This window comes from Ascaphus truei, chromosome 1 (assembly GCF_040206685.1).
Source record: "Ascaphus truei isolate aAscTru1 chromosome 1, aAscTru1.hap1, whole genome shotgun sequence".
Lineage (NCBI taxonomy): Eukaryota > Metazoa > Chordata > Amphibia > Anura > Ascaphidae > Ascaphus > Ascaphus truei.
The window spans coordinates 303,299,404-303,371,492 of NC_134483.1; the positions used below are offsets into that span (position 1 = coordinate 303,299,404).

Below are 72,089 nucleotides of genomic sequence, written 5' to 3' on the forward strand. Positions count from 1 at the left end.
TTCTCAGCTTTATCCGTAAGTAGTAAATTTAGTTTCCCTCTGAGGTCCCGCAATTCAGTCTCCCTGGCTATACTATGGTTTACTTTATGTGCCTCCTCTAGGGTCTTTATCTTTTCTTGCAGGCTTGTTGTTTGTTTCTGTCTCTCCCTCTTTCTATGCGAAGCGACGCTGATAAATTTTCCTCTCACCACCGCCTTATGGGCCTCCCAAAGGATATAGGGTGAGTTCACGCTACCTTCGTTTATTTGGAAGTAGATGGAGGCCTCGTTACTGATCTCAACTATGACTTCTGGCATCTTTAATAGAGACTCGTTTAGTCTCCATGTCCCTTTACTTGTTTTTTTGTGTATGTCGACAATGTGCACTTCAACAGGACCATGATCTGACCAAGTAATAGGGTGTATTGTAGCCTTTGTAATTTTTGGGATCAGTAAGGAATCTACAAATATGTAGTCTATCCTTGTGTATACTTTGTGGGGGGCTGAATAGAAAGAGAAGTCCCTTTTCTGCGGATTCATCTCCTTCCATGCATCCCTTAAATCAAACTCTTTAAGTCCCTCTCTTAGGGTTTTTCTCTCCCCCTTTCGGGCAGCCATTGTCTTAGCTAGGGCAGGTTTAGATCTGTCTTGTTTTTCATTTAAGGCTATATTAAAGTCTCCCGCCATGACCAGGCGGCCCCGGGAGGTTGTGCCCAGCAATCGAAACAATTTTGTGAAAAATATTCTCTTATTTTCATTTGGTGCGTACACATTAACTAGGGTTATTTGTGTATCTTCTATGCTCCCCGTGATTATTAGGTATCGTCCTTCTGGGTCCCTTCTTACCCTGTCTACCTTGAATGGAGAGTTCCTTGCTAGGAGTATGGCCACCCCTCTTTTCTTTTCGTCCTTTGCCGAAGCTGTGTATATCTGGGGGTATAACTTGTCCCAATACGTGGGGGTGGAGCCAGCAGTGAAGTGCGTTTCTTGTAGGAATATTATGTCCCCTGATAGTCTCTTATATTCTGTCATGGCTAGCTTCCTTTTTACCACATTGTTCAATCCCTTGGTGTTATGTGATATTAGTGTTAGTGTCATTTGTATTTAACTGGGTGTGAGGTCTTCTTCTCTAGTGGATTAGTTTTCTGGTTTCCCTTGAAGGTCGGCCTGGAGGGTATCTTTGCACCTCGTACAGTAATGACAACATTCAAACATGTAAACATCAAAAATAAAACAACATATATAGGATAATCCAGGTGACTAACATAGCCTGGATTTGTGTGTTCACTGGACGTGAACGAACTTTCTCTGCGATTGCGCAGTAGCGCTAATCCAACACCCATAACCTTGGGTGTGTACGGACCGTACTGCGGTCCCAGGCGGCACTATTGTGGCTTCTCTTTATTTGCATATACCTGTGCACTGAGGGACATCCTGGCAATTACTGTCTAAAGGGCTCCAGTCAGAGAGAGAAGGATCTCTGACATGTGAAATTATCTACGACTTTTGTGAGTTCTATTCTACTGAATTAATCCATAACTGCAGTGTTTTACAATCTGCACTATATATGATATCTTTTTCTTTCATATATCATCACACTTTCCTGCGCTCCTCCTCATCTGCAAGCAATACAAGTTTACCATCCGGGGATCTGGAACTGTCCCATCAGAGGAAGTTGAGCTGCCTATTTTTACACTTTTATTGTTATTTTATCACTATTGGTGTGAGATAGATTTGTGTATTTCAGTTGTATTTTATCAACATTATTGGTTTACCATTCGGGAGCGCCCAGTCCACCACCCACCTCCTTTCCCTTCCCATTTCCCACACCCCATTTTTGCATTCACTTTATATACAGCAAGCATGACTCAACAGTCGGGATCATACATTTACCCTATCTTGTCTACAACTCCCCCCTCCTACATTTTTTCTGTTTCATTTATTTATTTTTGCCTAGCTACATGTATTCTGCGTACTGTCACCAGTACTTCTACTTCTACCTTACGGATTACCCGCTCAACCATGGGGGAGGGAATGATGCTGGCCCCTTCTTATTTCTTATCTGGATTTATATAACACATCTCAGTCTATCATTTGGGCATAGTTCCTTATGTCGGGATTTACGGGTCTTCTCCACTTTAACAGGTTTTGCATAGACCTAAGCTTTAAAATTTCTGGGGTTCCTTTGGATTTCTTCTGTGTGGAGTGGCTCCTCTGCCCACTTCTTTCCATATGGGTCTGACGGGAGGCGGTCTGTGTTCTTCGCTGGACATGGAGTCTGGTGGTTGCAATCCCAGTCTTTCTAGGAAGTCCACTCCCTCCTCTGGATCCCTCATGTAGGCTTGCGTTCCATTCCTTGTGGCGATGAGGCGGAATGGGAACCCCCACTTGTATCGGATTTCATTGTCTCTCAGGACTTTTGTGATATGTCTCAGGGCCATCCTCTTCAACAGCGTTGATGGGGCTAGGTCGTTGTACACGTCTATCTTCACATCTCCCCATTTCAGCCCTCCTTTTTCCCGTGCCAGGTTAGAAATCGCTTCTTTAGTTTTAAAGTAGTGCATCCTCACCACTACATCTCGATCTCTATCTCCGGCTTGTGGTCGCGGTCTGAGCGCTCTATGCACCCTGTCCAGGATCAGTAATGCTGGGGGCGTTTCCGGGAAAAGGGTCTGTAGCCATTCAGTTGTTGCTCTCTCCAGATCTGTGACCGTCTCTGTAATGTTTTTGAACCTGAGGTTGTTCCTTCTTGTCCTGTTTTCTTGATCCTCCTGTTTTTCCTCCACGGCGGCCATTCTGGCTCTTGGAGTTGGAGTTGGAGCCGGGACTCAGAGAGGGGAAGGTGTGTAGGTGCAGCGGTCTGTGACCCTCTGCACTAGACCAGAGACACCCCTTAGGCCCCAGCTATACCCAACTCACCCTAGATTGTGGCTGCTCTAGGGAAGGCCCCATTAGTTAGGGACCCTGCCTTTACTGGTTAGCCAGATTAGGGCCACAGCTGCTTTTGGAGCTACTATCACCGCAAGTGTCACTTCAGTGGGAGGTGTTCAGCCAGCGGAGGATATCGCAGGATCGGCAGATCCCTTTACCTCTTCTTGTCAGTGCACCAGGGTGCGGATACAACCGGCAGGTACCTGTTCACCAAACGTGCACCAACACTACTGTACAGTAAGGCGCTGATCACACCTAGAAGGGAGGGTATCTTTTGGGGGACACAGAGGGTGAGGCGACCCCGGGACTCTCCTGGTATTGTGGACACTGTGTGGGGTATACTGTGGTGGGACAAAGCCCTGCGTGGCTAGTGATAACTGTAACCAGTAGTAATTATATCCTCTGTGTTGATTAGTTTATATGACAGTAAAAGGTTATTGCATAATCTGTGAGCTGTTATTATTGGTTCCTCTTCGGGGTTATCTCATATAATTGGGTTCCTGTACAGGTGAAGGCGCTGCCACTTTATATATTTGTTAACCCAGGCTCCTAGTGGCAAAGGCTCAGCTCTCTGTGAGCCCACAGGTAACGCCAGCACCAGTAGTCCCTTCATGCTAGAGGGAAAAAGGGCTGCGGAGTATGCGTATGGAGATCCGTGGTTTTCTCCCACAGCTCGACTCTGGGCTTTAACCTGAGTGGCTTGCTCCATTGCTGGGTGATGGGATGCTCCCATAGACGCCTGTTGTGCAGGGTGGTACTGGCCTGCTGGCGTTGGGGGGCGCCCCTGATCAGTCTCTTCCTCGTGTCTTTGTTGCAGAGGGAGCACTTAACTGATCTTCATGGTCACACAATTGACGCGGTGACGTCACGCACTGTAGGTGTACATATAGCGAGTCGATGGCTTATTTTACAAAGGGCCAAGTGAAGGGTCGATAGTGACACATGGTGCCAGTCCTCATTTGGATTTGGGTCTTCTAGGCTGCTTCCTGCTTTTCTCCTATTCTGTTCTATGGGGAGGGGGGAAGTGAATTTCTGCGGATATTTGTTTTCTCTTCCCCATACACCACCCTTGTGAGATTCTTATTTTAGTGTTTTTTGTTTAATAAATTGTTTGTTTGTTTTTGCAAATGTATGTTTTATGTATAAACAAGTGAGGAGAAAGAGATATGCTTTTGATCGGTGCATTCCTAGAAAATCCCAAATGTGAGCCGGTGTGGAAATAGGCACTTTGCAAGTGTTCGTACCGGCTACGGTATCTTTTAGCACAATTAAACCTTATTCCTGTGTCTAGGGATAGCCTGACAGGTGGGTCATAGGTTGAAAGTGTAAGCACATATACCTGAATGTATAGGGTATTTATTGTATATGTTTTATGTATATCCATTTGAGCGTTGGACCTTTTTTCTATTGGAGTTTTGTAGTGATCCTTACGCAAGAAATATGGGGACGCGCAAATGAAAGTAGCTTATGCGAGTCGCGGATCGAATGCAATGATGAGCATTATGGTTTTAATCGACTGATCTACTAAACGGGATATATACCAAACTGTAATTTCTTGCTCTTAATAGCAATATTACTTCTACATATAAAAGGGGTCTAAGCCACAAAAAAAGAAATTACAAAACTGTAAGCTGAACAGCACTATTGAGGAACTCTTCAGAAAGCCTTGTGGAGCGAGTATATGCAACAGGCAGAACAAAACTATAGCCAACGTGGCTACATCTCTCCATCTTTAATTGTTAAGTGCCTTTGAAATGGTACTAAATAAAATTAGCACTGTTTAAAAGGCAAACCCTTCTCTTTCGCAAATAAATGACAGAAGTGGACAACTCGAGTTTATTCGGCTACGTATCAACACAAAGGCTAAATACTAGCCACATGTTTGTCACACTGTTCATGTGGATGAAGATGGATTTCACTTGACTATTTTGAATAATCCTACATTGCTTGATTTTGTAAATGCAGCAGAAGTTTGTGTAATAACCATCACAAAAAACCTGCAAAAAAAGACACATTACTGTTACAAACTTTCTAAAATACTTGTTTAACATAAAATCTATGACCAACAAAACTCACTATTTTTTTATTGTAGACCACGTTTCTGCATCAAGTTCCCGTGTGCCATATATTCCAGACCATTCATTGGATTTATAGTACACTATATATGAACAAAAGGTTTTTTTAGATTAGGTGTTTCATGCCACTCTTTACTTCGGGTGAAAAACAACTTTTCTAGTGTGATTTATATATGAATATTTAAACACATTACTAATATGTTAATGCAGCAATACAGGTATCATTGTTTAAATTTATTATAGGCGAAGAGCTGAACTGTGTTAATTTCAGCTCTGGGGACACCTTACTTCCAGAATTAACTTTGTAGGGTGTGACGGTTATCTCTTTTCAGTTTAAACATCCCAGTCACGCGGGCCAATAGAATGCCGCACTGGATGACGTTATCTCTAGAAGCAGGGGGTCCAATGAGCTGAAATGAATACAGTGCAGCTCCGAAAACCCCTGCTTCAATCCTGTAATAAAAAAATAAAGTAAAACCCGTATTGCTGCTTTAATTTAACTTATATGATACAGGGATCGCAACCACGTGATCACTTCAATAGCAATCAGTTACAACCAGCATTCCGATGACTGAAATAGGAGTGTTTTTCCTTTCCAATCATGAATGCAATCTCCCATTCGAGAACGAGCAAAAAAAGGTATGACATTCAGGGTCCCTGGAGTGCCGGCCCTTGTGGCTTTCAGGGACCTTCATAAATGTCACTCTAAAAGGTTAAAAATTAAGACAATGCCTGTAGGCCATGCTTAGAAAATCAGCCACCCTCCCCTTTTTCTGTCCAGTAACTCCACATTCAGTAGTGCTATCGTAGTGCATTCAAAAACCTTCAATGCAAACAGAAAATGTGGTACTTCAATACAATCAACTTATTATGGTGAAGCCATCATTTTAAAACAGAAAACATATTTTTTAAATAATAACTCAAGTGATTCTACAGTGACAAGTTGTGTTAAAAAAAAAAGTTCTGTTTATTTCAATGTTGACCTACGAGTGATTGGCCTTATATTTTCCACAGTTCATTTCAGGGACTCCCCTTACCACTCTTCTGCTTTTCTATTGCCTACATTTTATCTGACTTTTAGGAAGAAGTGAATTTCGAATCGTTACAGAATTTGAGACTTAACTCACAAACCTACCAATTATAACAGCACAGACTGCAAGGCAGTGCCACCGTGAACTATATAAAAGCAGAAGAAAAAAATGTACCTTCTAAAACAGAGGGAAATCTTCTGTTCATTGTATACCTGAAATCTAGTGAAAGGCAGAAAGATTAGCGATTTATCAGTGGAACACATTACAATCAAATGTACAAAACCCACCTATATTCATATTATATTTATTGTAACAATCACACAATATAGAATACTTGTATAAAAGGTGAGTATTTCTAAATGTAACCACCCCTTACTTTAGGTCCACATAATGCCTCAATAGTCTAAATGGTACAAGATCTAAACAACTGGGGCTAAAACGGTACCAAAAATGGACAAACAAATACAAGAAGATGATAGGACAACAGCTATTGTATGATGTTTGACCTATTTTTAGAGTTGATGGTACTTTACAGTCTTTCACTTATTTGCCACCTATGACATATGGTGTTACAGAGCTTTGTTGTTAGAAGTTAAGGCCGGAGTCATCAAAGCACGATGCGGGATAGTCAAACACGATGATGCAGGGTATCGAGCAAATTACTTTATCGGGAGATACTGTCAGACTGAGAGTGACATTCGTCATTGCATTTTTATGACTCCCGGTCTGTCTCACACATGCACCAGAAGACTTAGACAGATGGATGCTGGGTGAAATTTAAATACATTTACTGTTTAGCCAGGGTACAACCTAGACTTGAAAAACAGATTAGGAGCAAAGTTAATCCCATTGAGTCACAAATAAGAAAACAAACTGAGCATAAAGGGTCTGATTCCTTAAACTCCGGATCAGCTGATGGCAGAAACGCTGATTCAAGTCAATTGGAGTTTTCACCCAAAGTGCGACTGGCCTTGGAGTTTTTACAATCAGTCCCAGAGAGTACTGTAACCATGCTGTAAAATGGCTGCAGTCATCTCTCCTGCTGACAATAAGGCCTCGTAAATTATGGGCATGCCAGCAGTAATTATGGAGGTTTGCCCTCACACCCTGGTGAGGTGCCCTATGTATGGATGGGAGTGGTCACATGCTCTGAATCCATAATTAGTGATGTCAGAGTTGTGTCAGCCCCCAGAGGATACATAAGGCACAGCACTGATCAAAAGTTAGGAGTTCAGAAGTAGTTGCTAAGCTGTTGAAGGATTAGGTAATAGTTCTTCCCAGTTCTGGAAGGAGTTAAGAGTGATTCTGTTCTAAGCTGCTGCTTATGAGACTGTGACCAGGGACCTGGCACAGGGTAGATATCCCTGCGGGGATAGGGAATCCCTACATTAGGAGGACTATACCTTTCAAAGGGAAGTACGGTGAACAATGGAGGGCTAAATACACCCATTGTGGAGGGCAGCTGGCCCACCGTATTCAATAAAGATGCTCCTGATTAAAGACACTCTCGTGTGTAAGTGTGGAATCATTGCACAGAGAGGAGCACCACAGAGGAGTTCCTCACCAGGACCATCCACAAGCTCACGCTGGAATCCTGATGAGGTGGAGGCGCTGCACTGGATCTAGGTAGGACTCAAGCACACTACCTCAGCTGCCTGTCTGGGTTGGCAATCCCCACACAACATCATGCGGGAGACTCAGGAGTCCTGTTGCCAACAGGTGCACCACCGGACATCACACTGTAATGGGGACTGGTTAGACCACAGGGGCCAATATGGGATTGGGTGGGTCAGGCCAGGTCAGAAAATCCGTTACAGTACTTAGACAGAAGTAGAAAAATAGAAACGGAGAGAGTCCAGAGATCGAAAGGAAAATATTTTCTAGAGCAGGGGGTGTGCAAAATTTTTAAGTAGCATCCTCTGCCTGCTCTTAACTTCCACACCCCCCACCCTCTTTGGCATCTCTCTCTGACGTTGAGACGTTATCGTCATGGCATTGCGATGTTGCGTTGTCATGTGATGCGTTGGCATTTTGTTGCATTGTCATAGCGACGAGTGTCAAGAGAAGCTGGAGAGAACGGAAGAAGCAATTTAGAGGCCCGGCGCTCTTCCCCAGGCAATCAATTTAAATGTTGTGGAAAAGAGCACGGGGCCTTTGCAAGCGCAGCGCCCCCCCTTTCAACATTTTGTGTGTGTCCCCCCCCCCCCGTTTGCACACCTGTTCTACAGATTGGTGAAGCTTAGCAAATGTTGGCCATTTGCAGTTTCCAAAAAAGTTATTAAAGTTATCAAACTTCACTAAAAAATCCTCAAAAGCAAATACCTTACGTAGAAAGCCACTTGTTAGAAATGTTCCTGAAAATAATCGAATTTGTCAACTTTTCCAATATTTTTATACAAAAATTGAGAAGTGTTGAGTGCAAATCAACAAGTTTCCCTCAAACATTTTGCTGATTTACAAAGTTCTTAAAACAAATTACAATAACTTTTATGAAACTACTATATTAAATAAATATATTAATGTAAATACTTTATTACTGAGAACTACTATTAATGGTTAAAATCTACTAGGTCCTTCAAAACCAAGTGATAACCCCTGTAAGAGTTTATGGTGTAGAAGTGTCCTTAAATTTAAAACCTCAATAGCGCTGGCATGTGGCATAAAGCCATGTATGGTTGTCACACAGTTGGTGTGACCTTTGAAGAGTCAGTATACTGAATCCTATATATTGGTGTCTCTATTGGTAGGGTCAGATAGAAATTAATGTTACTGTCTGTATGATCAGTAAGAGCAGTAATAGGATGTTAAAGCATTCCTAGTAATAATATTTGATCCCAAGAGAGCCACTGTATAATATATTGATATTCTAAAGTTGATATATGGCGAGACTGGTAATAGCCAATTTTGTGATACTGTTAGTGATAATTATGTGAACGGTATATATACAAAATAAGTCATGGGCCGTTTTAGAGCCCAGAAATGAAAGAAAAAAAACCGTGAAAAAAAACTGTCTCATGGATTGTGTCAGGAAGTAACTGGGACATCTGTGATTGTCCTGGAACAGGATTACACATTTTCTGTGTCTCTTAGCAGCTCACAGATTTCTGTCTCCTTAATTCAGCTGCTTGTTAGTTCCCCTGTTCCAGCAGCTAGCTGCATGTGTAAAGATACATTATTGACACTTTCTATCTTTACGGCAACCTCCCATTCTCATTACCATGCGTTTGGTTTAGCCTTGTTGTTCCCCTACCCATTTCTGTTTATGGAATGGTCCTTTGACTCTTCCTGCTTGTCACAGGAACATGTGCTTTAGATCTAACTAGCTGGCTTAGTGAGTACATTCTTCCTCCATTACACCCCTGCAAAGGCCATCCTTTTTTACCCCCCCCCCTTTATACCAAGGCACCATCAGCTATTGAAGCACACGCACTACATTACACCATCTTTAAGTACCTTTTATATTTCTGTTGACTCCCCCAATAAAGTTAAAGAATATAGAAGGACTTTGTGTGCTTTCAAAAGGGGTTGCGTTAAATCACTGGAGTCATTCACATCCTACTGTACATGTGATCCTGGTTCCAGAAGAGTGATCGTGTTCAATGTATATACAGATAAAATAGGTGTGTGGATAATTGTCACAACCATCAAATATTTATCATTCTAATTGAATGCTTATCCAAATAGTAAAGATGAGGGTAGGCTGTTACTATTGATAGACGCTGTAGCGTACTGTGTCTCACATGCCTGCCTCTATTTACCGGACAGATTATATTTTGTGTATCGGCTTGAGTAATGGTATACTGAAATCGAGTTAGTGCTCCATAGACAGTATTGGTTTAATATACTGACTGCTAGTGTTTACCTTGTGGGTCCACATCTTTTTATCTAGCTATAGATTGTTAGCCAGAGCTTAGCGTAATAGAACACACTGCCTGTCTAATGCCTTGACTGAGACCTGCGTCTCAGTCACACTTAGTGACGTGAAAAGCAGCACATCACCCGACGCGCTTTTCGTTCCGGGAGGAACTTCTTCATGGGTGGGCTGTCATACCAACTGTCTCATACATGGCTTTATGCCACATGCCAGCGCTATTGAGGTTTTAAATGTAAGGACACTTCTACACCATAAACCCTAACAGGGGTTATCACTTGGTTTTGAAGGACCTAGTAGGTTTTAACCATTAATAAAGTATTATTAACATTAATATATTATTTAATCTGGAAGAGGTTGGGTGAGTCATTTATGGATTCTTCTTTCCTTGTATATGCCTCATGTTTATTCCCTGACAGCACCCCTCTAGAACATATTAACACTGTATTAGCTGAGCTGGGGCTCATCCTCTTTATCTCTCACCTTATTACATATTGAGTCAATCATCCCTTGTTTTGGATCTATCAAACCATGTGGAAACCAGAGTAAAACAATATTTTTTTAAGATAATTGTACAAGCTGTCTAAACAAAACTAACTAACACCATGTCACTTCAACGTACAGAGTTTAAAGGAACAGTCCCTGCAGAGTCAAAAAAAGAACGAAGGACAGTGGCATGTTAGTAGGTTAAATGGAGATGAACAATCTAAAAAAAAATATTTCACATCTTTTTTTAACCGTATTTTCCATGGTAGGCCTTAACCAAATCTGTTGGTCTTTACATTGTTTATCTTATTCTTCTCAAAATTAGAGGTAAATTTGTGTATTTGTTTTGTCCATTGTTTGTGAAATAGGTATAACCAGACAAAAAATAGTTATGGTGGGTAAACAAAATTGACAAAAACCCTCCACCGTACATACAGTAAATAAAAATGCCATGTGGTGAAATTGCATAGCTCAGAGGTCTGCAACCCTGTCTTTCACCATTATCGCTTAACAGTGCTTCCACTGTAGCCAGGTACTCTGGGTAATGACATGCAAATGAGCAGTGTCCTTCTTTACTTCTTATCCATTGTAACATGGACCTAAAAGCTTATGCCTGCTGTATTACACAGCTTTCCAGCACAGCCTGGGCAAAGAAGTGCATAGCCAGTAAACCTACTCACAGGCAACATCTATTTCGACCTTTTGGGTATAAGAATAGGTATAAAACTGTAAGGGTGTGTTAGGTACTTTATGTGTGCGCGCGGAGGGAGTGCGGCAGGTTCCGCGACGGCACGATAGTACAGGGTGCCGCCATGTTATTGCGCAATGTTGCAGAGGGCACTAACAAAGATGGAAGCGCGCGAACGCCAGGCCAATAAGGGAAAGGCTCTATTAATGGACTACAACTTCCAGGAGCTCTGGATCAGTCACCTGACGCTAGGAGCCAATGAGAAAGGTGGGATTAGAAGGAAGTGGAGAGGGAGACCACGCTAGGGAGGAGAGGAGGACAGAGCCGGAGGAGGTAGTGTGAGTGCAGGGGGTCAGTGACCCGCCTGCATAGGTCAGCTATTCCCCTCAGGCCCATAGGAGAATTCCGAGTCACCGTAGGCTGCGGTACTGCAGGGACGCTCGATAGCGGAAGGAATTGTCACTTTAGTTAGGGACAACGCACCGAGTTGTGGCCGGTCGCCGTCATCTGGGATCAGACGGCGGGACACCGCGACATCAGGAGGACAAGGAGCGGAGGCACGGATCCTTTGTGAAGAAGGAACGGTCACCGCCGTGACCGGAAGGTACATTGTAATGGAAAGTGCACCAACACCGCTCATCAGGCGCTGATCCCGCCTTAGGAATACCTCTGTAGTGACACTAGCAAGTGGCTAGCGGACTGAGCATACTACCCAATACTTTACAAGGACAACCTCTATAAGAGCGTGGCGGAGCCACTGTTATACCGGACAAATTCCCTAGAGGTGTGGCTGAGCCACTATAGTATAAGGACTCTAACGTTATAATATATATGCAAGTTATGTGTGATGTTATATAGAGAATAAGGTAAGACTGCCTATGCATAGTAAAACTTGGTTGCACGCACTGTATGGTATGTTTCTTGCCCAGGGCAATCTTACATAACGGGGATCCTGGGCAAGTGGAGGCTCTGCGCTAGAACCGTTACCCCAGGCTCCCAGCTAGCGGAGGCTCAGATCTCCTGGAGCCGCAGGTTGTGTACAGTACCAGTAGTCCCTTAGGAAGGCGTCAGAAAAAGGGCTACAAAACCATCATTGATTAAACAGATAAGTTGCTACCTGTATGCATGAATTCAATGGGCCTGGAGAAAAGTAAAACGTGCTTTTTTTTAACAGGATACTTACTTTAAGATTAGTTTAATTTTTCTAAGTTAGTGGAATATACTCATGTTTTTTTACCTGCCACGTGGGACTGCCCCTTTAAATCAAGATAAATACCCAAAGATGAAAATTCACATTTTGATATTATTTCGCATTAAAAAAAAAAATAGATATGTATGTTGCAGGTGCTATTCTGTGTACGAGACTGCATACAGTTGTCTTTACTTGCAGGTGCTTTGTGTTGTGTAACTTTGAGTGCACCTCAGTACTACCTTGGCTCACGTTCAATTTATGAAACAGAGCGTATGCCCCAACCACACCGGCCACTTCCAGCAATATAATGCCTTTCAAGATCTTCTTGGCGACGGGTTCCATGCTGACGACCAACCTGGAATCTGATAACAGGGGGGGGGGGGGGGGGTGTTGTGCTTAAACTGTAGTTTGATTTACTTAAAAATGTATATTATGAATAAAGTACAACCTTTTAAGAAAAAACATACTGTACACTAAATTATCGATGTATGCATAAAATTATCGATGTATGCATAAAATACAATTACGATACACCTTTGGCACATTCTGTGTAAGCGATTTTAAAACGTAACTTAATAGTGGTCTTAAGGTTTATTTTAAAGCGGTAGTCCATCTACATTTTCACGACACCACTCATCATTATTCAAATAACTTACATCTGCTGCAGTCTAATAACCCCCTGTACGTTTATACTAAATAGAAATAAAAACTGGACAGACGGGAAGGGGCACAGGTTGATTTATCTTGAAATGTAGGTTTCTAACCACTAATCTACATTGTAATACCCTAAAAACAGGGACTTAATATGTTATATTAGTATATTCTACCAAAATATATTGCTTTCTAAGAAGTTATCTTGACATCACTGATTTGCTTCTTATATACTCCTGTGCTGCATTTGCACCATGTGAGTAAATGATTAATATGCACACTAATTATTCTGCAGTTATGTAATACTGTACAACAGCAGAAGATGGACACAATATAATTAGAATAAGTGCTGAAACTTTGAACTTTCCTTAGAACCGGATAACACCCTAATTCCTTATATAGCAAATGCATTCTAGTTTTTTTTCCCGTTTCCAAGTTTGTTGTACAGTAGATTGTTGTCATGCTATCATCTGACCATGGGAATGTTTATCAAGATTAATCCATTTTCTTCAGCCATTACAACTCCCCAAACCACTCACTAAAGGTGCCAGCAAAGTGAAAACAGAGTAAAAATGATAGACATTTTTGCAGGACTTAATTTGAGTCATGCTTCATTTTGCAAGTCTTCATACATACTGCATCACCCATTGTGTTCTAGTACCCATTACTAAAATGAATAAAACAAGGAATTTGGAAAACTACATTTAATAGCACAGCACTATTTTGATGCAAACATCAGACACTTGATTTTAACATATTTTTGCGTTGTGTACATGAATTGGCTGTTCACAAATCCCAATTGCAGACCAATGGGCTAGATTAAATCTTTGTTCTCAATGTAGTCGTATACCTGGATATTTTTGGTAAAAAGCCTTTTTTTAAAGTAGAAAGACATTCAACCCTTTTATGTATACTTGGCCAAGCCTCGTATGGTGCAAAATGTATTATAACTGATATATGTAGATTTATAACACAAACTATGCAATATTCTGTAAAAGTCAAAATACAGTAGACACTTTAAATCTCTGCAGACTTCACAATCTAATTTTGATTCCTTGAAGCAAAGGGGGGGTGGGGGAGGGGAGACCTCAGCCTGAGGAATATTTCTCTAGCCGCTGATGCGAGGTACCGTACCCAAGTCTATACATATGGAGGTAACACACTGGAATTACCCAAAACAAAAAGTGAGATGTAAGGGTCACTCAGATAACTCACACATTGAAAATTTGAGAGGATGTGTATATAAACCAATCACTTCATGCAACAAAAATCTCAATTACATTCATATTTTGTGAATGTTTGGTGTCTAAAAGAAAGAAATCCCAAATAATTTTTTTAAAATCAAAAATAGATAAAAGGAGGGAGAAAGAGAGCAACATTATTTTTAAACTATTGTCAATTGGAGGAGCGGCTAAGTGAGTAAAGACACTGACTGGCACGGAGTTTGAAGCAGGGGAACCTGTTCCCTGTCCCCCTGATGAAGTGTGACACGAAACGCATAGGATAGTCATTGCATGCTGGGTAATTACGTGACAACGCTATACGCCTAGCACTGCCTACATGAGTGCAGGGATCACTACACGTGGACGCCAGTTTAGAACTTCCCCTAAGCACACGCCAACTGCGATCCAGAGGGGGATATTGCCTGGACTACAGACCTTCCGTTTGAGTGATATACCCATTCTGTGTACTTGGATCCATATGATTCCACTTTTATCGTAAGTTGTGTACTTGTTATTTTAATATGAATTTATAAATGTGTAGCCAGGTCCCCCCTCACGTACTCACCCCCCTCCTTCTAGCACGCGAGCCGCGGGTGGTTGTAATTGCGGCCGGTTGCTAGGGAAGCGGTCGGGCCGGTTGCCGGGGACGCGATCGGGCCGGTTGCCGAGGCCGCGATCGCGTCGTTAGGGTCCCGGCGGCTAGCGGAGCCAGGCGCCGCCATTGAAAGATAGCTCGCGCATGCGCAGTTAGAGCAGGTGCGGGAGAACTCCAGTCAGCTCGCGCATGCGCAGAAGTAAGCCCGCGAAGCCCTAGCCTACCAGGGAAGGTATTGGCCAGGGACTACAGATACCAGGAGCATTAGGGAACCCCATGTGACGCCAGGGAGCCAATAGGGCTGGAGGAGCTCCCTGCTTGCAGGGAATAGATACTTTTCGCGGGGTTTTTGCACACGTCAGTTGGTGACCGGAGCAGCTAGGGGAAGGAGGTAGGGTGCGGGAGTCAGTGACTCTCTGCACTAGGCCAGCAATTCCCCTAGGCCCCAGATAGCCCTGAGTCATCTTAGTGAAGTATTGTAGGGACAGGCCCTAAGTTAGGGATCTGCCCCATTAGCTACTGGACAGTAATAATAAAGGATACTGCGTGCCTCGCGGAACGAGCTGGACTGTTATCAGGGTGGGATCGCCCCTGAAGAATCAGCCTGTGTTGGATCCGGAACTCGTGTAGGAGTTAGCCTAGACCCTTTGAGAAGCCGTTGCAGGTCCGAGTACAGGAGTGCTCGGCAGGTAACCCACACCCTCACGTGCACCAACAAGGCCTATCAACAGACATAGTGGCTGCGCAGTCACACACATACACTGGTTTATGATTTGGGAGTACGAGACATTGGGTTGGGGTTACTGGACTTGGGGAGGGATCTCTTTGTACAAGCGTTAGCGTCCGACGTGGCGCATAAGGTATTGGCGTCCGCCGTGACGCATAAAGTGTGGGCTTCCGCTGTGGAGCATAGGTAGAGTGGTGTGATAGGCTGTGATTAGTGCCTCCTCTAGAGAGGGACAAGTGTTATATGAAGTGTGTTATTGTGTTCCCAACTAAAAGCTCTTTGGTTATCTCACACATGTGTATTTGGTTATTGTGATTGTCCTGCGAGGAACCACTCCCCCTCTGGTGGGAGCCATCGCAGGTGGAGGCGCTGCATCGTATGTGAATACCCCTAATATAATTGCCCCTAGGTTCCCCGTGGCGGAAGCTCAGCCCTCCTGTGAGCCAACAGGTAATGCACCACAACTGAGTAACCTTGTATGTTCCTGCACCCACACAGTGTAATCTGCGATTGGGGGGGGGAAAACCCGTTACATTTGGAGGCGCTGCTGAGAGCTTAGACCTGGGGTGCCCTGTTCCATTTTTTTTCTCTTTTTCTCAAAATGTCATCCCCGTTACCGTCACCGTCTCGCTCTGAAGTACGCGACTGGGCCATGGAGCTACAAGTGCCGCCGCTTCACACGCTCGCGGTGAGCCGGGTCCCTGTTGATAAGCCGTCCTCATCCATACAACTGGCCCTGAGGCAACACCCACATATCCGGGATGCTGTCAAAATAAGAGTGTTAGAGCGACGCAAGGATACAGACCGGGAGTATTGCTCCGTGCTAGTGAGTGTAGGGAAGGATATAACCGAAGATCAGGGGCCGTCCAGCTTGTGGCTGGCAACGTCAACCGGTTCTTGCTGTATTGTTGTCTATCCTGAACTGTACGTAAAATCAGAACCCGACAGCTCCCGCACAAATTTACAAGAGGTTGCTATGCATACATCACCTTCTCCTTCTGAAAGTTGTTGCGGGGCCGACAGGCCCGCTCTCACCGACCATAGTCCACCCTTAAGTATGGCCCGCTCGTCCTATAAACCTGGGGATGACATCCGAATGCTAGCTCAGGCACTCCTAGAATTAGGGCCGTCCTGATCCGAAGCTCAGACCTCACAACAGTATCGCAAGCTAAAAATCTTTTCAGGAACCAAGCCGACCCCGACGGGCGAAGAGGCGTTTGACGCCTGGAGAGAATACACGTCTCAGGTTCTAGAAGAGTGGACGTGCTCTGAGCCGGTGAAGCGACAACGCATAATGGAATGCTTACGCCCTCCCGCATCTACCACCATACAGATGGCTAAAGATCAGCACGCGGACGTCACCGCTCATCAAATGCTAGAGACTCTTGTGCGGGCCTATGGGCGAACCGAGGACATAGGGCAATTGATGAAGCGGTATTTCAATCTGTGCCAGAAAGACGGGGAGGAGCTATCTGATTTCCTACAGCGGATCCAAGCAGTCTTGTGGGAGATGCGAAAAAGGAAGAGTATTACGGCCGCCGAGGTGGACGAATACTGCCGTAACCAATTTCTGAGAGGAGCTCTACCCGAACATCATATTGTAATTATGATGAAGCGCTCCTTGATGCGAGGTGACCCCCCTTCCTGGGAGGAATTAATGGATGAGATCAAAGAACACGAGGCCTACGCCCGGTTGCATACTCCCACCAAGGTTAAGGAGCCTTCCACCCGTGACCCTGCTAAGGCCGCTGGGGCCAAGGCCAAGACAACCCCGACCCAGGACGTGGAGGTCGCAACTAAGGACTCAGCCTCTAAAGCTAGAGCCGCCCGTAAGCCATCTTCCCCGCCTAGGGGCCGCTCTGGGCCCAGAGACCTCCTCTGCTATACCTGCGGTAATACGGGCCACTTCTTCCGTGATTGCCCAGAAAGGGAGGACCTCCCCGGAGACAACACTCCCGACCGTAGGAACACAGCCCGGTCGATGGTATGCAGAGTACAAACCGCCGGGTCTGACGTGGAGACCCCTCAGGGAACCACCGAGGCCCCTGCGGATGCCGACGCAGGGGATGACGCCTCCAACCGGGAAGATTACAGCCAAGTGGGCCCTGCAGCTATCATACCGGTGTTATTAGAAGGGATCTATGCGTCGGCTCTTCTGGACACGGGGTCCCAAGTGACCATCATATACCGCCCGTTCTATGAACAACACCTCCGACACTGCACCCTGAGAGCGGCTGATCACGTGACCGTACGGGGGCTAAGTAATGAAGACTACCCCATCGATGGGATTGTACGGGTTCAAATGGAAATACTCCAGCTGAATACCGGCAAGAGGCACCCCATGCATGTGGCGGCCCTGGTATGTCCGGAGCCCCAAGACCAGTGCAAGTACCCGATCATCTTGGGCACCAACGCTGACATAGTACAAGCGGTGATCCGAGCGTATCTGAAAGAGACTAACGAGCTGCCGCTAGCCACTGCTCTCCTAGATCCAGTCCTGCGAGAAGAGTGCAACCGGGTATATGCCCTGGAGCGCCATGGGGATCTCTACAACCGTCAACGGGGACTGACGACCATATTACCAGGGGGAGTGCAAAAGATGGACGTCTGGTGTTGTTATCCCGAACGAGATAAGAGCGACCAGCTATTCTCTCTGGAGAATGCGCCTGAAGAAGAAGAGGTCCAGAGAGGGTATAGGGTACTACCCGAAGTGAGGGAGTGGACAACCAAGATCCCACTCCGAACCCACGTGTATGTCCAGAACCTCTCCCCCTTCCCGATGGAATTTGATGCCGACCAGAAGTTAGGTTGCATATATCCAGTCAGCCCTGTAGAAACCACGCCTCAGGTGAAGGCGGTGGCCGTGGATGAACGGTTAGTCAAGCTGGACTTCAACTTCGGTGAGTCGACACTGTCCAACCAGTGGAAGGAGCGGCTGACAACCCAGTTGAATCGACGACGACAGGTGTTCTCCACGAGTGAGATGGATGTGGGGTGCAGTCGCAGCGCCAAACATGCCATTCGTCTGAGTGATGTCACCCCGTTCCGAGAACGCTCTCGTCGCATCGCCCCACGGGATGTGGACGATGTAAGGAACGCCATTCACGATATGGAAGATGCCGGGATTTTGACGGAGTCTCGGGGGCCCTACGCATCACCCATAGTGGTAGTGCGTAAAAAGAACGGATCCGTACGACTGTGTGTCGACTATCGAACTCTGAACAATCGTACAATACCGGATCAGTACAACCTTGCGCGCATTGAAGAGATACTGAATGCGCTGAATGGAAGTCAGTGGTTTAGCGTGCTCGACCTCCGATCCGGGTACTATCAGGTACCTATGAATACGGAAAATCAGGAGAAAACAGCTTTCGTCTGCCCATTGGGATTCTACCAATTTACACGTATGCCCCAAGGTATATGTGGGGCGCCCGCTACTTTCCAACGGCTGATGGAAAAGACTATCGGGGACATGAGCCCGCGGGAGTGTCTTGTATACCTGGATGACATCATCGTCTTCGGAAGCACTCTGGAAGAGCACGAAGAGCGATTACTCAAAGTGATCGACCGTCTGGGAAACGAAGGATTGAAATTGTCCCTAGACAAGTGCCGGTTTTGCCATACCTCAGTAACCTACGTGGGACACATCGTGTCCGCCCAAGGGATCGCCACCGACCCCGCCAAGGTAGAAGCAGTAGTGAACTGGCCTCGTCCCGAGAATGTCACGGAGCTGCAATCCTTCTTGGGGTTCTGTGGGTATTACCGTCGCTTCGTGGAAGGGTACTCTAGTAGAGCTAAACCCCTGAACAGTCTGTTGAAGATATATCCCTCAGAGACCGGGAGGAAAGCTGCATCGGCACGCCAACCGTTTGGTGATAAATGGACGCCTGAGTGCGAGCAGGCCTTCCTGAAATTGAAGAAGTGTCTAACTGAGGCACCGGTGCTTGCGTATGCTGACCCCGAACAGCCTTACGTTCTACATGTGGATGCCAGTCTCAATGGACTGGGTGCCGTCCTGCATCAGAAGCACCCTGAGGGCCTTCGGCCTGTAGCCTACATCAGCCGCAGCCTGACACCCAGTGAACAGAGATACCCCGTCCACAAGCTGGAATTTCTGGCTCTCAAGTGGGCTATCACCGAGAAGCTCCACGACTACCTGTATGGTGTTACCTTCGAAGGACGGATAACAATGCCCTCACTTATGTCAACACCTCGGCTAAGTTAGACACCGCTGGCTGGCCGCTCTAAGCAGCTACCGGTTCACCATGAAGTATAAGCCGGGACCCTTGAATATAGGGGCTGACGCCCTATCCAGATGACCAGGGTGAAGTGCTAATCCAGATGACGAGGAATGGGAGGAAATCCCAGGACCCGGAGTGCGAGCTATGTGTAGCATGGCCGCTATCGTCAACGACCAAGTGGCCTTTTCAGAATTAAGAGTGGCCGACTCAGTGGGATGCCGGTCGCAGGCTGTCCCAGCCGCCTACTGCGACCCAAAAGGGATGAACATCACGCATGACAAGGTGTTACGGTGGAAGGATCTAGTAGACTACCAAATACGAGACCCGGTCGTTAGTATCATCAGGCGAGCCGTTGAAAAGCAGAACCCAGCCCTTCTGAAACGCGCACCCAATGACTTGGTGGCCTTGCTCATGCGGGAATGGGACAAATTTGAGATAGACAATTGCTTACTCTATCGGGTGGTGCAATACCACAACCACCCGGATAGGCGACAACTAGTCCTCCCTAAGAACTTACAATATCTGGTGTTGAAGTCTCTACACGATGATCATGGACACCTGGGTATAGACAAGACTTTTGGGCTGGTCAGAGATCGTTTTTTTTGGCCCAAGATGCGAGAGGCCGTCGAACGCCACTGTCGCCGCTGCACTAGGTGTATACAGCGCAAGACTCTGCCTACACGAGCAGCCCCCATGGGCCATCTAAAAAGTTCGGGCCCCATGGACCTTGTGTGTATGGACTTTCTGTGCATTGAGCCTGACAGCCGGGGAATATGCAACGTGCTAGTCGTCACGGACCATTACACCCGGTATGCTCAGGCCTTCCCCACTAAAGATCAGAAAGCCATCACCGTGGCAAAAATACTATGGGAGAAGTACTTCGTGCACTACGGTCTCCCCAACCGCCTGCACTCCGATCAAGGACGGGACTTTGAGTACTTTGATCAGAGAGTTACTCAAAATGCTGGATATCACCAAGTCTCGAACAACCCCGTATCACCCCGAAGGAGATGCACTGCCCGAGCGCTTTAATCGAACCTTACTGGATATGCTCGGAACACTACAGTGCTCAGAAAACTGAATGGAGCCGACACGTAGAGGCCCTGGTGCATGCGTACAATTGCACTAGACACGAATCAACGGGATTCTCCCCCTACTTCCTCATGTTCGGGCGAGAGGCAAGACTGCCAGTGGACATACGTCTTAGAGTGTCGACAGATGGGATACACAATGCTACCCATTTTAAATACGTACAAAGACTCAAAGACAGTTTACAGCAGGCCTATCAACAAGCTGAGAAGGCTACAGCTAAGTTGAACGCTGACAACAAAAGGCGATACGACCATAAGGTCAGATATCGGGAACTTCGTCCTGGGGATGCGGTATTGCTTCGAAACTTGGGAGTCCCGGGAAAGCACAAATTGGCCGACCGATGGAGAGACGGAGTGTATGAAATAGAATCCCAGATGCCGGGCCTCCCGGTCTATCGCATCAAAGACACTGATGGCCGGGTAAAGGTATGGCACCGCAATCATCTTCTCCCCATTCCACAAGTAGAAGATGAAGAGACAGAGATACTGGCCACACCGCTCAACGGTGAGTCTGAGTCGTCAGAGATGGGTCAAGAGACTGTCAATAATGAGACCCACTCTGAAACTTCTGAGGATCCTATGGAGGGACCCTCTCAAAGGTACTTCCCCACAGAAGGGGCATCTCCTGGAGGAGCTACGGGTAAAGGGCCCCGTAGGCCAATGCCTACTAAGGTGGCCCCAACGGGCCAGCCTTTGGATGCACAGAGCCCGTGCTTTGTGCCTAACAGAGACTGTTCAGAGACAATTATCCCCTCAAGGGAAGAGGCTGAGCCTCAGGACTGTGTTTACTACTCCCCCGAAGGAGTCGCAAAAGAACAACTCCGTAGGAGCCAAAGAGTCAGGTACCCTCCAAACCGGGTAACCTATGATCAAGTTGGGGCACCCCATTATGAGGCTCAGCAATGGGCTTGCAGCAAAGTACAGTCAGTTATTGTGATGTTCAATGAAATGTGCAATCTGATTTAGAGCTGATAATAGTGAAATCACGGTTGGTTGTTGAAATTTTCATTATATAAGTATGTTACGCCATTTTCATTATATAACTTTTGTATATAGTTGCATTGCATGGTGTCCCAAGCGAGGACATTGGGGATTTTACCAGGGGGAGGATGTAGCCAGGTCCCCCCTCACGTACTCACCCCCCTCCTTCTAGCACGCGAGCCGCAAATGGTTGTAATTGCGGCCGGTTGCTAGGGAAGCGGTCGGGCCGGTTGCCGGGGACGCGATCGGGCCGGTTGCCGGGGCCGCGATCGCGTCGTTAGGGTCCCGGCGGCTAGCGGAGCCAGGCGCCGCCATTGAAAGATAGCTCGCGCATGCGCAGTTAGAGCAGGTGCGGGAGAACTCCAGTCAGCTCGCGCATGCGCAGAAGTAAGCCCGCGAAGCCCTAGCCTACCAGGGAAGGTATTGGCCAGGGACTACAGATACCAGGAGCATTAGGGAACCCCATGTGACGCCAGGGAGCCAATAGGGCTGGAGGAGCTCCCTGCTTGCAGGGAATAGATACTTTTCGCGGGGTTTTTGCACACGTCAGTTGGTGACCGGAGCAGCTAGGGGAAGGAGGTAGGGTGCGGGAGTCAGTGACTCTCTGCACTAGGCCAGCAATTCCCCTAGGCCCCAGATAGCCCTGAGTCATCTTAGTGAAGTATTGTAGGGACAGGCCCTAAGTTAGGGATCTGCCCCATTAGCTACTGGACAGTAATAATAAAGGTTATCAGGGTGGGATCGCCCCTGAAGAATCAGCCTGTGTTGGATCCGGAACTCGTGTAGGAGTTAGCCTAGACCCTTTGAGAAGCCGTTGCAGGTCCGAGTACAGGAGTGCTCGGCAGGTAACCCACACCCTCACGTGCACCAACAAGGCCTATCAACAGACATAGTGGCTGCGCAGTCACACACATACACTGGTTTATGACTTGGGAGTACGAGACATTGGGTTGGGGTTACTGGACTTGGGGAGGGATCTCTTTGTACAAGCGTTAGCGTCCGCCGTGGCGAATAAAGTGTGGGCTTCCGCTGTGGAGCATAGGTAGAGTGGTGTGATAGGCTGTGATTAGTGCCTCCTCTAGAGAGGGACAAGTGTTATATGAAGTGTGTTATTGTGTTCCCAACTAAAAGCTCTTTGGTTATCTCACACATGTGTATTTGGTTATTGTGATTGTCCTGCGAAGAACCACTCCCCCTCTGGTGGGAGCCATCGCAGGTGGAGGCGCTGCATCGTATGTGAATACCCCTAATATAATTGCCCCTAGGTTCCCCGTGGCGGAAGCTCAGCCCTCCTGTGAGCCAACAGGTAATGCACCACAACTGAGTAACCTTGTATGTTCCTGCACCCACACAGTGTAATCTGCGATTGGGGGGGGGAAAACCCGTTACAAATGTACTTATGCACTTTCAGTGATTCTTTTCCTTCTTCTCTGCGCCCCCATTCTTTTTGTTATATGTGTGTGAGTCCTCTCAAGCCTCGCTGATCACGGGAGACGGGGAGCAGCATTGAAGAGGGATCTCCAGGGAGACATTTGACAGCCAGCGCGCACTAAAACTCTTTACTCGTGTCGGCTCCTTGTGACCTTGGGCAAGTCACCTTATCTCCCCTGTGCCTCAAGCACCAAAAACATAAGATAGTAAACTCCATGGGACAGGGACCTGTGCCTGCAAAATGTCTCTGTAAAGCGCTACGTAAAACTAGCAGCGCTATACAAGAACATATTATTAATTGGACTTATTCCCAAACTGCACTTAAAAAGTTATTTCTTAATACTAAGGCCCAGTCAACAACAAATTTGCTTTGAACAGAAAAAAAAAACCCTTTATAGTAGTAACGATTTCCCCACTCTGTGCTCATAAAACTGATTGTCACTGATCAGTTCATTATTGGCATACCATATTAGGCCAAGTACTTAATCCCTCAACCGTCACTGTAGAGTTGGGCGTTATACTGATATGATAGTAATATTGCAATAATAAAAAAAATGACGATGTCGATATGTACATTTTTTATTACTGCTGTATCAGTCAGCCATAGTAATTGTTGACATTTTAAGGTAAGCTAGTAATATGCAGTTTCAGACGAGGCATCTTCAAAGAAGGCAGAGCCGCCAAGTAAACCAGGATCTTTGGACCCCTATATTTCACCCAACCCTCAAATGCAGTGATACACCCCTGGAGGATCGCTTTGCCCAGTGTTTGCACTCTGCCTCTTAATCACTTCCCCACCCATCTCTAATGTTCAAGGACAGGGGGAAGTGTGACTTATTTTAAAATGAAATTGATAAAAAAAAAAAAAAAACATTTAATCTGTAATAAATGTTAAGAGCCAATGCCTTCTACATTTCCCCTTTTATACATTATAGATTCCCCCCCCCCCCCCCAATAATTAAGAGTTGATATATTTTTCTATTGTACATATATGGATCACATTTGTTTTATACTAATTATTGTAGTTTTTTATATTTCCAAACCCTAGGTCACTGGATGTGCCTTATTTATTTTAGATAATAAAACATCATAAAAGGTAGTTATGGCGCGGTACTTATATTTTGTCTGGGAGAATCTTTAATACAGAAATGCCTCCCTTAGACTTGTCTCTATGTGGTAGCCTAATGAAGAGCTCCTAGACAACTACTTAGTTTGATGATAGTCATGTACATAATCCACCAGTACTGTTTATACTCCATATACCTCTGCCATCTGTTAAAAATATCCCTTAATTCAAAGCATGGGTTGATCCTTCTCTTAAGAAAAGCCTCTCTGTTTCTGTCAAGGTCAGTGGTGTTTTTGTAGGGAAATAAGTTGCCAGAAACCTGAGGGGGGGAAATGAACAGATCTAAGCCTACAGTAAATAAATTAGCTTTAATATAGAAATATCTGAGAGGCTCATTTGTATTTCTTTCATCCCCCTTCCAAATAATTGTACAAATCACTTTAGTTTCTGGTTAGCTGCTTACATAAGGCGATGGCGCTCACTTCCCTTGAAAACCCAGCCCTGTTATCAAGGTCAACTTAAAATACAGAATGCCACCATGCTGCATGTTACAGAAACACTTTCAGCCGGTGCATGGGCCTTGCTGGGTTACTAGAGATAGCACAGTATCTGCTGCGCACGTGCCGAGGATTGCTATACACTGCGGTTATGTTTCCCTCGTGGGAGGGCTACTTTTTATGGACTGCATTAATAAAGCAAACCCGTTGCCATCAGGTCAATGTCACCCCCTCCACTTATCTCCTACAGATAACACGTGTCCTTATAATGATGCGTAAACCCTGCCAGCATGTGCCGTATAACACACTACTGCTCTCCCCAACACAACAACTGCAGCAGCGTCACACTGCGCGGGGCTTTATATAACCTCACCCCGCCCCCTCCTTCCACGTGACCCCGTGTTCTTACCACGCGGAGACGACGGCAGCAGTTATAGTCAAGTATGTCAGCGAGGTGACGTCTGCAACGTATGATATCTGACGCGTGACCGCACCGAACGTGCCCTCGCTGCTACTGGCAAAACAATTCTCCCGCCATCACTGTTACTGGCAAAACAACTCTCCCGTCATCACTGTTTCTGGCAAAATAAGACGTTGCCCGCCGCGCCTCAAGAAGTGAGTTGACATGAAAGATTCATATGCTGAGATAACCGTGTATTCGTGTCTATAGTACAGATTGTGTTTAAAACGATACACTGTAAATACATATTTATTGGTGTTAAAAATCTCAGTGTCAGTGGTGCAAACTACTGTATTGTCACATCTAGTGTGTGGTTTTATATTATTGATTTGTTGCCGGGGAGCGAGGCTGTCAGGAGCACAGTTGACCGTATCCAAGATGGCTACCGCAAACGTGATTGTGTCAACGCGCGGCCGAGGACCAGCAGCCGGTTTTGCTTGTCGCGCTCATGACGCGTTTTTGCTTGTCGCGCTCAAGACGTGTGGTGAAGGGAGAGAAGAAGCTTCCTGGAAGAGGAATCCGCAGAGGCATCTGACAGCAGCTGTATAACCAGAGAGGGCTAATGTGAGATGGATGTATCCACCCATCCTGGGGAAGGGGAATAAGGGATGTGTGTATATATCATGGGGAGTGATAAAAAAAAGTGGATGCATATATCCTTGGGAGGGGAAATAAGAGGGGTATATATCCTGAGGTTTGGGAGATAAGGGGCTGTATATCCTGGGGAGGGATAATAATGGGGGAGAGTGTAACCTGGAAGGGTAATAAAGGAGGGTGCATAATCTGGGGAGGATTTAGAGAGATGCAAATACCCAGGGGAGTGGTAGCAGGGGCTCTTATATCCATTACAAATCATTAGCGGGTGTCTGACCAGGAGAGAGCAGTAAGACATTGTGTGTAAATAGGTGCTAACTTGTTTGTCTTCCTCGGGCATCAGGGATCTGAGGTGGACAAAGCATCAGAGCAGGAATGGAGCTGGCTCACAGCTTGCTGCTGAAGGAAGATGCCTTGGTGCAGATCACAGAGGCTAAGAAGTCTGTCTTCATCTTTGAATGGTTGCGGTTCCTGGACAAAGTACTTACCGCTGCAAACAGGGTAGGTTTCTTGATTACCATTTTATAAACTGTCACCCATTCTGTCAATGCATTTAATTAATACACCAAGAAGTCTGTGTTCAGCATTCATTACATGTTTTATGTGGAAATCGGTTGTATTTCCTTTGAATAATTACATAACTAGTATTCTATCTAAAAAGTGCTTAAAGGGCAATCCTAGATAAGGACAAAGAGAGATAACCGGTTAAATGTAACACAAGTACAGTATGTGTATATTTGTTGCTGGACATACTGTATTTCCATGGTAACCAAATGCTCTGGTGTGTTTTAGGGATAAGACCCATTGTGAGCTCTACCTACAAGCAAATTGCTGACCCACTCTTTATTTTATTTTTTTTGCATGTAAACTGTAACGAAGGCAAAAAAAGTAAGAAACTTCCAAAAACATTTGAATGGCAGTTACAGCCAGAAAGAGAGTGATACTCTGTATCGCGCTTTGATAAATCATATAAATAATCGAAACCAAAAATAATATGCACAGTCAAATGAAACACATTACAGAAAAGTCCTATAGCAAAAAGCCATGAGGTAGAATGTCCGTGTCGGCTACTTTTTCGTTATGGAAGTTTTCTTGGTTATATTGCTATCCTAGTGACTTCATTACAGCTATTGTATTGAGGATTAGGTTCTGCAAGAAAAATAGCACCACTATTGTATTGTATGTCTTTATTTATATAGCGCCATTAATGTACATAGCGCTATTGGGAATATATATGTCGCTGTGCAACGCAGCTGTTCTATTTAAGAACTAATTATGCTATCGTTATTAGCCAAACAGATAAAGGTGGGTGACAGTAGCACCAGTGTTGATCAAAAGAATGATCAGAAAGAATCCCCTTATATATAGCACTCAATTGTCATATATATTATTTAGAGTGGACACAAATGGTCCTGCTGTAAATTACAACAATAGACTTGTTGTAATTTACAGCAGGACCATTTGTGTCCACTCTAAATAATATATATGACAATTGAGTGCTATATATAAGGGGATTCTTTCTGATCATTCTTTTGATCAACACTGGTACTACTGTATAAATACTCTTGTAGCACCTGTCATTCACTCCTGTGCATATATTAATAATGGTGACTGCGGTCTCATTCACGTATCAAAGGTGGGTGACAATAATAACTTTATTTCATATAGCCCGTTTCTTCTAAACACAAAGCACTTCACAATTACAGTATAGTGCACAGTATGCAGCATTGTATATAGCCCTGAAGAGCTTTTCAATTTGTTTTTAGTTTGAGGCACAGCAAGATAAAGTGATTTGTGCAAGGTCACGAAGAGCTGACACCGGGATTTGAACCCCTGCTCAGTTTCCATTTTCAAACTCTGTGTCGTTATCAAAGTCAGTGTCTTTACTCACTGAGCCACTGTATCAAGCCATTACGTAGGACCTAGTGATAATAGAAAGATGCACATTATTCATAGGAACCTCAGTCATGTTTTTCATTGAGTCATCATGATTAATAATTTGTTTCACTTTTTTGCTGCCCTGTAGGACGGCTCCTTGAATGCCTCAGCCCTGGTCTCTGCAGCTTTGGACTTGCCCTAGCAACTCCTGAGCCAAGTAGTGTTCCTCAAATATTTTTTGTAAGCACTTTTTACATGGTAGATTTGTGGCTGCAAGGCTCAACAATGATCCTATCCTTGTGTTTTATTTACTTCTGGAAAATTATATTTAATTGAAAAGTAAGAGTATTTAAAAAAATGAGGCGGTAATTATTTAGGTCAACAGGTCAGTTTTTTTTTTTATTTATAAAAATGTTTTACCAGGTAGTAACCTCGTTTTCAGGTTTGTCCTTGGCATAGAGTTATTACAATATATGGTTACATTACAAGAACAGAAGTTATACATTTCATGGACCGAGTTGGAAAATTGGGTAGAGGGGATAAAAGGGCTGTTGAGTTTCAGATTGAAATAAGAACCTTTAACATCAGCAAACAGCTCACACCCTTTGACTGTCCAACGGCTGCGCCAAAGTCTGTCAGCCTTTGGGGCGACACAGATGTACAGTGAAATGGTTCAGATTGAATGCAGCTGTGAATTCAAAGGCCTTTGCCCTCTTGGCTCATTAACATTCCATTGGGTAGAGTTGATGTTCCACATAGTACAAGCAAATGTTAATCCTTGGCACGCTGGTTCTGTGCAGATGGGAGCAGGTCTGGGAGAACCCCATCAGGCGCCCGCTTTTGGGGCGGCACTGATGTACACAGAAAAAGTTGCAAAGAAGTAATATGTATTGCCTGCACAGAAACACTGGTCTGTGAAGTTTTGAGCACCATAGTGTAACGGTGAAGGGGTTAACCAAGCTCACTAATAAAGGTTCAGCCCACTTGCTTACCCCTGATCCGTGAGTTGAGGTCCTAGAGTGTCAGCTCTTGGACCCAGATGTCCTAAATGCATTACTGTGACTGGGTGCAAATTATGCGACAATAAAGAATCATGTGTGTTTTGCCTTTCCTGGGATGCTGGGATCGGGAGGTTTCTAGGCTGTAAGTTTCAGAGCTGGTTTGTCGGAGAAATTCTTCACAGAATGTGGCTATGTATCGGGGTTCCAGAGTTATGGGATACCCCAGGAATTGGATCCGGGAATCGAGTGAGATTCTCGGATACAGCCAAGCACATTGCTCCGGGCAAACCCTGACTCTGAAAACGCTATTGTGACTCACCGCCAGGATTCCTGCTGCAGCATCTTCCAGACAAGGTAAACGGGCATGAAGGGGCTAATGTATACCTACGGTCACCCATGGGGTCCCTAGTATAAAGAGTGGTACCCAGATACATGCCCAGGTACCCTGCACCTAGTATTGCGGTTCAGGGGGCACTCCAGGTAAGTGATAAAGTTGAGAGTGGTTCGTGTGTGTAAAAGTTTTACAAGTTATTTTTCTAAAGTGTGCCAAGTATGAGGCTAGTGAGGGTAGGTGCTATATACACTCACTCCATCCCTGACACCAGAACAGAGACTTATATATTTTACCACACATAAGACACAGTATATTTTATTAAAGGATTATATTTAATAGGTATATGTACTGGTAACCTGTAAATGAACTGTGGGATTTCCAAGTCATGGCTTCCGAGCAGACCAGATGGCTACCACGCTTGGTGCCTATGGGTCTGTGAGAAGTCAGGACTTGAAAGTCTCAGGGATGCCAAGGTGTTAGAACAGGAGGGGTACTGCAGTTCTGCTTGAGTACCCGCCTCCTGGGCTAACACGGGGCTATCCGACCACCGTTTGCCAGAACCCATACTCTGTGGAGCCTGGACAGCGGGTGGGCTCAGTATGCAAAAAGGCAGAGGTGCCAGGTTGGCGCATGCCCCTTGACAGACTGAGAAAGGTGCCCACCCAGCTTTACAATACTGGCAAATCGGTGATTGGCTGGCAGGAGAATTCCCACGCTTTGATAGGCTGCAGATGTTAGTGAGGGAGACACTGAAACCCATAAAGGGACTTGCAGCCAATCAGGAGCGCAGATTCCAAGTGCCAAACCAACAGCGGCAAATTCAAAGATGCTCTCTACTGAATAGACTCGAGCCGGCTTTAAAGATTTTCAACTCAGAAAAGTTTCTAAGTCCCGCTTTTTGAGAACGTAGCGGTCGCAGTTGACATTGCGCCGAGATCAGTTCCAGGACTTTCGTGAGTACCTACCGGTCAAGGAAAAGGGTTCCTACAGAGGTCATTTTTGGGAATTTCATTCTTAGGATAGATGTATTCGTTAGCCCTGTTCCCAGTAAGTGTGTTAACGTTGTAAATTGTGTTACATTGTGTGTATGTCTTTTCCTGAAATAAATTACAATTTCTTTTACCTCCTTGCTTTGTTCAATCAATGATCCCGGCATAAAAAGGTGTTAATAAACCTGGTCTCCCGTGACACATAGTAGTGCTGCCCATAGATTCTTAATTCTCATTATACAATAATGCATTTAGTTGACTGAAGTCACATCATATCTTATTATATATTTGTGAAAGCACTGTATGCCTGTCTGCATCTCCTGTGTCCCTAGGGGAAATCTCATTGGTCCCTTGGGCCGCCCGCCCCCGCACACCTCTCATTGGCCTGAGGCGGAGTGACGACACACACACACACATCTCCCGCTCTCTTACCCGCCGGTCCCGGAGGCTCCGCCTCTTCCTCCCCGAACATCAGCCTACAACTCATCGTGACCCGCGCGCACCTCCTCCTCTCCCCGTGTCTCCCCGTTTCCCGCGCTTTTACCCCCCCCCCCCCCCCACCAGTCAGCGGGGGAGCGGAGCGAGCGCCCGGGACACCCCCCACAGCTGTCAAGCACGCGCCGCGCGCCCCACGCTCTCCTCCCCGGGATGCCATGCGCACACCTCTCCCCGTGTCTCCCTGTTTCCTGCGCTTTCACCACCACCCCCCCCACCCCCGGGGCCGCTACAGTCAGCGGGGGAGCGGATCGAGCGCCCGGGACACCCCCCATGGCTTTCAATTGTGTGCACGCGCTGCGCGCCCCCACGCTCTCCTCCCAGGGATGCCGCTGTGTCCTCTCCCCGCACTCTCCGCACTGTGACCCGCCTCCTTTACTGGCTGCACGGGTTCCCACACCTGCAGCTCTCCCTGCGGCCCAGGGGCAGCGACTTCAACCCCACGGACAGCGGCTACCGGCAGGTCAGTGCCACCCGCGGCCTGTGTGCAGGGGGTGTGTAAGTGCCACGGCCTTTGTACAGAACGTGACTGGGTCTGTCCTTAGCCTGGTAGTGGGTGCAGCTCTGTGTGGGACAAGGTGCAGCCTGTGGCTGTGAAGTTCCCTGTGTCTGGGTGCAGCCTGTGGCTGTGATGCCCCCGTGTCAGTGGGTGCCTGTGATGCCCCCGTGTCAGTGGGTGCCTGTGATGCCCCCCTGCCCTTTGCCGCCCCTCCCTGCCCTTTGCCCCCCTGACCTTTGCCCCCCTGACCTTTGCCCTCCACGCCCCTTGGCCCCTCCCCCGCCCTTCCACGCCCCTCCCCCCGCCCTTCCACGCCCCTCACCCTCCCCTACCCTTCCACACCCCCTCCCCCCCCCCCGCCCTTCCACTCCATGCCCCCTGCCCTTCCACGCCTGGGCAACGCCGGGTATATCAGCTAGTATCTTCTATATTTCCTTCTGTTTCTAACATTCTAATACATTATTTGTGTGTTATCTCTTTGGAAACAGTTAAATCCCATGTAACCAACCACAATCGTTTTTGAAAACACTTTTTAACCATTTTAAATTTGCCTCCTTAAATACATGTAACAATGCTAAAAGCTAAGATCTGGCTACTTTTGTTGCATTTGAAGTTAGTTACAAATTGTATGTCTTAAGGCGTTCTGAATGAGTGTGAGTTTTCCAATGAAGTATTTAATTTACCCATAGCCCTCACTGTCCTTATCAGAGAGCCAACAAAGATAAGGAGAGGGGCAAGAGGAGAGTTTTGCGTGGACAAATGCATGTTGGAAACAGTGATAAACACAGAAGGTAGTAACTAGAGGCAATATAACACCTGAGTCGCAGCTCATGTTTCCAAACAAACTGTAAAAAAAATGTCTTTATAAATACTTATAGATGTCAGATTGTGGTTTCAAGTAATCGATCACCCAGATGTAACCCCTTAACCATGTCACTGCCATCAATACACTTGGTTCCTACTGAGGACTTGACACTTTAAATGTCATCCAGCTTGGAGTGCTGAATACCACCCATATTTTATTTCTTGATGGCACAATGACTAGCACAAATACATTAACTGCTTTTTTTTACTGCAAACAAGGCAGCACAATTGATTGCATTTCACTTAATGGACAAAGCTAAATATTGTCCCCGAAACCTTTCACATGACATTTGTTTCTCAATTTATGTATACCAATTTAGTGAAAGGGATTTATTGCTTGGCAATGCTTTATTCAATGTGTATATTTAGAACATGGAATCTCTCACTTACCAATATTTTGCTTATTCTCTGGCAATGAAGGGTTAAGGCACTGTTCAGTAAACTGGTGAGCTGTGGGTCTGCTCCTTGTGACCGTGGGCAAGGCTGTTCGACCCTTTTGTGTTTCAGGAACTAAAGTGTAGATTGCAAACTTCTTGTATTGTGCTGCATACACGAGATGTAAACTAAATAAAAGTACATTCCTATCACAGACGGACATCAAAGACAACCAGAAGAAGCTCGTGGAACAGGTCACCGGTCTCATAAGCAGCTCCCCAGGACCGCCCACTCGCAAACTATTAGCCAAGAACCTTGCCACACTCTACAGCAAGCATGTCAAACTCAAATGCTAACAAGGGCCAAATAAACAAGGTTTAAGTCTAGGTGGGCCGCAAAAAAAAAAAAACTTACATTTTCATAGAAACGTAGGTTTATTTCGAAAAGGTGTGTGTGTGTGTGTGTGTGTGTGTGTGTGTGTGTGTGTGTGTGTGTGTGTGTGTGTGTGTGTGTGTGTGTGTGTGTGTGTGTGTGTGTGTGTGTGTGTGTGTGTGTGTGTGTGTGTGTGTGTGTGTGTGTGTGTGTGTGTGTGTGTGTGTGTGTGTGTGTGTGTGTGTGTGTGTGTGTGTGTCTCACAAAACGAAAATAAAAACTAAAAAAGCCAGATGTGAATGACTTCTGAACCCATTAACCAGTGTCAGGATGCCCCTCTTGATTTCCAAAGCAGCAATCCCGCCTGGAATCTTACCTGATCCCATCCGCAGTCCCTCAAGGTACTATACTGCAGGGGAGGTGTTTCCTACCTGTCTTCCGATGTCCCCCGCGTGAAACTTGAGTCAGATCCGGAAGAAAGCAGAATAGGTTATTTCGGTGTAGGTATAGGGCAGTTAAGATAAAAACGAGAGGCAGAGAGAGAGAGAGAGAGAGAGGCAGAGAGAGAGAGAGAGGCGGAGAGAGAGAGAGAGAGGCAGAGAGAGAGAGGCACAGGGGCAGAGGCACAGGGGCAGAGGGACAGGGGCAGGGACACAGGGGCAGAGGCACACAGGGGCAGAGGCACAGGGACACGGGCACAGGGACAGAGACGGGACAGGGACATAGGCACAGGGGCAGAGGCACAGTGGCACAGGGACAGAGGCAAAGGGGCACAGGGGCAGGGACACAGGGGACAGGGACAGAGGGAGACGGACAGAGGGACACAGGCACGGGGACAGAGGGACAGCAGCACAGGGGCAGGGACAGAGGGACAGGGGCACATGGATACAGGCACTCTCTCCCTCTCCCTGACACTCTCTCTCTCTCTCTCTCTCAGACGCACACACACACACACACACACAGACACACACACACACACACACACTCAGACACACACACACACTCAGACACACACACACACAAACAAACAAACACACACACACACAGATCTCCTTCTGCACGTGCAGCTCACACAGAGATTTGACAGGGGGGAGGGGGGCTGCTGTGAAGACATACCCCTGTCCGTGGGATCTCCACTGAACTGCTGAACTTTCTGCACCTCATGGAGGGGGGCGGCCATGATCTCTCTGGTTTACCAGGCTTCAAGGAGAATGCAGTCTCTCCGCCGGGGTTTTGACTCCGCCCCCATGCCCTCCCACACACGGCACGAGTGCAGATTGACTGCACCCGGCCACCGTACGCCTCCAGCCCCTGCAGGACAGATTTTACTTCCGCCCGTGCTACTCGCTTCCCCAACACCCGCGCTCGCTTCTCCCGCGGCCAAAACTTTTTACCGCCGCCGCGCTGGTTGTGAGCGGGCCGCAAAAATATCCATTGGGGGCCGCATGCGGCCCGCGGGCCGCATGTTTGACATGCCTGCTCTACAGCATTGGAGACACTTTCACTGTCTTCCAAATCCTGGACAAGTGCAATGAAATGATCAAGAGTAAAGACGACACTGCTGCCTATCTACCAACTAAACTGTAAGTTTGAAGGCTGCAGTAGGGTGACCATCTGTTTTGTACATACTGAAAATAAATGGGATGGGGGGAAGAGGGGATGTAACCTCAAGCTACTGTCTAAGAGACGGTGCCAGGGGTAAAGAAATCAGGTAACAAAAACTACGCTTGCCTAGGCAAGAAAGGACCCCTTTTAAACAAGCACTCGTGTGGTAATGAACTTAAATGAATAAAATGACCTTTATTAATACAGTATATAAGGGTAAAATGAATGAAGGAATAGACACACAAAACTATTAAAAAGAATATTAAACTAAATACCTCCCAGTCCAGTGTACCAGACTGGTTGCAATATGGATATGAGGGACCTTGTAATAACTGGCACATGCAAAGATAGATGGATAGCTTGTGCCTCAGTGTGGTATATATGTTGGAACCAGTCTCATGTCTGTCAATGATGTACCGGACAGACAGCTGTATATATAACCACAACTGATTGAATGGTTACTCTAAGAGAGTACACGGTGGAGTTAGTAGTGAGTGATCAGTGCACAGTATCTCAAACTCACATACTAAATATTTCCAGAGGTTGGTATACCTAGAAATAGTACTCAAATCTTAAGGGTAAACAAAATAAATGAAATAAAAAGGTCCTTAAAGGCGACGCAGGGTATTAAAAATGAACACTAAAGCTACTGTGTAGCTAGGGAAAAGAGGCTTCAAAGTGGGAGCCTTAGACACCCTAATGGGTTAAGTATACACAAGGTCTCCCACAAGGCGCACTAACAGTATCTAGTTAGTGCCATAGATAGCCTAAGCCTATGTGGAAGCAGTGAAACAAATGTATAATACAAGCTAAACTGTAAGCTGCTTCTCAGGATCCTCCGTGGAAACAGCACAAATAGTACAGTAGGGATAAGCAGGTACCTGGGTATATTGCTAATATGTCAGTAGGTGTTTAAAAAGATACCCGAAAACCAGTTTGTAATAGTGAACTATGTATAGGGTATGTATATATAATTAGTGTCACCCAGGTTGCTCAGGGAAGTGGACACAGTTCAAAGGGTATCAGGCAATCAGACTTATCAGTTGACCTGAATATATACACTATTCCACATTTAATGTAATGGAGATCTATACAGGTCGCTGGGTATATACTGTGCATATGTGCATTGTGGGTGCAGCGGATATGGTCTCCAATACACTCAAACATGTAAAAGTACCAAGATAGATAGTACCTGAGTGGATGAGTATGTGTTCAAACACGATAACCCTAAAAAAACATTCAGGCCCACCCAATGATTCCAGCACTGATTGGGACACTTCCAACGATGAGGGCGAATTAGAACTTAGACATACAGGAGTTGAAGGTGGGCAAAACTCTTTTTTAGGCAAGGATACAGACAGTGTAATTCCTTTTCCAAATCCAAGACACGAAGGGGTAAGAGGAGTAGATCTTCAAGACAGAGACCAATGGGGTTTCAGGGGTCAAGGAGGGAGGAGGCGGTCGAGAAGGAGGCGCAGGTATTGACAACATCACAGGAGGAGAATAGTCAAGTGATTAACTTGTCTCAATTAGCCCTTGACGAATTCCACTTGAAAGCTCTCTCAAAAGGCTTGTCATTTTCCCCTTCATCCGACCGTAACATCTTTGAATGGGTGAAGGACGTTAACCTTTTTGGGCGTAATTTATTGTTACATAAGTTCTTTAAACGGAGAGAGGACTTTATTAATAAGAACCTAAGCCTACCTGACTTAGACCAACTTGACCGTGAGAACCTTCTCAACCTGGCCTCACTTGAAGAAGAGTCCAATAGACCTATTGGTGAGGGGCCATTCACAGATCTCAAACCCAGAGCCACGTTTATTCCTCCATTAGGAATTTGTCCCAATGTGGAGGTATTTACCAAGTTGGTGGTTACCGACTTGGAAAATATTAGATATGCTACCAACACTGGTAACCTTAGTGCTCAGGAAAGAAAGGCCTTGGATGATCTACGTTCAAACTAGTCAATAGTCATCAAATCCTCTGATAAGGGGGGAACATTGTGATTATGGGAAGAGAGGAGAATACTGTATCAAAGAAAACCTGAGACTCCTATCCGACCGAACCTGCTATGAGGTCCTGAGTAAGGACCCCACTATTCAGTACAATCAGGAATTACTCACCATCCTCAATACAGGCTTAGCAGATAAAGTGATCAACAAGCATGAATTGAATGGCATGTACAATAAGGTCTCTAAAATAGCCACATTCTATAGCCTCCCAAAAATCCACAAGCTTACGAGGCCACCACCGGGACGACCAATTGTCTCCGGGATTAACAACTTGAGTGAACAGGCAAGTGTCTATTTGGATAAAGTACTGAGACCGTTCGTGGTAGCACTTCCGTCCTATTTGAGAGATACCACGGATATTCTCACACGAATTGATGATATTGTGGTTGATAATGAAACACTCATTAGCATGGACGTTGAGGCCTTATATACGAGCATCATACACGAACATGGCATAAATGCCACACTGTACTTTCTGAAAACCAGGGGCCTATTGTACAATAACCATAACAAATTCATTGAACAACTGCTTTGGTTTGTACTGACGAAGAACTACTTTCTGTTTAACAACAAACTCTACCACCAGGTACAGGGGGCTGCAATGGGGACGACTTGTGCCCCCTCATATGCGAACCTGTACCTGGGGTGGTGGGAGGCAGAAATAGTGTTCTCTGAAGAAAATGATATCTACACTACCCATATTATTTTATGGGCAAGATACATTGATGATATCATTATTCTCTGGAAGGGACCTCGTACACTGTTTGTTGACTTCATCAACAAACTTAACTGTAATTCCCTTAACCTTCGACTCACTTACGATATAGGGCCTGACAGCATAGTCTTCCTAGATCTTAAAATAACTTGTGCAACCAATGGTAGAATTGAGACTACAATTCATCGTAAAACCACCGCAACTAATAGTTTACTCCACGCTGATAGTCATCACCCTCAGAATCTCATAAATGGCATTCCAACTGGCCAATATTTGAGAGTTAAGAGAAATTGCTCGAATGATGAAGAATTTGAATCACAAGCACAATCTATGTGCCAATGCTTGCTCGCGAGAGGTTATAGTAAGAACAGCGTTAGGAAGGCTTATAATAGAGCCAAGCATACACACCGGGCATCTCTGCTGAATCCCAAACCCAAACCACGTGAGCAAAAAACAATTCGCCTCATTGGCACTTATAATAGACAATGGAAAACCATCTTTAACATTGTCAACAAACATTGGCATGTTCTCTTAGAGGACACGGATCTACGGGGAGTCTTGAAACCCAGACCAACTATGGTCAGCAGAAGATCTACTAACATCAGGGATCTTCTAGTCCATAGCCATCTTGAACCCATCACTTCAGGCACTTGGCTAGACAAAAGATCTCCGGGTAACTATAAGTGCAAGGGGTGCCGTGCATGTCAGTACGCTCAGGTCACCAAAACCTTTGGTAATTGGGATGATAGTAAAACCTTTAAAATACGGAATTTTGTGAACTGCAGAACTACTGGGGTGATCTACCAAGCAGTGTGCACATGCGGCAAGAAATATGTGGGGAAAACAAGTCGGCAGCTAAGACGTAGGGTCCTAGAACACATAGGGACCATACGCAATAAAACTGACACCCCACTTGCCAAACACGTTAACACTGCACATGGAGGTGACATTTCCAACTTACGTTTTAAGGGCATATACCAACTCCCAGAAACAATCAGAAGGGGGTGACTGGGACAGAGAACTCCTCAAAAACGAGGCAAAGTGGATTTATACCCTAGGAACTCTATCCGCAGGGTTTAAATGAGGGATTTATGTTTGCCCCATTTATTGGTTAGAATATTTTTTATACCTTATGCCACTTTTGACATCACGATAAGACCATATGTACTCATACTGCCAGGATCTGATAACCATGGGGTGTAAGTGTGATATTCACTTTGGCTCCAGCATTTGGGCTGTAACACCCCTTATACACCATAGCCTATACTGTATCCACTCCATATCCCAGCATTATGTACTGGCACATTTACAGCTAGGTACTATCTCTCTGTTCCCTATCATCATGAGCCTCTTGGATGGCACATGTTTATAGATGTATTGATATATTTGTAAACATATTTACCCCTGATGGTATATGCCTCCATTCTACCATTTAGTGTCTATTGCATACAATCACTCGCTTATCCGTCTCGGCAACCCTTCATTTGCTGCCTTACTGTTCTGAATTTACTCAGGTTCTATCAGGAAGCCAGCCAGAACTTTCACACAAATAAATAGCAACACAAACACATGTTTTATTACTAACACATATACTTAACTTAGCGCCACTGTTGCCAAGGCAACGCTCGCCTATTTAAACGTTCGGCTACCATAGAGGCGTGGCCACCTTGAGAAAGCGTCAGTGCGACGCGAAACGGCCGTCGGTGGTGGCCACTCCTCTGTGACGTCAGCACATGTGTCAGTGCGGTGGCGTCTAGCGTAGCCCCGTGGCAGCCTTCACAGGGCTGAGCTATATCTAGGCTTGCTGCTATATGAGATATACTTCTCTCCACCCGGCTAGCTAACGTTCTGTGGTGTTCATGAATACACCACGCCGGGTGGAATCTCTGTAGATATAATCCGATTGATGCAGTGTTCATAACGCATTCTGGTCTCATCCACTCAGGTACTATCTATCTTGGTACTTTTACATGTTTGAGTATATTGGAGACCATATCCGCTGCACCCACACTGCACATATGCACAGTATATACCCAGCGACCTGTATAGATCTCCATTACATTAAATGTGGAATAGTGTATATATTCAGGTCAACTGATAAGTCTGATTGCCTGATACCCTTTGAACTGTGTCCACTTCCCTGAGCAACCTGGGTGACACTACTTATATATACATACCCTATACATAGGTCACTATTACCAACTGGTTTTCGGGTATCTTTTTAAACACCTACTGACATATTAGCAATATACCCAGATACCTGCTTATCCCTACTGTACTATTTGTGCTGTTTCCACGGAGGACCCTGAGAAGCAGCTTACAGTTTAGCTTGTATTATACATTTGTTTCACTGCTTCCACATAGGCTTAGGCTATCTATGGCACTAACTAGATACTGTTAGTGCGCCTTGTGGGAGACCTTGTGTATACTTAACCCATTAGGGTGTCTAAGGCTCCCACTTTGAAGCCTCTTTTCCCTAGCTAAACAGTAGCTTTAGTGTTCATTTTTAATACCCTGCGTCGCCTTTAAGGACCTTTTTATTTCATTTATTTTGTTTACCCTTAAGATTTGAGTACTATTTCTAGGTATACCAACCTCTGGAAATATTTAGTATGTGAGTTTGAGATACTGTGCACTGATCACTCACTACTAACTCCACCGTGTACTCTCTTAGAGTAACCATTCAATCAGTTGTGGTTATATATACAGCTGTCTGTCCGGTACATCATTGACAGACATGAGACTGGTTCCAACATATATACCACACTGAGGCACAAGCTATCCATCTATCTTTGCATGTGCCAGTTATTACAAGGTCCCTCATATCCATATTGCAACCAGTCTGGTACACTGGACTGGGAGGTATTTAGTTTAATATTCTTTTTAATAGTCTTGTACATACTGAAGCAGACTATTTAATCAGCCGCGGTCCTTCTCTGGCAACAATTTGTAACAAATGCATAACTGAATGCTAATTACAGACAAAACTGTTCTGCTGAGGTACTATCAGGGTCACCAGCATCTGTGTATATTTTATCTGTATCTATATATCCGGGTCACACACGGGACCATACATTAGCACTTATTCTAAACGCTTGTTTTGATGTATGTACTTGAAATGGGTACTGATAGCTTCTGCCTCTTTCAGGGCCGCTGTTGCTTGTGTCGGAGCATTTTATGAGAAGATGGGTAGGATGCTGGGAAGCTCCTTTCCTGAAACCGTGAATAACCTCTTAAAGTCACTGAAAAGTGCTGAGGTAAGATGCACAATTAGATGGCCTTCTAAAAACTTCTCGAGTTTATGATCCCAGTTTCTACGAATATCTAGAGCACGGGTGGCCAACTCCATTCATCAATGGCCATCAACAGGCCAGGTTTTCAGGATATCCCTGCTTCAGCACAGGTGGCTGCCATTCTAACGGAGCAACTGATTGATCACTGATGTGATGAAGCTGGGATAGCCAGAAAACCTTACCTTTTGGTGAACATTGAGTATTGAAGTTGGCCACTCCTGCTCTAGAGCCTTGGTAAGAAGAAGTTAATGAAAATTGAACACAAAATCATATAAGCAGGGTGACGGGTCTCGATGCATGAATAATACAATTTATTTATGAAGCTTTCAACATTTCGGTCCTCCCTTAGGACATTTCTCAAGAGCAGTCATATCGTAACAGCTGTTTTTGGCTTTTTACAAGTACCTCTGATGTAGCTGGAGTACGCGGAACAGTGTGTTTGCAAGTCATGTGCTCATAGTCATCTTTCCAAAGATGCCATCACACTCCGTTATTGGTTAAGCAGTGATCTGAAACATATCTAACCTCTGGAAATCATCAGTCTAGTGAAGGTGTCTCCAGGATGGTGCGACTAAACTATGATCAACTCGACTGCATGCGGTTTTCAATGTAAAATATGTATGTATGTATGTATGTATGTATATGTGATAAAAAATCACTGGCACTCCAATAGAAATTCAATAATGAATAGGTGCATGTCCCATATAAATAATAAAAGTATACATTACCGCATAGCAGCAAAAAGGAGACAGCACTCAGGTGAATGAAAAATGAATGTATTAAATACAGCACATAACTCCAAGTTATACTCCAAGTTATGTGCTGTATTTAATACATTCATTTTCATTCACCTGAGTGCTGTCTCCTTTTTGCTGCTATGCGGTAATGTGTATATATATATATATATATATATATATACTGGACACCTAACAAGCTCCTATTGAACCCCCAAAATAACCACAACATATATATAAGCATATGAGTGTCACAGAGGAGTGCTACAGAGCATGGCAATATATATTTAAAACCAGAGACAGAACATAAAACACAGACAAAGCTCAGTTTTAGCACATCTAGTGAAACACATACACGGTACATACATACATACATACATACATACACTGAAAATAACATCAAAATAGAGTTCCACATAAATTTGCTATATTCAGTTTGGTATAAAGTAGCTATTTTCTTTTATTTAAAACCTAGTGTTAAGTAACTTTTTTAATTTTTTTATTTATGATTTATAGTCGCTGCAATTATCTATCTTTACTTCCTTTTAGACAGAAGGGCGAATGCAACTGTATAAAGCTTAAGTTGTCCTACGTTATCTGGTATTGTGACTGTTCTCTTGTGCCGTTTAAGTCGCAGGGTCGCAGTGAAATCCTAATGAGTTTGCAGAAGATCCTTGGCGGTCTCGGAGGGGCTGCATCTTCCAGCCACAGAGACATCTACAAGAACGCTCGTTCCCTTCTGACTGACAGGTCCATGGCTGTACGATGTGCTGTAGCCAAGGTGAGTAACCACTGTGTAATGTGAATAAGAACTGCATGAAGCTACAAAACAAATAATATACTGTGTAGACCAGTGGTTTTAAACCTTTTTTTGGTTGGGGAACCCCAGAATTCGATTTTGAAATTCTGAAGAACCCCAACCCTCGCCCCCATTCTCTCGTCGCTCCCGTCTCTCTCCCCCACCCCCTTACCCCTGTCTCTTTCCTCCGCCACACACTCTCCCCTCCCCCCTCACTCTACCCCTCTTGCACACACATACACTCCCCCACTCGCTTACACACACTCCCCCACTCACTTACACATACACTCCCCCTCTCGCTTACACACAAACTCCTCCTCTCGCTTACACACACACAAACTCCCCCTCTCGCTTACACACACACAAACTCCCCCTCTCGCTTACACACACACAAACTCCCCCTCTCGCTTGCACACACACAAACTCCCCCTCTCGCTTACACACACACACAAACTCCCCCTCTCGCTTACACACACACACAAACTCCCCCTCTCGCTTAAACACACACACAAACTCCCCCTCTCGCTTACACACACACAAACTCCCCCTCTCGCTTACACACACACACAAACTCCCCCACTCTCTTACTCTTACACACACAGTCCACCACTCTCTTACTCTTACACACTCAGTCCACCACTCTCTTACACACACACACTCCCCCACTCTTACACACACTCCCCCACGCTTACACACACATTCCCCTACTTGCTTACACACACATTCCCCCACTTGCTTACACACACATTCCCCCACTTGCTTACACACACATTCCCCCACTTGCTTACACACACACACACATTCCCCCACTTGCTTACACACACACACACACACATTCCCCCACTTGCTTACACACACACACACATTCCCCCACTTGCTTACACACACACACACACACATTCCCCCACTTGCTTACACACACACACACATTCCCCCACTTGCTTACACACACACACATTCCCCCACTTGCTTACACACACACACACACACACACACATTCCCTCACTTGCTTACACACACACATTCCCCCACTTGCTTACACACACACACTCCCCCATTCGCTTACATATACACACACTCCCCCATTTGCTTACATATACACACACACACACACACCCCCACTCGCTTACACACACACTCCCCCACTCGCATACACACACTCCCCCACTCGCTTACACACACATACACACACAAACTCCCCCTCTCGTCCTCTGTTGCTCGACTGCTAAAACTCTGACTCAGGCCCTCATTCTCTCCCGTCTTGATTACTGTAACCTCCTGCTGTCCGGCCTTCCTGCCTCTCACCTGTCTCCCCTACAATCTATCCTAAATGCTGCTGCCAGAATCACTCTACTCTTTCCTAGATCTGTCTCAGCATCTCCCCTCCTGAAATCCCTCTCCTGGCTTCCAATCAAATCCCGCATCTCACACTCCATTCTTCTCCTCACGTTTAAAGCTTTACACTCTTCTGCCCCTCCTTACATCTCAGCCCTAATTTCTCGCTATGCACCACCCCGACTCTTGCGTTCTGCTCAAGGATGTCTTCTTTCTACCCCCTTTTTATCTAAAGCCCTCTCCCGACTTAAACCTTTTTCACTGACTGCCCCACACCTCTGGAATGCCCTTCCCCTCAGTACCCGACTAGCACCCTCTCTATCCACCTTTAAAACCCACCTTAAGACACACTTGCTTAAAGAAGCATACGAATAGCACTGTGAACATTCTGAACACATGATACATAAAGCTTGGCCCCCTGCAGACGCACTTACCAGAACTCCCTCCTACTGTCTCTGTACGTTCTCCCTACCTACCAATTAGATTGTAAGCTCCTCGGGGCAGGGACTCCTCTTCCTTAATGTTATGTTTGTCTAAAGCACTTATTCCCATGATCTGTTATTTATATTATCTGTTATTTATTCGATTACCACATGTATTACTACTGTGAAGCGCTATGTACATTAATGGCGCTATATAAATAAAGACATACAATACAATACACACACTCCCCCACTCGCATACACCCACACTCCCCCACTCGCATACACACACACACACTCCCCCACTCGCTTACACACACACTTCCCCACTCGCATACACGCACACTCCCCCACTCGCTTACACATACACTCCCCCACTCGCTTACACATACACTCCCCCACTCGCTTACACATACACTCCCCCACTCGCTTACACATACACTCCCCCACTCGCTTACACACACACTCCCCCACTCGCTTACACACACACTCCCCCTCTTGCTTACACACACACTCCCCCTCTCACTTACACACAAACTCCCCCTCTCGCTTACACACAAACGCCCCCTCTCGCTTACACACAAACTCCCCCTCTCGCTTACACATACACTCCCCCACTCGCTTACACATACACTCCCCCACTCGCTTACACACACACTCCCCCACTCGCTTACACACACACTCCCCCTCTTGCTTACACACACACTCCCCCTCTCACTTACACACAAACTCCCCCTCTCGCTTACACACAAACGCCCCCTCTCGCTTACACACAAACTCCCCCTCTCGCTTACACACAAACCCCCCTCTCGCTTACACACAAACTCCCCCTTTCGCTTACACACAAACTCCCCCACTCGCTTACACACAAACTCCCCCACTCGCTTACACACAAACTCCCCCACTCGCTTACACACAAACTCGCTTACACACACACTACGACTTCCGACGCAGGGAGAGGAAGGATAGCAGTGACCGTGTGGCTGCTGCTGAGCTCCGTAGCCGCCGGTCCTTGCTATGTGGGGGTTCCGCCGCGGGGCCCTGGGACAGCATAGGAGAGTTCTCCCAGCTCCCCCCCCCCCCATGGCGGCTGTGGAACTTGCTTACACACACACTCCCCAACTCGCTTACACACACTCACTCCCCAACTCGCTTACACACACACACTCCCCCATTCGCTTACACACACTCCTCCACTCGCTTACACACACTCCCCCACTCGCTTATACACACACACACACACACTCCCCCACTCGCTTATACACCCACATACTCCCCCACTTGCTTATACACCCACATACTCCCCCACTCGCTTATACACCCACATACTCCCCCACTCGCTTATACACCCACATACTCCCCCACTCGCTTATACACCCACATACTCCCCCACTCGCTTATACACCCACATACTTCCCCACTCGCTTATACACCCACATACTCCCCCACTCGCTTATACACCCACATACTCCCCCACTCGCTTATACACTCACATACTCCCCCACTCGCTTACACACCCACATACTCCCCCACTCGCTTATACACCCACATACTCCCCCACTCGCTTATACACCCACACACTCCCCCACTCGCTTACACACCCACACACTCCCCCACTCGCTTACACACCCACACACTCCCCCACTCGCTTACACCCACACACTCCCCCACTCGTTTACACACCCACATACTCCCCCACTCGCTTATACACCCACATACTCCCCCACTCGCTTATACACCCACATACTCCCCCACTCGCTTATACACCCACACACTCCCCCACTCGCTTACACACCTACACACTCCCCCACTCGCTTACACACCCACAAACTCCCCCATTCGCTTACACACACACACACTCCCCCACTCGCTTACACACACACACTCACCCACTCGCTTACACATACACACACACTCCCCCCACTCGCTGGCACACACTCCCCCACTCGCTTACACAAACACACACACTCCGCAACTCGCTAACATTCCTCACTCGCTTGCTCACACACTCACTCCCCCACTTGCTCACACACCCACTCCCCCAGTCGCTCACACACATTCCTTCACTTGCATACACACACACTCACCCTCTCTCTTATACACACACACTCCCCCACTCGCTTACACACACACCTACACTCCCCTACTCTTACACACACACACTCCCCCACTTGCTTACACACACACTCCCCCACTTGCTTACACACATTCCCCCACTTGCTTACACACACACCCCACTCTCTTACACACACACACACTCCACAACTCGCTTACACACACACACTCCCCAACTTCGCTTATACACACTCCCCCACTCGCTTACACACACACACTCCCCCAATCGCTTACACACACACACTCCCCCGCTCGCTTACACACACACACTCCCCAACTCGCTTACACACACACTCCCCCATTACACACACTCCCCCATTACACACACTCCCCCACTCGCTTATACAACCACATACTCCACCACTCGCATACACCCACATACTCCCCCACTCGCATACACCCACATACTCCCCCACTCTCATACACACACACACACACACACTCCCCTACTCGCATACACCCACATACTCCCCCACTCGCTTACACACACACACTCCCCCACTCGCTTACACACACACTCCCCCACTCGCTTACACACACACTCCCCCATTCGCTTACACACACACACTCTTTGACACATGCTCTAACACTGACACACAGAGACTGACACACCCCTCTCTCTCTCTCTTTGAGGGAGCTGCGTGCTCTTGCCTGATCCTTCCTCTCCCCCCTGTCAGCAGGAAGTTGACACGACTTCCGACGCAGGGAGAGGAAGGATAGCAGTGACCGTGTGGCTGCTGCTGAGCTCCGTAGCCGCCGGGTCCTTGCTATGTGGGGGTTCCGCCGCGGGGCCCTGGGACAGCATAGGAGAGTTCTCCCAGCTCTAACCCCCATGGCGGCTGTGGAACCCCTGAGGGGTGCTCGCGAACCCCGGGGTTCCACGAAACCCTGGTTGAAAATCACTGGTGTAGACAATCATGCAAAGCAATACTAAATGGATATTATTGTGTTTGCTTGATAACATAACTAATGAACTTCCAAATGGGTAGTCAATCTTTTTATGATTTTCTGATGATGCTTGTAGCTTTATCTCAAATTTGTAGCAAATGACCATTTTGTTCTGGTGAAAAAGCAGTATTTTATTCAGATTTAAATAGCAATTGTAGAACGAAAGTAATTATACATGTACAGGCAGTCCTCGGTTATCCAACGGAATCTGTTCTGGAAGTAGCGTTGGATTGTAAAACCGTTGTAAAGTGAGTCCCATGTTAATCAGTGGCGGTGAGCGTTGGATAACGCATTCAGGCATCGGATAACGCATTCTGGCTTAAAAAACCGGCCCTTAGGGTTGCATTGTAAAGCGTTGGATATTCCATTTGTTGCAAAAGAGAAACGTTGGATAACAAACACTACCTGCATATTGTTGCATTTAAGCTTAAGATCTGAGAGGTATCTTCGTAATTTCTGAAGAAAGAACCAACATACTAAAGACACTATTGGATATAATTGTTCAACACTATGTCAGATACTATACCTATCGCAATTATTCACGTGGGTTAGATTTTTTAATTTAGTACTAAACCATATATGCCAGAGACTTCAACATCGGTGTGCTTTGGAGCTTATCAAATAAGCCTCATAGTCTTCTACTACTTTACTTTTAGAGAATATTCAATTTTCACATTTGTTGTAAAGGTGCCTTTTTTTTTTTCCATTAAAAACTCAGTAAAATTCTTTAAGGCTTAAGTGTACTGATCATTAAAACTGAATTTGAGCACAAAAAAGGTATTTGAGACTTATTTATGCTCCTCCTCTATGGATGGGGTTGATCAGGAACAGATTTATGAAGTGGCTATATAGAAATGCTCAACATTTTAAATGTAACCCTTTCACTGCCTGTGGAGCTTGCCTAGTATTGCAGTTTATGCCGTATTGAGTTAATACGAGTTGAGTGTGTTTTGGTATGTGTGTGTGTCTCTGCAGTTTTGTGGGTTTACAGGGGGCATTGCTGTGTGTGTTTGTGGGTGTACAGGAGGGGGGAGTGTCAGTGTTAGAGCATGTGTCAAAGAGTGTGTGTGTGTAAGCGAGAGAGGGAGTGTGTTTCCGTATAGAGGGGGGTTGCAGAGTGTGTTTGTGTGTATAGGGGGGGCTGCTGTGTGTGTGTGTGTGTGTGTGTGTGTGTGTGTGTGTGTGTGTGTGTGTGTGTGTGTGTGTGTGTGTGTGTGTGTGTGTGTGTGTGTGTGTGTGTGTGTGTGTGTTTATAAAGGGTGGTTGTGTGTATGTACAATTTTCTTTTAATAAACTTGCAGTAAAAACATAAGAATGTAGATGATCATGCTGATAAAAATCAATATGACTACAAAAGTGTCCTATCTTTTTTTATGAAAAATGTAAAGAAAACATAATTAGCCTACATTTAGCCTATAATAGTAATAATCCCCTCAGAACATGGTATTACTGGCCAATAATGCCCTGTCTGGGTTAAAGTCCCTTGGCTTCGCCTCGGGCCTTCAACTCTTCAACTCTTCCAGCCAGGGAATTATTGGCCAGTAATGCCCTGTTCTTCGGAGATTATTACTTAAGTAATGGTTTTTTTTCGCAGTGCCTGCTGGAGCTGCAGACCGAGGCCGTTTTCATGTGGACAGCCGAGCTGGAGAACGTAGCAACACTTTGTTTTAAGGCCTTAGAAGGCTCCAACTATGGAGTGAGAGTCGCAGTTTCTAAACTCTTGGGAACGGTTATGGCCACGGCATTAATGCCAAAGCAAGCAACAGGTAGGTTTACAGCAGCTCGGTTGCATTCATTAGGACTCGTACAGAAGGTGGGTGGGAATAACCAAAATCCCCAGTCAGTAACCAGCAAAGTACTTCTAGTAAAATTCCAGTGGTCAAGGAGAAATCTCTCAGAAATTCATTATTGTAGAGTCTTGCCATGTGCGGCTTAATAACAAAGCATCAAACTTCTTCTTGGATTAGGAAACCCAGCAGTAAAGCCAGAGTCCAATGAGGGATGAAGACACTATTAGTGTAAATCCCTAGACAGCTGTCTTTGCACATCTCTATTTCTCTACAAGAGCTCCATTCCTAATGCCATCGTCAATGACCTGTACATTTCAAGTTAGATTTATTTTTTTAATTTGTTTTGTTTTACTTTTTATCTTATTCACTAAAGTCATGCGACAGAATGTTAAGAGGGCCACGTTAGAGGAGGTGTTGGAACTTATGGCCACAGGATTTCTGCGGGGAGGCTCCGGATTCCTTAAGAGTGGAGGAGAAATGTTGAAAGGCGGAGGATCAATCAGTCGAGAAGTGAGAGTTGGCGTTACACAGGTTTGTTCTGCAATATGTATAAACCTATAAGCAGCCGTACATAGCCTAGAAAGTAAAAAATAGCCATTAACATCTTGTGTGTATTATTTTCTACTTCTGTACAACAATGAAGCAGAGTTTTATTTTTTAGCATTTTTGGAAATGAAAAATACAACTTTGGCTAGTAACAGTGTCAACAATAAATCATTTTGAAAACAATGTGATTGGGTAGTCCCTGCCATGAAAAACTTACATGGCTGCACATACATGAATTCTCAAATGTTAAGAGATGGTTAATACATCCTACAAAGTGATAACCCTGGAGTTCTATATTACCATTATCAACTCTGAATTCTACTACCGAACTTTACTCAAGGTACCTGTTCTGTAAGTGAGGGCAGTAATAGTGTGGATGTATTAGAAAGCAAGACGTACATTGTAATTCTTTGCTAAAATATCCTTAAAAGTCTAAATAATGGAAGCAGGCTTCTAAACTAGTTATTTTTGAGGTGTGTGTTTTTGTTTTGCTTCGTCTCCCAAGCCTTGCACCACATCTCCAAATAATTGCTTTTACCATTCATTTAGTGATTGAAACCTGCATTGTGGTTTCCCTGGCATCAGTTTAATTTAGTACAGTAATAGTAATGAATATTTTTATTGTGCATTCTGCTCTTACGTTGACCTGTACACACAGGGACCTTTCAACCAGTTCTCCATATCGGACAACATTTTGGAGTGGAAAGGTTACACGTTCGTGCGTGCGTGCGTGCGTGCGTGTGCGTGTGTGTGTGTGTGTGTGTGTGTGTGTGTGTGTCGTAGCCCGAGAGGCAGATGGTGTCTCGAGCTACAATCCGGAGGTTCCCTCAGCTGGCGGTGGGCATTTAAAGCCGTACCACGACACAGTTATAAAGAAACGTTTATGTGATTTCTATTTAATCCATCTTGTAAGTGGGCATTGTCTTCCCCCCTACTTTTTATAATAAATCCAATTTTTCTGGTAATGCCCTAGGATTGTGCGCTGTTTCTTTGTGTATATATATATATATATATATATATATACAAATGTTATCAAAGTATCAAAGGTTTGTAAAATATTAAAATACATGTTAAATATTTAAATGAATTTTTATATATATATATATATATATATATATATATATATATATATATATATATATAAAAAATTTCATTTAAATATTTAACATGTATTTTAATATTTTACAAACCTTTGATAACATTTGTATTTAAATACATATTTAAGCTACCTTAAGTTACAAGTGTTTTCAGTTTGAAAAAACTGCATTTAGCTGCCTAAGCAACTAGTAGTATGAAATTAGCAGGAGCAGAGAGTCTTAAGGGCCACATGAAGGCTCTTTGCGGGCCCCATTTGACCTATGGGCAGGCAGTTGAAGAGCCTGGCTGTACACACAATGAAACCAAGCCAATGCATTTCTCTACCAAAGAGCTTGACCTAATTTTAGTACACACCACAGAAAGTAATTTGTTTGAGATCACATGAAGCTTACACTAGATCTTTCACTAGGGGATCACCTGTCCTCGTGTCCACCACAGAGGTGACACTCGCCAGTAATTTGTAACTACTTCAAACATGACTTCCATGCAATGAGGACACAAGGGAGAGATCTCGGCCATCAACAAAGAAAAACACAATCGTACTGTGCATACTGTCAGTTCATTAGGTCACTTTTATGGGATGCTCATTGGGTTTGCAGTAAACTAAAATCCCACGTGATGCTAAGGTTTATTACAAAATAATGTCTCTCCTTCATGTTTGTTTTAGCTACTCTTGTTCTACATGCAGAATTGTCTCCACATTCTACAATAATATGCTAGATCACGGGTACACAAACTTCTGGTGCTGCCCCCCCCCCCCCCCTCTACCTTTTTGCTGCGGGGTCATGTGACCCTGATGCTGCGTTGCCATGACGGGCGTCGAATGACGCAGTGGGGTCATGTGATGTCACATGCCATGGCTGAGTTGAGTTGCAGAGGCCTTGCGCGGTCCCCCGGCATTTAATTTAAATGCCTTGGGGAAGAGTGTGGGACCTCTGCAACCGCCTGCGCCCCACCAGAAAAATCTTGTGCACCCCTGCACTAGACAGTGAAGAAAACCAAAATGGCCTTTTGACTGGTCACATTATTGCAAGCTTTTTCTATTGGTAAAGAATGGTGTTGTGAATAATAATGGAATCAAATCTTGTTCAATTTGTTAGCTTTGTTTTGTCATTTAAGTACTGGTTTATTGGGAATTGTAACCATGGGTTGATACCACTTTTACTGACCGTTTATAGATCTTTAATGCATGTTGGCTGCTCACTATCCCATTAAACTAGGCTTTTTATATGGAATTGAAAGACCTAAATGGCCCAGATTACTAAACGGTGCTTAGCCTTGATGTATTAATTTGACTGGGCCTGACGGTGCACTAAAATGTGTGTCCGCTGTGTAGAGCATTGTGCAGGTTTTGCATCTTGCGTCTTGGCATGGTTTCGTCCCGCATTCAGTTGTGCTGCTGAATACCTACCCACATCATTTATATTAACTCCCACTCCACACACACCTTTTGTAAAGCACTGTATACACTGTGGGCTCTCCATTCATTTATATTCATACAGATTCACACACACACTCTTACATCACTAACTTTCAGGAGCCATTTAACACCTCTAGCCATAAATCACATCCACACACGGGGGAGGGACGAGCACAGATAACATTCCTAGAGACACTGTTTTTAAGTATACCCTTTGCTTGCTTCATTCATTGTAACATCGCCAGAAGAAGAGATCAGTGTATCTCGAAAGCTCGCACAAATAAAAGCATTTCGTTAGCCACAGAACGGTATCGTCTATTTATTTTTTGATTATTGAAGCTCGGCTAACACGGTACTGATACCTCTACATATATAATATATATATATATATTTAATATTTTTATTTTTTACAGTCCATGTAATGCTTCTTAAAACTGTTTCTATTTAATAACATCCTTTTAAAGTGACTTGTTGACTTGACTTTTCTGTTGGTCACAGGCGTACGTGATTTTTGTCACGACACTAGGAGGCGAGTGGCTGGAGCGCAATTTTGCCACGTTCCTGTCTCACGTGCTTGACCTGCTCTCACACCCCAGTGCCACCCAGACGCATGTGGAGGCCGTGTACTCCCGGAGGTGCGTGTCCTTTATCCTGAGAGCCACCGTGGGCAGCCTACTAGAGGAGAAAGCCCAAAACGCAGCGGCTAAGGAGATCTGCCAGGCCATCAGTAAGCAGATGAAATCCGTGGGTAAGATGATTGTGTTTATTTTTTATTTTATCGTCCTGTTTTTGTTGAGGTTTTCAAGGTATAACAAAAGAGGGAGGGGGGGATGTAAAGGTAAGGATACATAAATAATGAGGGAATGGAGTGGGGAGTTGGGGGTGGGAGGGGTACAGCAGTTTAATGTTATAGCGCTCAAGTAAAGACATCAGCAAGTATAACTTTTTTATGGAGTGTAAACAGTCTATTTATGTGGAAGGCAATCCCGAGAGTCGTCAAGGAGGACTCACACCTCATCGCCCAGGTAGGATGAATAAGGGGGGAAAAGTCTCTAGTTACAAAGATGATTGTGTGCTTTAAATCATTTTTTTTGTTTGTCTTCCTCTGTATCAATAAACTGCAAGTACAAATATAGGATAAGTATTTGTCATCCTAAATTAGCATAGGTTGAACTTGATGGATATGTCTTTTTCAACCTCCTCTACTATGTATGTAACTATGTAAAAAAAAAGTACAACAATCAAAGGCTGAAATATGATTTGCCTTTTTGCCACTTGAATATAAGAATTGGGGATACGTACAATGTAGTTTCTGTGTTCTCAATTGCCCATAAATGCAGATTTACTGAAAGCTGCTAAGATTTTAGGTACAATCGTTCTCAATTAACATGCTATTTTTTTTTTTTTTTAACAACATAACAATGAAATTGTCTCCTTTAAAGAATTGTTGCCATGATTATATGAAAGGGAAGGGGAGGGTTAATTCCCACTTGTGATGCTAACCAGGAGTAGGCAATGTTTGATCATGATATAAAAATATAATAATATAAACATCTTCATAGCATAGGACAGTTCATAAGACTCAGGATTCCAGATAGTCCAATGTTAAACACACTCCCATAGATTATGCCACTAGCCATATAGGTAAGTCTTATGTGGTGGTCTAGGTAACCGTGTGTGGGACTGATCACATAAATGAAGTAAATGGATTACTCACTGCTGACCTTGGGGATATCCTGGTCCTGTCCTGCGTGCTCCTACCAAGGAACAATTGAAGAGAGTACAGGGAAAACAGCGGTGCATCTGCTGCTGCTGCTGAAGATTGGAAACCACAAACTGCAAACCACAAAATATAAGAGATATATCGATGACCTGATCCTCATTTGGGATGGTACTATTGATATGTTAGGTACATTCATCGATATACTCAACACCAATCAGTTTAATCTGAACTTTACATTTGAAAATCACCCCACAAGTATAAATTATTTAGATGTACATTTATATATTGATTTATCCTGTACCATCCAGATGGAGGTGTACAGGAAAATCAATTCACGGAATACTTTTTTGAGATTTGACAGCAGTCATCCAAGGCCATTAATAAAAGGCATTCCAAAAAGTCAATATATGAGACTTAGAAGAATTTGTTCTTCGGATGAGACATTCATTGACCACTCTAGGAGCCTGACTGAGAGATTTAAACAACGTGGGTATGATGAACTAACTCTAAAAAATGCTTTTGAATCTGCATTAAAATCAAATAGGGATTGTCTTATTGCTAATTGTGGGGCTAAAACAATTAAAAAGACGGCTAAAAGGAATTTGAATCAAAACACAAATGACTTGGGAACCCCTTTTTTCATAACTAAATATAGCACACAAGCACAACAAATTAAGGGCATCATAAGCAGACATTGGAATATTTTACACCTTAACAATGATTTGATCCCGTTTATCAAACAGGGTCCAAGAACAGTGTTTACGAAAGCAAAAACACTTGGAAATTATCTTTCCCCCAGTCTCTTTACTCCCAATGTTCAAACTACTACATTGATAAAAACAAAAGGCTTTTTCAGATGTGGCCAATGTAAGATCTGCAAATATGCAAGGCCAGCCAAAAACATTGAAATTCACAGATTAAAAAAACCCTATGAGATCAGTACTTTCATAAATTGCAATACACAATTTGTAGTTTATTATATTTGGTGTAAGTGCTCTAAGGGATACATTGGCAGGACAATAAGACCATTAAAACAGCGAATAATGGAACACGTGAGATACATCAGAATCAAAGACATACAACATCCAGTGTCAAGACATTTTATAGAATGTCCCCAGGGCGGGCTATTAAATTTCAAATTCATGGCAATTGAGTATGTAGAAATGTTAAAAAGAGGGGGTGACAGGCTAAACATCTTAAATAAACGTGAGATGTATTGGATGTTTCAATTTAATACCAGGACCCCTCAAGGGCTCAATGTAGACTGGGAACTGCAGCATTTTTTATAAAGAGGGTAAAAGAATGACTTAAGTAAAGAGTCTGTGATTATAAAAGACACAAGTTTGGAATACGTGCAATATTGTTTGATCCAATTATACCTAATATTGAAAGTTACACCACGGTATAATGAGTTTATCAAATTGATTATTTTAATCAAATGATATTCAAGGCTAAGTGTCCTTATTTCAAGAATACAAATGTATTGAAATTAATTCCTTATCTTAGCTTAAACTTGTAAATTGTACTGCACCTAGATCCGTGTTTGATGGTACAATCATTTTTGATCTTCTTGTAACCATATAGTCCATAGGACCCTATCCTGCTAAACTACAATGTCATTTTGAATATCATTATGTTTAACTAGAAAGATTTAGCATGATCTAGATATCATGCATATGTGGCAATTATTCCTAACTTAGGTTCTAACTGTATATATTTTCTTTGTGTACTGTGAGGGTAATACACAGCAATTTGTGTGTTTTTATGTACTACTCCACTATAGTGTTAATAGTGGTTTTTTAATTGTCTTACTTCATTATATGGATCATTGTTCCTTTATATATTGCAGTGTTGAACAGTGCTAGACATACTGATTTAATGTGTCTTGAGTGATGATCCTAATGTTATTTGTTCTTAGGAGTATACCCACCATTTCCTTTTCTTGGATAAAGCTGTCAGTCAGTCTTTGTTTACATTTAGGACGTCCCGTTTTTTAAGGCCTATGATTGGCCAGAAGGGACGTCGCGTCATCAAGGGGAGGATACATTCACCTCCCATGCAATTGCACTGTGAAGCACAGCTGGGTTTGCTTCAGGCTAATGTGCCTTACACCAGCTAGAGGGGAGTGACGCCTCCCACGCTTCCGATTGGCCCAAATTACACAGCGTCATAGGAGAGGAGAGGGAATTGTGGGTATTTAAGTATGTGATCGTTGTAAGTGATTTTACTCTTTGATAAAGCGTGGGATACCACGGGAAACGCGTCAGAGTGTTCTTTTTGGCTGTTACTATGCCCTAAAATAAATTTTTGCACCTAGGATATTTTGTGGTTTGCAGTTTGTGGTTTCCAATCTTCAGCAGCAGCAGCAGCAGATGCACCGCCGTTTTCCCTGTACTCTCTTCAATTGCCATGATCAGTGGTTGACAAATCACCAAAAAATCTACTCGCCACACAAAAAAATCTACTCGCCACCTAGTACCGAACGTGTGCTGCTTGGGCCAATATTTACTCGCCCGGGGGTTAAATCCACTCGCCCGGGGCGAGCAAATGTATAGGTTTGTCGAACACTGGCCATGATTATAGCAAACATTTGGCTGTGCGGGTTTAATTGGAAATGAAGAGAAGTTTTCTTTTTCAATGGGTGAATCTGAACAATGGAGAGCTTGAAATTCGACCATTTTCTTTACCCCTAGCTCACACATGTCCCTGTTGACGGGCAGTAAAGATAAGGAAGGAGGGAGTTAGCCGCGCAGGCCCCTGTTCAACAAGTCCTCGTCCTCTGTCTCCGCTCACCATGTTTACAACCTAACTTTAAAAAGTGCATACAAATACGTACTGTACAAGTGTTTGTTTATATTTATTTTTAAGTAAATCACTCCTATTTACTTGAATGGGCAGGATGGTGCTTTATTGCTTAGCACTGCTTCATAAATATGGCCTCTAAAACATGTAATTGCCTTTCGTTCACTTTCATCCTAAAAGGGATTGCACCTTTTTGCCGGTTGGTTGGTTACCAGGATTTTATCTTCATTTACAGAGCAGCGGCCCTTCATGGAAATACTGGAACAGCTGATTTTCCTAGCCTGATACGATTACTCTTTCTTAGAACCTTATTTGTTGCACTGTCCTACATTTTATGTAATGCCCAATATTGGCATAAACAATTTAGAATCTTACTCCTGTTTATTTAGATCCTTTTTATGGTCGTGCTCGATATGACATATCAACTTTTGCGGTGTAATTGTCCTGTTTCGTGTTTTTTTTGTTGTTGTTTAGAAGCTGTGGTGAATGATGCCAACAATGAAAATAAAGGCGGATCTGCCGACGTTTCTGCCACTCAGCATGTCATGGTGTGTGCCCTGCAGGAGCTGGGGAGTCTGGTACAAAGCCTGAACTCCACAGCATCACCTCTCATACTGGAGCCTTCTATAGGTAACTGCAGCCAGATGCACAGCAGGCGTAATTTATACAAACAGTAGATTGTATTGATAAGAATTTGTCACGTACGCCGCACCCTTGAGCACATGATTTCTGTGTGTGAAAAGGGTTAATACATCTGGCGGTCCAGCTGACTTGCCAACCTTCCCGCAAGGCCCTCAAAACGAGCAATATCTCCCCAAAAAAACTCAATACGCTGCCACCACTAAGAATAAATGAAGGGCTTGCTCCCTGGAGTTCACAGCCCATGTTTACTGGAAAAATATGTAACAATGTAGCAAAATGTGTCAGAAAATACAGTTTATCTCTTCTAAAAGGTTACAAGGTTCAATTAGAGCTCCAAAACAGTACTTATTCCATTTTAGGTATAATGTACGAAAAGTGGTAAAGTGATTGTTTAAAGAAAAAGCGTTTCAAAGACCGTTTTAGAAAATAATGGGATAAAAACAGAAAACTTAAATACGTTCTCACATGCTAAAGTCCTTAAGAGGATATGAAGAAATATGAGAATCCACCTGTTATTTGGCCTAACACCCCTCTATGTTGAACCTCTTCAGCCTACACCTGCGTTGCCCCAAAGGCTATTTTTAAAACAAGCCAAATCAAGAAAACTGCTTAGCACATAAAGCTGAAACTACCATGTGAGTGCAGTTTGTCTTCGTGTTTCCCCTTTGCACTGCTATGAAGTGTTTCAACCTTTTGCCGTTTGTATTTAGGACTTTTGGACACATTGACGTCTGTCCTCCTTCACCCCAGCATGGCAGCCAGACTCGCAGCTGCATGGTGCCTGCGCTGTGTTGCTGTGGCACTACCCTTTCAGCTTACACCGCTGCTGGACAGGTGTGTAGAAAGACTAAACAACTTGAAGAATTCCCCTGAAGCGGTTAGCGGTTACAGCTTTGCAATGGCTGCTCTACTAGGCGGTGTACATCAGTGTCCTTTGGGTATTCCTCACGCCAAAGGAAAGGTAAGAAACAAAATGTATCTGGTCTTTCAATACTTAATGGGCCATAATTACTAGGTTACTGTAAGCCTTGCAGCTTAGCACCGCCTGGTAAATATTGCTCATTGTTTATGTCTCTCACAAACTGTGTGTCTGTGCATGTGTGTACAGGCATAACCCGCTTTAATATACGCAATGGGACCGGAGCATGTATGTAAAGTGAAAATGTACTTATAGTGAAGCACTACCTTTTTTCCACTTTACAATGCATGTACTGTACTGCAAACATCATATATGTGCATAACTGATGTAAATAATGCATTTGTAACCAAAATAAATACAGTAGGCTTTATTGAAATAAAATCTTTAATGTCAGCTGATTTTTCTTATGTGCTGACAGATACAACATGGATGAATGGAAAATTATTTTAAAAATATGTAGGAAGGATGAAGGAGAGGGCATATATGCTACTGTACAGTATTTTTACTGAAAGGGCATGAAGGTGAGGTGCATTTATTTGACTGACTGATATATTTTTGGGACTTATTTTTTGTGACTTTGGTGAAAACAGTACAGTACAATACTGTACAGTACTGTACAGTGTTTTACAATGCTGTGCTTCCTTAGGCCGTGCGTATAGTGCCCGCGACCGGCGACGTCACCCATCATAGCTAGCGAAAGTTATATGCTCCCGGGCATTTGATTTGTTCAGGGGCTGTCACATGAGGTGACAGCCCTTGAAAATCAAATATTCCCGGCTTCCAAAGTCCGCTCCGTCGCATTGCCGCTCTCGCGCTTACTATAAGCGCACGCGGCGGCGGCGGCAATGTGTTTGTTTTTGGGTGGCATCGCCGGCACTATACGCACGGCCTTACTCAGGTCCTTGATCAGCTTGGCTTGCACGCACTCCCTCAGTCACGCACACACTCCCTCTGTCACACAATCTCTCACGCACTCCCTCAGTCACACAATCTCTCACGCACTCCCTCAGTCACACAATCTCTCACGCACTCCCTCAGTCACACAATCTCTCACGCACTCCCTCAGTCACACAATCTCTCACGCACTCCCTCAGTCACACAATCTCTCACGCACTCCCTCAGTCACACAATCTCTCACGCACTCCCTCAGTCACACAATCTCTCACGCACTCCCTCAGTCACACAATCTCTCACGCACTCCCTCAGTCACACAATCTCTCACGCACTCCCTCAGTCACACAATCTCTCACGCACTCTCACTCAGTCACGCATGCACACGCACTTAGTCACGTACGCACTCTGTCACGCACGCACGTGCACTCAGACACGTGCAGACACACGTGCAGACACACGCGCAGACACACGCGCAGACACACGCGCAGACACACGCGCATACACACGCGCAGACACATGCAGACAGACACACACACGCAGACAGACACACACACGCAGACAGACACACACACGCAGACAGACACACACACGCAGACAGACACACACACGCAGACAGACACACACACGCAGACAGACACACACACGCAGACAGACACACACACGCAGACAGACACACGCAGACAGACAGACACACACACGCAGACACACACACACACGCAGACACACACACGCACGCAGACACACACACGCAGACAGACACACACACGCAGACAGACACACACACGCAGACAGACACACACACGCAGACAGACACACACACGCAGACAGACACACACACGCAGACAGACACACACACGCAAACAGACACACACACGCAGACAGACACACACACACGCAGACAGACACACACACACGCAGACAGACACACACACACGCAGACAGACACACACACACGCAGACAGACACACACACACTCAGACAGACACACACACACTCAGACAGACACACACACACTCAGACAGACACACACACACTCAGACAGACACACACACACTCAGACAGACACACACACACTCAGACAGACACACACACACTCAGATAGACACACACACACTCAGATAGACACACTCAGACACTCAGGCAGACACACACATTCAGACAGACACACACACACACACACTCAGACAGACACACACACACACAGACAGACACAGAAACACACACAGACAGACACAGAAACACACACAGACAGACACAGAAACACACACACACACAGACAGACACACACACTCAGACAGACACACACACACACACAGACAGACACACTCACACACACACTCAGACAGACACACACACACACACACTCAGACAGACACAGAAACACACACAGACAGACAGACACAGAAACACACGCAGACAGACAGACACACACACGCAGACAGACACACACACGCAGACAGACACACACACGCAGACAGACACACACACGCAGACAGACACACACACGCAGACAGACACACACACGCACGCAGACAGACACACACACGCAGACAGACACACACACACTCAGACAGACACACACACACTCAGACAGACACACACACACTCAGACAGACACACACACACTCAGACAGACACACACACACTCAGATAGACACACACACACTCAGATAGACACACACACACTCAGATAGACACACTCAGACACTCAGGCAGACACACACACACACACACACTCAGACAGACACACACACACACACACACTCAGACAGACACACACACACAGACAGACACAGAAACACACACAGACAGACACAGAAACACACACAGACAGACACAGAAACACACACACACACAGACAGACACACACACACACTCAGACAGACACACACACACACACAGACAGACACACACACACACACACAGACAGACACACTCACACACACTCAGACAGACACACACACACACACACACACACAGACAGACACACACACAAGCACAGAATGCAGTAGAAGACAGACACACACACGCAAACAGACACACACACGCAGACAGACACACACACACACACGCAGACAGACACACACACACGCAGACAGACACACACACACGCAGACAGACACACACACACACTCAGACAGACACACACACACTCAGATAGACACACACACACTCAGATAGACACACTCAGACACTCAGGCAGACACACACATTCAGACACACACACACACTCAGACAGACACACACACACAGACACACACACACAGACAGACACAGAAACACACACAGACAGACACAGAAACACACACAGACAGACACAGAAACACACACACACACAGACAGACACACACACACACTCAGACAGACACACACACACACAGACAGACACACTCACACACACACTCAGACAGACACAGAAACACAGACAGACAGACACACACACACACACAGACAGACACACACACGCAGACAGACACACACACGCAGACAGACACACACACGCAGACAGACACACACACGCAGACAGACACACACACGCAGACAGACACACACACACGCAGACAGACACACACACACGCAGACAGACACACACACACGCAGACAGACACACACACACGCAGACAGACACACACACACTCAGATAGACACACACACACTCAGATAGACACACTCAGACACTCAGGCAGACACACACATTCAGACACACACACACACACTCAGACAGACACACACACACAGACACACACACACACACAGACACACACACACAGACAGACACAGAAACACACACAGACAGACACAGAAACACACACACACACAGACAGACACACACACACACACACTCAGACAGACACACACACACACACACACACACACAGACAGACACACTCACACACACTCAGACAGACACACACACACACACACACAGACAGACACACACACAGACAGACACAGAAACACACACACAAGCACAGAATGCAGTAGAAGAGGACCTCCTCCTCCTCCCCGTAGCCTGTAACTCACATGCAAAGTTCCATTCTACAGCAGCAGCAGGCTAGAGCGAGCTCTGAGGAGGGAGGAGGGAGAAGGGAGGAGGAGAGCGGAGGGAGAAAAGCAAGGAGCTGCAGTGTGGGCGGAATCACTGCTATAGCAGCTGATTGATGGTGCGCCCGATCTCCCCGTTCCCCCTGCCATCTGGCCCCGTTCCCCCTTACCCCTTACCTGCACTCCCACTCAGTTAGGGACCACAATGAAGGAGGTTGCAGTATTGATGAGAGGTACGCACGCCGCCCCCTGGTGTCCGTACTCACGAAGCATGCGTACGTACAAAGGGGTATGGTGTAACTAAAAATAAATGTACGTACTTGCGAGTGTACGTAAAGCGGGTGTACGTAAAACGGGGTATGCCTGTATTTATATGTGTATATACCGTACTCGTTCAGCCTAATAGACATTACTGAAACTTGGCTAACGCCACCTGTTACTATCTCACCTGCTGCACTGTCTTACAGTGGCCTTTCCTTTAGTCATACCCCTGACCAGGGAGCAGACATGGTGGAGGAGGCCTTCTTCTCTCTCATTGATGCACTTTCCAAGTAATACCCCCTTGTCCTTCCCTCTCGTTACCCTCATTTGAAAAAAACACTCCCCTGTCTCTCCGTATTGCAGACAATTTTGTTGCCTGGCTTCCACACCTGCTCATTCCTGACTTCCTCACTCATTCTAGCAGACTTTAATATTCCTATTGATAACCCTAATACTCCAGCTTCCTCTTATTTCCTCTTTGACCTCATTCTTTGGTCTCTGAGCGGTTGTCCAGCTCTGCTTCACATTGTGATGGTTACTTGCTTAATATTATGTTCTGTTGTCTCTGTTCCCTCACTAAATGTCAATGGAGGAAATCACTCTCTAAAGCTGATTTATGCACCGCAAATTAATTCTCTTTGCCTGTAATTCTGCCCAAATCCTTTCTAAACAAAACTACTTTTACTCTCACATATCTACTATCCACCAATTCACAATGTCTGTTTTCAACTTTCAACTCTCTTTGTCCTTCCACCCAAGGTCCCACTTCTGGCCTTATAGCTCAAGATCTAGCTAACCACTTTAGAGATGAAATCAACGCTATTCGACACGACTTTGTCAAGCCACATCCACACCAGTTACCAAGGAGAAAGTCTCCCATCTTCTCCCCTCACCCCCCCTCTACAATTTTCTCTCTCAATCCTCTCATCTCCTGACCTCTCCTCTTTCATTCCAATTGTGTGTAACTGTTTTTCTGCTATTTGCTCGTGGATGTCCCATTATCATCTCTAACCTAACATGTCAAAAACAGAGCTTATCAGTTCCCTTCCTTCTAACCCTACATCTGTACCTAATTTCTCAATTGAATTGTAAGTCTCCACTATACTTTGTAGACTCCAAGCTAGATGCACGGGTGTCATTTTTGTACTCCTCCCTCACCCCGCACAATCAGTACCTCGCCAAATTTTGTTTCCATTTCTGCAATATTGCCAATCTACATCCCTTCCTCATCTTTCTGACCTAATTTCCAAGTTATTTCTCAAATGCAATCTACTTTGTGCTCATGCTCTAGGTCTCTTCACTTCCATGGCAACTAAACCCATGCTAAGCAATCCAACACATGCTATTATGCACTGCAGCAGTTTAGTGAAGGTTATTCTGGTTCCTGAGTATTACTGTTGCCAATCTGTATACTGTATGAAGTCCGTCTCATTATTTTGATTTTGTTGTTGCAGATGGTTGTCAGCATAGCCGAAGACTTGTTACGCACTGCTTCACAAAATAGCAGACTATCGTTACAACGCACGCAGGCTGGATGGCTATTGCTTGGAGCTCTAATGACATTAGGTACGTACGCTGCTCTGCATCTTCTCTGTACCCTTCCTGTTTGAGAGATGCACAAAGTAGAAACCAAGCACAAGGAATACCTGCCTTTGGCTGGGGTTCATCGGGGTATCGCACCCCAATCCGTTGGTAATTGCATCACAGCCGGATGAATCCCTGTCTTGCTATGTAACTCATTTCTATGGCAAAAGTTGAATTTCTGTAACTTGGGATAATAGAAAAGGATAATGGAAAAGTGTGCATCGCTCATAGGCGCTTTTTGGGAACAGAGTAGTTGGGTTAGTGATAATATAATGTGGTGCCTGATCCATAAACCTACTTCCTTTGGATTTATCATCAAGCTAACACTCTCTCTCAGAACCTGAATAGATGGGCTGCTGTAAGCTGAGTACTGCACTGGTTATACCGTCTGAAGCTCCCTCTTATTTAGCTCCCCATAGTCCCCGCATTTTTACAAATAAATGTGAGTGTTGTGAGTACTTGTTTGTTTTTGTTCTTCTCTGTAGTAAAAGCTTGTCATATCCTTGCCAAACATACATGGAGACAAGTCTTGTCTGCTCACATCCTTTCCGTTCACAGTCCATTGCTATAGTCCCTATGGCTTCTCACCAATTTCTTGTCTCAAACTTACACAGGCCCCTCAGTTGTGCGATACCATCTCCCTAAGATGCTTCTGCTTTGGCGAATTGTGTTTCCTCGTTCCTTAAAAGAGTTGGAGGCAGAGAAAGCCAGAGGAGACTCTTTTACTTGGCAGGTGACTCTGGAAGGTCGCGCTGGAGCTCTCTGTGGTAAGAAGCAGGATGGTACACCCCCGATTTCCTTATTGGTGCAGTCCGACTTAGGAATAAAAATGAATTGATGTTTAATTGGGTAATTCTATAGTTCAACGTTTTAGTAGCCGCATTGGTGCTGGAGAAGTGTAAATGTGTTGTAGGCTGTGATACCTTTTTTAGTGGAAAAACAGAGTCCTCCATAGATGAAATTATAGTGTACAGAGCTTTCGAAACTTCAAAAGTTTATTTTTCTAGTGTACAATGAAAATTAAACCTCTGTACACTAACTTAATCTATGAAAAACTCTTTGTCCGCTAAAAGGTATCACAGCCTAATATGGGTCTAGTCTGAGTAATAAAAAATAAATAAAAAAATAGACCTGTATTTAAATATGTAAGCATTGTAAGCTGTTCGGGGAAAGGACTCCTTTTCCTAATGTCTACTTTTATTCCTATCATGTATCTTATTATGATGTCAGGTGTATTACTACTGCAAAGCGCTATGTACTTGGATGGGCGCTATAAAGATGTATGCATGTGTGTGTGTATATATGTATGTGTATATATATATATATATATATATATATATATATATATGTATATGTATGTATATATGTGTGTATAAATGTATAGTATACACATTGTTTTGTGTATTATACACACGTTTTTTTAATTTCAGTAATGTTTCAGTTGGATCTATAAATGCCATTAATTAAATGTTTTCCATTTGTACAGCAGACTAAATCATGAATCATCTATGTTAATATATTTTGATGAAACATTGACTTTTTTTCAAGCTATGCGGAGTTTTGTTGCTCACTGCCCTGAGCTGCTCACTGAGGATGTGATCAGGAAGTTGATGACACCCATTGAATGTGCCTTGACCATGATGTCACAGTAAGTAATTGGGGCATGGCTGGATAAAATGCTTAAGTTATGCAGTTTTTTTTTTTTTCCAAAAATTTTTATTAGGCATTTAGATAATTCACAGTATGCATGAAACAAACGATAATACAGCCTAATACAGATTTTCTCCTTTTGTTGGTTAGAGAAACCGGAAATAAAAGAAGAAAGCTCACCGCTCCCCTGACCCTCCAGGGGCTATGTGGGGAGCGCGAGTATGGAAACAGAGAGTAAGAGTGGGAATAGGAAGGGGAGGGTGGGAGGGGGTGGGGGGGATACCCATTGCTTCCCGTGTCCTCAGTCTATTTTCATTGGTGCCCCTGACCTGGTTTTCCTTTCTCTCTCTTTTTTTATTTTCCATATGTGGATTAGTGGCGTAGAGGTGCCATATGGGATAGCCACGGATCCCATGTTTTGTTAAAGGAGTCAGTGGATCTTTTCAAGAAGGCAGATAGTTTCTCCATATTCATCACCTCTTGCACCCTATTTTTTACCGTTTGTTTTGAGGGGGGAGACACCTTCTTCCAGGCGGCTGCCACCGCACATCTAGCCGCTGTAAGAATTAAGGAGATTAATTTACTTGTTGGTCGGTCCAAATTTTCTAAGGGCCTGGCCAACAGGTAGGTCAACGGGTCAATAGGGATTTTGAGGTCTGTGACCTCCTCTATTAATTTTTGTATTGTTCCCCAATATTTTTGAATTTCCGGACATGTCCACCAAATATGGGCCATGTCCCCCTTCTGACCGCAACCTCTCCAGCATAAATCGGACGCCTGGGGGTAAATTTGATTTATTCTAACTGGGGTAAGATACCAGCGAAACAGTATTTTATATATGTTTTCTTTGATTGTGGTACATATGGAAGTTCCTGAGGCATTTTCCCAAATTCTTTCCCAATCCTCTCGGTCTATAACTATTTCCAATTCTGCTGCCCAATGCAGCATATAGTCATGTGTAGGGGCTTCTATGGCCCTTTCCAATTCACCGTAGATTTGTGTTATAAGACCTTTCTGGTGGCCTGTTTCTCTACAGAGCCGCTCGAAACTGGTGAGAGGGGGAAATTTCAACGTTGGGGATAAAGTTTGAATAAAATGCCGAATTTGTAGATACTTGAAGACATCCAATCTTGCTATTTCATATTTGGTTTTTAGGCGTTGATAACTCAGGAACTCCTCAAAGCTCAGGAGGTCAGCAACCGCTCTAATATTTTTTGTTTTAAATTGGTCCCATTGTCTGGGCTCACAGCCAGGGGGGAATTTCGGATTTTTATAAATTGGTATGAGTTGGGATTGAGGTGTGGTGAGCTTAAATTTAAATTTGCATTTTGTCCAAATCTCCCATGTGTGTCTCATTGGGCCTAACTTAAATTTACTGTTCTGCATGTCTTCCCTGCTCAGGGACCAAAGGCAAGCCGGCAGTGAAGGCGTCCCGGCATAGTATGATTCTATATCTAGCCAACAGTATTGGTTTGGGTTGGCGTTCCAGACTACTACCTGTCGCAATTGGGCGGCTTGGTAGTATTTTGTGATGTCTGGAACACCAAGTCCTCCTCTCCCCCTTGATGCCAAAAGAACTGTCCTGGTGATTCTGGGTTTCTTACCCTGCCAAATAAAGTGGAAGATTAGTTTTTGAATGTTCTTTAATTCTGAGCCAGGGATGTGGACCGGGAGAGTCTGAAAATAATATAATAATCTAGGGAGTATGTTCATTTTAACTGATATCATCCTCCCGATCCATGATATCTGATATCCTCCCCATTTCTCTAGATCTTGTTTGATTTTCCGGAACAGAGTCGGATAATTTTGTTGATATAGGGATTGGTAGTTCCTCGTTATCTTTACTCCCAAATATTTGATACTCGAGGAGCTCCAATGATAGTTAAAGTTTAGTTTGAGGAGTTTCACCTCTGGCTCTGGCAGGCTTAAATTTAGTGCTTCCGATTTGTCATTATTGATTTTATAACCTGAGATATCTCCAAAGTCCCGGAGCTCTTTTTGGAGGTTAGGTAGGGATGTTTGGGGTTGTGTAAGGGTTAGGATGACATCATCTGCGAATAGCGATATTTTGTGCTGCCTGTGTCCAATTTCTATTCCTTTGATGTCTCTATTGGCTCTAATTGCAGATGCTAGGGGTTCTATGGTTAATGCAAAGAGGAGAGGAGATAGGGGGCATCCCTGTCGAGTTCCATTAGTGATCTCAAATCTCTGGTTACTGCCCCCTGGTAGTTTTACTGTTGCAGACGGGTTTTGATATAATCTACGGACTCCTTCTAGGTATGCGTCTTTGAATCCGAATTTACACATAACTTGGTCCATGAATAGCCAGTCTATTCTATCGAACGCCTTCTCTGCATCTAGGCTTAGGAGTAGTGCTTTGGTCTCTGTGAGATGGACATGTTCGATAATGTCTATTATCTTCCGAGTATTGTCCGAGGCCTGTCTGCCTGCTACGAATCCTACTTGATCACTATCTATTAATCTCGGTAAGATGGGGTTTAATCTATTTGCGAGTATTTTGCTATATAGCTTGAGATCACAATTGAGCAGGGAGATTGGACGATAGCTTCCACATTGCATCGGGTCCCTGCCTTCTTTATGTATAATGGCCAGGGTGGCCAGGGACATTGACGTGGGGATTTGATTTCCTTCCATGAAATCGTTAAATATCTTTAGAAGATGCGTGGATAGTACTGGCAAGAATCTCTTATAGTAGACATTAGTGAACCCGTCGGGGCCAGGAGACTTAGTAATTTTTAGTGATTTGACCGCCTCTTCCAGTTCCTCTTTTGAGATCTCAGCGTTGAGGACTGTGTTTTCCTCCTCCGTTAGTGTGGGGAGCTTACATTTATCTAAATATTGCGCTATTAATTCGGATGCTATTGATTCAGGCCGGCCATTTTTTGATCTTAGATTATACAGTTCGGTATAAAATTTTGTAAATTCAGCTGCTATTTTGCTATCACTATGTTGTATTTCACCAGACCTACTCTTGATTGCCGTGATTTGGGACCGTTTATGTACCCCTCTTAATTTAGTCGCCAAAAGTCTGTCTGCCTTGTTCCCCTTGTCATAATATTGTTGATTAGTCCATTTGAGGGCCTTCTCAACATCCTCCAGCTGGATTTGTCTAAGTTTTACTCTGGCTGTTGTCAATGTTTTATATATTTTTTTTGAGGGGTTGGTTTTATGAGATTGTTCTATTATTTTGATATTATCCGTAAGCTCCTTTATTAATTTTTGGCGGGCTTTTTTCCTGTGGGATGCGATAGAAATGAATTTCCCTCTAATGGTTGCCTTATGGGCCTCCCACAGGATTGCTGGTGAGGAGACGGATCCTGAGTTAAAAAAAAAATAGTCCCGAATAGCGGCTCTGATCTCTCTTTCTATCTCAGGATGATTGAGTAATGAATCATTTAGTCTCCATGAGTAATTTATTGTTTTTTCAAAGGGGGTCGTCAAGGTTAAGGTAATCGGGGCATGATCAGACCATGTGATTGGTCCTATGTCGGAGTCGGATGTCGCCGCCACCACATTTTTTGTGGCCAAAAAGTGATCTATTCGAGAGTAGGTCTGGTGAGGTGCTGAGTAAAAAGTATAGTCTCTCTGGCCCTGATGTTGGGCCCTCCATATGTCCACCAGTGAGAACTCGCTTAAGATTCCCCTAAACCTTTTCCCTATGATCTGGGAGGGGGTTGTGCGGGGGGGACCCATTGTGGTTGATCTGTCCTCGGTAGGGTTAAGGACCATGTTTAGGTCTCCTCCCACTATCATCGATGACAGATATCCCGGGTCTATGCCCTCGAGAACTTTCCTTAGGAATTCTGTTTGGTTCTCGTTCGGGGCATATACATTGACCAGAGCGATTGCTGAGCCCGCTAAGGAGCCATATACCACTAGAAATCTACCCTCTGGGTCCGCCGTTGTTTTGATATGATTAAATGGGGTGCCCTGTCTGATCAGGACAGCTACACCCCTCTTTTTACTAGTAAACGATGCGCAAAAACACATTGGGAACACTTTTTTGAATAAATTTGGGGGGTCTTGTGATGTGAAATGGGTCTCCTGTAGGAATATGATGTCTCCCCCTGATCTTTTCATATCTTGAAGTGCTACTCTCCTTTTTCGGTTATTTTGGAGCCCTTTTACGTTGAGTGAGGTTAATTTAATTGTGGCTTGGCTAGCCATTTGGGTTCTTTTTTTTTTTTTGGATAATACCATAAGGCCTTCTCTTTCCCACTTGAGAGGCCATGATCCAGTAACTCTGAGTCTGGTTTAAATTTCTGAAGGTATAGAGGTTGTGTGTTTTTTTTGGTTAGAATAGATATCTTAAGCTGAGGAAGGGGGGTGTGGGAAGGGGTAGGTGGGGGTGGGGCGGAGATCTGCTGGGACAGGGTCAACAGATAGAGATAGGTTGTAACAAGGCCCACAAAAGGCCTTAACATATTTTCACCAGCCTTAAGAACGGCCGGCATTTGGACCAGGTGGGTCCCTTGGGGGTGATTCCGGGTTCGTCAACCGCTGGAGGTCAGAGGAGTCCAGACCCTCTATAGAATTTACTTAACCCATTTAGTATAGACCCCCAGTCCATGTGTGTGGGGAAGCAAAGAAGGCATAGGAACATTTCAAGTAATTCAAACATTTCACATCTCAAAAAGACAACCATATTGTAACTATGCGTTGTGAGAGTGGAGTAACCTCTTAAATATCTAACTAAAACAATTTCCGTTTTCTTTTGTATGCTCGCTTCCCTTGGGTGGGAGGGATAGGGGGAGGAGGGGAGGGGAGAGGGGAGGGGGGTGGAGGAGGGGGTAAGGGGGAGGGGGGGGAGGGGAGGAGGGGGAGGGGAGGAGGGGGGGAGGGAGGGGGGAGGGGGGGAGGGGAGGGGGGAGGAAGGGGGGGAGGGGGGGAAGGGGGGGGGAGAAGGAGGGGGAAGGGGGGGAGGGGGGAAAGGGGGGGAGGGGGGGGGAGGGGAGGGAGGGGGGAGGGGAGGGGAAGGGGGGGGAGGGGGGAGAGGGGGGGAGGAGGGGGGGAGGAGGGGGAGGGGAGGAGGGGGAGGGAGGGGAGGAGGGGGAGGGGAGGAGGAGGGGAGGGGGGGAGGGGGGGAGGGGAGGAGGGGGGGAGGGAGGGGGGAGGAGGGAGGGGGGGGGGGGAGGGGGGAAGGGGGGGGGAGGGGGGGGAGGGGGGGGGAGGAAGAGGGGAGGGGGGGGAGGGGGGGGAGGGGGGGGGAGGAAGAGGGGGGGGGAGGGGAGAGGGAGGGGGGAGGGGGAGGAGGGTCTAGGTGCAATTAAAACATTTCAAATATTTCACTTCACATTTTTGTGTAACATAACTCTTATATAACTCTGTGCAGAAAACATATTTTATACAATTCTGTGACCATACAAGATAAGTTCGGCTTTCTTTCGTATGTTTGTTTTCCCCCTTAGTGTTTTTCCCTCTTATTTATCTTTGCGTTTATGTGAGGTACTAGGTAGGCTTGTTAGCAGGGGTAAGAGGGGAGGGGCCTAGGTGCGGCTCAAGCATTTCACATTTCTGTATAGCACAACTATTATGTAACTCTACACAGGGAGTATAGGGAGGGGAGGGGGGGGGGGGGGAGGGAGAGAGGGGAGGGAGAGAGGGGAGGGGGGTGGAGGGATGGGGGGGGAAGGGGGGGAGGGGAGGGGGGAGGGGAAGGGTTTGGAGGGGGGAGGGGAGGGAGGGGGAGGGGGGAGGGGAGGGAGGGGGAGGGGAGGGAGGGGGAGGGGGGAGGGGAAGGGTTTGGAGGGGGGAGGGGGGGAGGGGAGGGGAAGAGGGGGGGGAGGGGAGAGGGGTGGGGAGGGGAGAGGGGTGGGGAGGGGAGAAGGGTCTAGGTGCAATTAAAACATTTCAAATATTTCACTTCACATTTTTGTGTAACATAACTCTTATACAACTCTGCGCCGAAAACATATTTTATACAATTCTGTGACCATACAAGATAAGTTCGACTTTCTTTCGTATGTTTGTTTTCTCCTTAGTGTTTTTCCCTCTTATTTATCTTTGCGTTTATGTGAGGTACTAGGTAGGCTTGTTAGCAGGGGTAAGAGGGGGGGGGCCTAGGTGCGGCTCAAGCATTTCACATTTCTGTATAGCACAACTATTATGTAACTCTACACAGGGAGTATAGGGAGGGGAGGGGGGGGAGGGAAAGAGGGGAGGGAGAGAGGGGAGGGGGGGGGGTATGAGGTGGGCCTGGTTGCAGTTCAAACATTTCAGACATCTCCCATTTCTGTATAACACAGCTATTATGTAACTCTGCGCTAAAGATATATTGTGAATCGTTTTGTGACTAAATAAGATTAATACAACTTTATTTTATATATTCGTTTCCTCTTAGTATGTTTCTCCCATTGTTTTTGTGCTTAAGTAGGGTGCTAGGTGGGTTTGCTAGTAAGGGTGGGGAGGGGGGGTGGAAGAGAAGGGGAGATGAGGGGGGGTGGGGGAATAGGGGGGAGAGGGAGGGGGAGAAAAAAGGGGGGGGAGGAGGGGGGGAAAAGAGGGGGGGGACGTGGGACATGTGAGTGTGTGGGGGGAGGGGTGGAAGAGGGGGGGGTATGCATGAGGAAGGGGGGAAGGGGGAGGGGGGGGCGATTGCGTGTCTGGGTTACAGGGGGGGGGAAGGATAGAGGGGAAGCAAGGTGTTAATTGAGATATAGCAGTTATATTATTTTAATCTACTCACGACCTCCGGATCATCACTATTAACTTATGATTTTAAGTTCTTTGATTCAGTCTGGGTGGCCCGTCTTCCTGGTATCCTAGCCGCCCCTAGTCCCACAGACTGGGGAGTCCTCTGTGGCAACGGGGTCCATGGATCGTTGGCGGAAAGGCTGGATGCCGACACCGACCCCCCCCCCCCTCCTCCCAATCCAGAGCTCCGCTCCACGGGACCGGAGAAACCGGCAAAAGGAGGGGGAGGGAGATCATATTTAAAGCGGGACCGAAAAGCCGGAGATTGAGGCTGGTGGGGGCAAAACCGGGATCTAAATTCCTCTTATGCTCCGGAGTTAGAAGATCAGCGATCCTGCTGCTCCGGGTTGAGTCAGTCGGTTTCCCGATCTTACCGTCGGCGGACGGGATCCTCTTCGGAGTCATCG

General features: G+C 45.3%; 1 protein-coding gene and 1 long non-coding RNA gene across 2 annotated transcripts; one reads left to right on the forward strand and one right to left on the reverse strand.

Moving 5' to 3' along the window:
* Nucleotides 1–4,731: 4,731 nt before the first annotated feature.
* LOC142497260 (uncharacterized) lies at nucleotides 4,732–25,321 on the reverse strand. Its single transcript, XR_012802217.1, has 5 exons — nucleotides 25,165–25,321; nucleotides 12,492–12,614; nucleotides 6,190–6,234; nucleotides 4,986–5,067; nucleotides 4,732–4,906 (listed from the first exon to the last, which is right to left on the reverse strand). It is a non-coding gene; the product is annotated as an uncharacterized LOC142497260 (long non-coding RNA).
* Nucleotides 25,322–26,175: 854 nt separating this feature from the next.
* On the forward strand, nucleotides 26,176–32,657 carry LOC142497253 (HEAT repeat-containing protein 5B-like). Its single transcript, XM_075604788.1, has 2 exons — nucleotides 26,176–26,310; nucleotides 32,460–32,657. Exons 1-2 carry the CDS (start codon nucleotides 26,185–26,187, stop codon nucleotides 32,598–32,600), a joined length of 267 nt encoding a protein of 88 aa, XP_075460903.1. The 5' UTR covers nucleotides 26,176–26,184; the 3' UTR covers nucleotides 32,601–32,657.
* The last annotated feature ends 39,432 nt before the right edge of the window (nucleotides 32,658–72,089 follow it).

Bases quoted from the DNA above. Each gene is read 5' to 3' on its own strand.
- LOC142497253 (XM_075604788.1), top strand. From the start codon at position 26,185: ATGGAGCTGGCTCACAGCTTGCTGCTGAAGGAAGATGCCTTGGTGCAG. The intron at 26,311-32,459 runs GTAGGTTTCTTG...TTCCTATCACAG, and splicing joins TACTTACCGCTGCAAACAGG to ACGGACATCAAAGACAACCA.